The 71,835-nt window shown below is 40.5% G+C and overlaps 3 protein-coding genes and 1 long non-coding RNA gene across 4 annotated transcripts; 1 reads left to right on the top strand and 3 right to left on the bottom strand.

Moving 5' to 3' along the window:
- Positions 1–18,242: 18,242 nt before the first annotated feature.
- Positions 18,243–33,055, bottom strand: LOC132977626 (inter-alpha-trypsin inhibitor heavy chain H3-like). Its single transcript, XM_061042357.1, has 24 exons — positions 32,883–33,055; positions 28,495–28,536; positions 28,311–28,334; positions 26,777–26,934; positions 26,591–26,695; positions 26,346–26,508; positions 25,497–25,607; positions 25,271–25,399; positions 24,889–25,005; positions 24,636–24,804; positions 23,273–23,398; positions 22,710–22,891; positions 22,402–22,587; positions 21,653–21,792; positions 21,306–21,466; positions 21,100–21,129; positions 20,949–20,990; positions 20,770–20,799; positions 20,573–20,614; positions 19,804–19,917; positions 19,510–19,711; positions 19,044–19,219; positions 18,819–18,930; positions 18,243–18,713 (listed from the first exon to the last, which is right to left on the bottom strand). The coding sequence occupies exons 1-24, from the start codon at positions 33,021–33,023 to the stop codon at positions 18,572–18,574; spliced, it is 2,844 nt and encodes a 947-aa protein (XP_060898340.1). The 5' UTR covers positions 33,024–33,055; the 3' UTR covers positions 18,243–18,571.
- A 5,631-nt stretch (positions 33,056–38,686) lies between these two features.
- LOC132977629 (uncharacterized) lies at positions 38,687–57,482 on the top strand. The gene is made up of 3 exons (XR_009673840.1): positions 38,687–39,129; positions 57,178–57,344; positions 57,415–57,482. It is a non-coding gene; the product is annotated as an uncharacterized LOC132977629 (long non-coding RNA).
- LOC132977628 (inter-alpha-trypsin inhibitor heavy chain H3-like) lies at positions 39,153–50,219 on the bottom strand. Its single transcript, XM_061042359.1, has 21 exons — positions 50,071–50,219; positions 49,760–49,789; positions 49,473–49,496; positions 45,993–46,147; positions 45,720–45,824; positions 45,360–45,522; positions 45,133–45,243; positions 44,871–44,999; positions 44,416–44,532; positions 44,165–44,333; positions 43,933–44,058; positions 43,642–43,814; positions 43,200–43,385; positions 42,955–43,094; positions 42,612–42,772; positions 42,356–42,448; positions 41,901–42,014; positions 41,581–41,782; positions 41,283–41,455; positions 39,472–39,583; positions 39,153–39,340 (listed from the first exon to the last, which is right to left on the bottom strand). The coding sequence occupies exons 1-21, from the start codon at positions 50,182–50,184 to the stop codon at positions 39,202–39,204; spliced, it is 2,736 nt and encodes a 911-aa protein (XP_060898342.1). The 5' UTR covers positions 50,185–50,219; the 3' UTR covers positions 39,153–39,201.
- LOC132977627 (inter-alpha-trypsin inhibitor heavy chain H3-like) lies at positions 57,281–68,505 on the bottom strand. The gene is made up of 21 exons (XM_061042358.1): positions 68,377–68,505; positions 68,066–68,095; positions 67,779–67,802; positions 64,404–64,558; positions 64,131–64,235; positions 63,771–63,933; positions 63,544–63,654; positions 63,282–63,410; positions 62,805–62,921; positions 62,554–62,722; positions 62,322–62,447; positions 62,031–62,203; positions 61,594–61,779; positions 61,349–61,488; positions 61,006–61,166; positions 60,750–60,842; positions 60,295–60,408; positions 59,974–60,175; positions 59,676–59,848; positions 57,833–57,944; positions 57,281–57,701 (listed from the first exon to the last, which is right to left on the bottom strand). The coding sequence occupies exons 1-21, from the start codon at positions 68,488–68,490 to the stop codon at positions 57,563–57,565; spliced, it is 2,736 nt and encodes a 911-aa protein (XP_060898341.1). The 5' UTR covers positions 68,491–68,505; the 3' UTR covers positions 57,281–57,562.
- Between the last annotated feature and the right edge of the window lie 3,330 nt (positions 68,506–71,835).

The following is a 71,835-nucleotide window of genomic DNA, read 5'->3' as shown; positions in this document are numbered from 1 at the left end:
ATGCTAACATTTTTTAATTCTTAAACTTCAAATAAAAGCTACTTTACTGCCTCAGACAAATGTGTTTCCATTTTTTTTGTAGCAGGCTCAAATGTTGAGAAAAAGTTTTGTGCTTTTCTCATTTCTCTCGTTGCCTCTGCTTTCACCCCTCACTCATTCAGTCTCTAGTTCAGCCCTCTCTCACACACATGCAGTCTCCTTCTCCTGCTCTGGAGCCTTATCTGATGGGAGCCCTGCCACTGTTTGCATAAAACACAGTTTATAAGGGCTTGCATATGTTAAAACATTAAAAGACACATTAGAGTGCACACACACATACACATTCATGCAGCACACTGATGTGCGCACACTGACAAGTTGAGCTGTTCTGACCTTGCTAAAAGGCTGTGCAGCCGACATGCAGCAGATTTGTTTATATAAGACTTCTCCTATATATTATCAAAGTATGGAAAAAAGTATATGAAACACTCTCAAACACACACATATTAACAACAGTGTTTCCCCTACCATTCATTTGACGCGACCTCCCATCACTCCAAATAAAGGCATCAAAAACTTGTTCACAACATTTAAATTTTCTTATCCTAAAGGTTAAAAGCCCCAATAAGAAAAACGCATGTCTGAAGTCACCTTCAGACATGTCCACCACAATTTGAAATAATTGTAATTTGAAATACCAACAAAAAGTCCACATCTGTTTGTTTCCTTCCTTCATTTATTTTGCCTCTGACATAAATATGAATAAGATCCCGTCTTAATCACTTTTTAAACCAGGCTCATTTGTAATGATGTAAGGTAAAGTCAAGGTGTAAAAATAAAACAAGCCACATATTTACTGTGTTTCTGTCACGTTAAGGGTCAGAAGTTGTTTTCAAGAGAAAGCAAGAGTCAAATAATATGTCAAACCCCATCACTTTTTTCATGATTCCACAGTGAAGTTTCACTGGATCAAAATCAAAATCATCTTATCCACCTTGGCCTACAAAGACAAATAGCATGTGATTAAAAAAAAGTAATGCATTAATTTCAGACCTTATTTCATCCATTAACTAGTTCATACTGATAACAGCAGTTATTTTACATCAAAATGTTTTAATCTGTTGACTTATTATTAATATTGTAGAAGAAAAAAAGAAACTCCATTATTTCAAACTGTCGAAAACAGGGAGTAGAGTTAAAGGCTCATCTGATACTGAACATACTAAGGTAGATAGCTGGTCATGCAACATATGCACTGATAATTGGTTACATTTTGATAGTTGTTATTTTAGAGAAATTATAGAGAATTTTATAAATATCTGAATAAGTCATAGTCTCATATTAAACAACTAGTTCTTTACATTAATCATAAGTAAACAAGGCATTGGTTATTAAACATCACTAAGGTACTGTGCTTTTCCTTGTGATCTACACAAGACCATTTGATTGAGTTTACTCTGCCCCCTTTAACAAAGTAAAGGATAGCGATAATTGCTGTGGCAGCAGCCTACAAAAATCATTAGTCTTTCCATCAGTCTCGCTTCATTTTCCCCATTCTGTCTCGCTCGTTGACCGCTATTGTACTCAATTAAAATTCAGCCATTTGTTTTCTCTTACAATTAGGTTACTTCTGCAAATTTACACTAATTGACTTAACCTATGTAAACCTTAGGCTCCAGCCACTCAAAAGACCTTTCTGTTTGTTTAACACGCAACCTGAACTCTGTGACTTTTAGGTCAACTCTTTCTCCACCCACTGCCTTCCCTTTTCCATCCCTCTCTATTCTTAGACCCTCACACATCAATCAATGGTCCACGTGTTTCAGGGCTGAGACACCTTTCCCTCTCTGGGATTAAAATTGTTAACCACCAGGGGTTTGACCTGCAAGATACATCAAGATTTGGTTTCGATTAGTCCACCGCAGCACTTCCTGGGGGAAGTTTTCCTCTCGGCTCACGGCCCTAAAAATGGCCTGTTGATATCCAATCTACCAACAATGGTCCTCTATGCTCTGGTCAGTCACGTCAACATGTCTCTTCCTGTGCGGACAGGGCCCTTTAAGCTAAGCAGCCGGGGAGTACGGTTCCCAGGAGGTTGAGGAGTGAGAGTTGTGTATAGATTGGAAAGGGTGCTGCCAACAAAGATGAGCCTTTTGCCCTGACACATGACCTGACTACTTCCGGGTCATGTCGTGATAGCCTTCCTGAAGGTTATTCAGAGTGCCAGCTGTGTTTCACATGACCTCCACATCACATTCCTTAGCAGTAATATCACGAAGCCCTTTTCTTACTCTTACTCTCTCTCTCCCACACACCCTTGTTGTCCACTCACAGCCTGCCTATGTCAAATGTGATCATGCCAGTCCAACCACATTGGCAGAAAGCGTCGATCATTTGCTGTTTGATCATTAGCCTGTGCCGGGGTTAGTGTCATCAGCTGAGTCATGGGGGTTAATGGAGATGATGGCGAGTGCAGGGGTCTCAAACGCAGCACGCTCTTTCTTTGGCCACGCGTGACTAAGGATCATCATCATTAGAGCTGAGGGCAGGCAGTGATGAGCTCATCACCAAGAGATCATGGTGCTCATTTTTCATCTTTACGTGGGGAAATAACTCATGCACGTCCAAGTGTCACAGAGACTGTGAATCAGACTGTGTACATAACGAGGAGGCTTCTTTTGACAGTTTACTTCTTAGAACTACATGGAGTTTATTATTAACATTGCTAGGCAATACAGATTACATTTTTTATTATGATGTAAGTAATTCTATAGGAAACAAACTGTAGTTTATAATAAATAAAGCACTGCCTTTCAGGAACTCAACTAATGTGTTTATAGATCAAATAAAAATGGGGATATTTATTTAAAATTAACCAAACAAATGGAAATGGATTTTAATAAAACACAATGAATCCAAAGGCCTCATATATCTTTACATCTGAAAGAAGAAAAAAGACAAATCTATGTCCGATGTGATTGTTTATAGAAATGATTTACTGATCAGTAGTTTAAGAGAAGATTAATCATGAAATGTTTTGATAGCTGATAACTTGTTTCATTTATTCAGCCAAAATTACATTTACTGGCTATAGCTTCAATGATTTACGTTGTCCTATATCTGATACCTAATCCTTTGGTTTTAGACTGACATATCAATAAGTCATGTTGGGCTCTTAAAAAGTCTTAATGGACAAGTTTGACTAATCTGTGAAACAAATGGTTGTGTGATTTATTGTGGAAATAAACAGCAGATAAACGCATAATGAAAATAATGTTAGTTCCATATAGATAATAAAAAACAAACAGAATTTAGAAAATCTAACTAAAGGTACACATTCAGAAATATAGAACAGATGTTTAAATTGAATTTAAGAGACACATCCAAAAGAATATTATTTAAAAGATATTTAACAACAGATTTTTCTCTGGAAATGATCCTTGACATCAGCTGACTAATAATCTGAAGTACTTGACCAAGGTTGCTCTACCCTTCTCATGTTTGATTGATATACTGTATGTGAGAAACCCTGACAACAGATGCATGTCATCATGTATCATGCCTACTTGTGTCACCAATGATAACATTTTCAGCTACTTTATACTTTGACAAAGCAGTGTTTGTTTGAAAACTTTGTTTCTTCTTACATTAATTGCATTCTTTTATTTAATAGCACCACAATGCATTAAACAACAAAAATGCTAATTCAAAATGTTAATTTCCTCACATTACATTGAATTATACAATTCTACATATAGGCCTACATTAAAATGACCATTTTTTGCAACATATGGGTCAGGTGACCGTTTACCTAAACCTCTAAGTGAACCCATATTCAGAGCTCAAATCTCAGGGGAAACTCAGGGAGTTGTGGCTGTGTGCATAAGGTCGGGCTGAGGGGATTCAAATGGTGTACCAAGGTCCAAGATGGGTTACCACAGCTCTGCTCCCTAAAGCTACGACAGGAAGCAGAGTTAAGTGACTAACAGTCTAATGGACAATCATTATGCTTTCTGGCTCTGTGCACTCTCATTTGTTCTACTAGTGTGAGAACATAGAGCTTGTAGCCCCCCGGCATTAAAAGACAGTGATATCTGCACTTTGTTCATTATGCTGCACAAACGATAGCCCATTTTCCCATTTCTTGGCTTTTATTCTTTTAAATCATCCTCTAGTTGAGCCATTTCCCCGGCCATCCTGCTCTGCTCAGTCTCCAGGTCTCTGCTCTATCTCTTAATTCCCCTCTGACTAGTGGAACTGAATGAATCACTGAAGGCATAAAAAAACTGAATCTACAAAGTTTCCTCTGCACCAAACCTTCATTTAATTTCACTGTCTTTGAAGCGAAAATCCGCTTTCTTTCTGCACGGCAACAATCAATCTGATTTCACTGTGTTTGAAAAGTGAACAAGTGGAGAGGCGGCATTGATAGTGGCAGCTACTCAAAGCATGTTTTTCTTCTAGCACAAGACAACTTCTACTTCCTCTATTGTCTTTCAACGTAAGATAACACACAATATTGTTTGTTACAATAGGCTGACAGCATTCTGTCTTCCCGTCTCTGCACCTGTCCAGTCTGACTCAAATGGGCCAGAATGGATAGAAGAAAGGATGAGGCACAATATGACTGCAATTGTTAAAGTATACTTGAGAGACAGCCAAAAGAGACAGAGCCACCAAACTGGGCCAAAAGGGAGCTCGATGAATGGTGTGTACACCCCGTGTGTGTATTTAAGGGGCAGAAAGGACGGGAGATGTCAACATTTTCCTTCAGAGTGCCCATCTCCATTTGCATAATTTCCTTTCTAAGTGCAACAAAGAAAGAAGATGCTCATACAAAAACCAAAATGACGAGGAGACAATGTCGGCCTGAAGGGTCATTTTGAGGGGGCCGAAATGTCCTAAATCGTGGTTTTATATTTTGTCAGGCTACTTTTGGAAATGCTGTTTTGCCAAACCTCAGTAAGAGCGCTGCTTTGTCTGATTTAAATAGCAAACTACAGCAAACCTGAATAGTTTCCAACTAATCAAAAGTACGAAAGAAAAAGAAAACAATGCCTTTCATTTTACTTGTCAGTGTCCTTTAACTTATCACAAGCCAAAAATAAGCAGCAACAGATAAAGGCACAAAGGACAGTGGACATATTGATTTATGCTCACTATTTCAAAGTTGAGTTTAAGGTGCATAACTTTCTTCAACCAAAGGACATTTTAAAGTGGTAACAACCCAAGCAACTACAGCTTGGATGGACAACTGCATCCAAAGTACAGATGTTCTTGTAGAAAACTTTACAAACCAGGTCAACATATAAAGAGGGAAAATAAAAAAACGGAAATGCAGACATTGTTGATTGCTATACGTTTGCAAAGCTCTGATCGATAAAGGCTCACACACAGCTGGCAGGAGGGCAGGTGTAGGGAGTGAGAGGGCCGATAGGGTGGATGAGCAGGCGAAAAGGCAAAGATGGATGATGGATGGTGTTGATACAGGAGGCAGCAGCTCTGCTTTATCTAGGCAACACAAGCCAGACCTGCCGGGGTGATGGGTTGGCTGTCAGCCCTTTGTTTATGGACCACCACCCGTCTCCTATATGCCCGTGAATCCAAGATCACTCAAAAACATTTACTACCTCACCGCCCTTTGTCTCCCCATCTCTGACTCTCTTCCTTATTCATTTTCTCTCATAACAAATGGTGTTTCGTCTTTGCAAGTTTGATTCAGATTTACAGCCGTACTGCAAGAACTGTGGTAAAGAGTCCATTAAATCTTCACTCCATGGGCTGGCAAATGCGAAAATGTAAATAATACATGATGAAATATAATAATTTGAACTGTTGATAATTAAATGTGTCTTCCAGACATTTGAGGAGGAAAGAGAAGAAAGACAGCAGGGAAGAAATGAGAAAAGACAAGGAGCAAAGGGAAGAAGTGAACCTAATCCAACCATATCCCCACGAGTTGCACGCTTCCAATTAACGACTGGTTGGTTTATCAGTCTCCGACGGGTGATTGCTGTTTTTAATCATTTTCTTTCTCTACACGATTTCTTCCTCTCTATCAGTTCTTCCCACTCTTATCATATAACCCCCTCCTCATGCTGTCTTGCTTCCCACCCCTTCTCTGTTCAGCGCTGCCTTCTTTCATCATGTTTCTCAAGGAGCTGCACGCTCACGCTGTGTCCAGTCTGTTTTTTAAAAGACAAACTTCAATGAGTGAGTTTCATATCTGCCCACAGTTATTCCTCAAGCACAGACACAAAACCTTCCTCAATGAAGCATCAAGCGTCACAAAATACAGAATTTTATACTTTAAACCAATTGTGCATTCGAGAAACAATAAATAGCCTGAGAGACATTCATTCACTGACCAACAGTATTACATATAACATAAAGTTTGGATCTTTGGCACAGAACAACTGAGGCTGTGTTTAGGCCTTTTCTCCTGACTCATCCAGAAACACAGCTGTAGTTTTCTTTAAAAAAAAAATAAAAAAATCAACACCCACTTCCTCTTTCACCTGCCTTTGTTAGTGTGATTGATTTGGAGACCTGAAATGTGCCTGTCACATTGATCGATCTGTCCACTTGACTGGGGGGTTTATCCCTCCGACTGTTGGCATGGTAATAAATGGGGGATTACGGGCGGTTGACGGAGCAGCAGTTATGGCTTCTTTAATTTAGCTGACGTCTCACCCTGACAGAGACTCATAACAAGGTGACACGACGCTGTAATGGTGACGCTCAGTCACCTCTTTGTCGGGCAGAGAACGGGGAGCAGGGGCGGAGGTGTATGATGTGTGTGGATTTTGTCTGTGTGTGTGTAGACGCTCACTGATTCGATGTTGCCTCTCCTCCCCCTGGTCAAGGTGTTATTGAGAGCGAGGCTGTTATCTGTCCATGGGGTCGCCTGCTGCCTCACTAACAGGAGTACACCGTCCCTACCAATCCAAACGCTGAGCAGATTGTCCGGGTGGGTCGTTGCTAGCCACATCCTCCTGGGTGGGCCATAACTCATCTCCAGGCGAGGATTGGGCCTTATCTCAGCCCCCCTCCACAGGCCTGCCCCTCGCTGCTCTTTCTTAGGGAAAAGATTTTCGGGTGCCCCGGTGTGTGAGTTATAGTTGGGGTTAAGGTGACTGAATAGGCCTGTCTGTTCGGGTTGTCGTACTGAATTTATGTCTGTGCGGGTAGAGGAATGTGAAGGTGCGTGTGTGTATTTAAAATAGTGTGTGTATGTTTGTGTAACAGAGATTTATTTACTAAGCAAACAATTTGTGTAACCGCTCATCTTAATGTATCAAATTCCGTGAGGCGAAACACTATTGTCATAAGTTATTTAATCATGTGAAGGGCACCGTTACAGTTGCATCTGAGCCCCCTCCTTCCACAAGCACACACACACTCCCCTCCACCCGCATACCCCATCCACGCTGCCTTTCTCTGTCATCTCGGCCTATCAATCAAAAATGTATTAAGTCCGGAGTCAGGGCCGATCAAAGGCAGAATTCCTGGGAGGAGAGTAGATAAGGCCTATCTCATTAATAAGTGCTTTACCATCGCAGGGGCCCGAGCGCCTCGCCACACCCTGCCTGCCTCTCTTTGATATCTAATTATCCATCCGTTTCATTCTGTCAGAGAGGGAGGAGAGGGAAGACTCATAGTGTCATCACAATCAAATACTGTTGCGCGTGTGTCTGCCCGTATCAGTATCTGGGCAAGGGGCTGCACCAAAACATTACGACGAGAAGTGAACCCAAATGTGCAGAGATTGGCACATGTAAACAAATGCAAATAAGATGTTCATGCAGAGGGCACTGGGCCCACGTTTGTATGGCATCCCTCCGCCTAAAACGCTGTCATGCTTTTAGTGTGAGCCTGAGACGGAGAGGGGGATCTATTTAAAAAATTGTAACACTAACAGCCAACTGCTGCTGAGACTCACTGGCGGCTTACAATGTACCTTTTAACAGTCTGTAGGAGCAACGCGCTCTAAGAGTGCTACAAAGAGCTCAAGACGGATAAGACAGCAATGGATGAGGCAAGGAACAAGATATTAAAAAATCAAGGTAAGACATCGAGGAAGGGAGAAAATGGAAGGAGTGCAAGGGTTAAGAGGATTTTTAAGAAACGCTGGGTAAAGACTGATGAACAAAAGAAGAAGAAGAAATGAAGAAGGACGGGAGAGTCAGACAGGAGAAATGAGAGAATGGGAAATGGGAGGGAGAGAAAGAGCAGGGCATTCTTTTCCCTTCTCTCCTTGGTTTTCTGTAAGAGTAGCTCAGGAAGATAAGGCTAAAAGGTCCGTCAGTCTGTTGAGGAACAATCCATTCTGTGTCTCTCCCCCTTTTTCTCTCTCTCTCTCAAGATACTGCCTTTCTCTCTGTCTAATGGCACAACTCAGATTTCTAGTGATGCCTCTTGTGATATGGCTCATCTCTGGTGGCATGGTTTACTGACATCACTTGTCCAATACACTCTCATCCCATAAAAAGCAAACCAGCCCCAAGTTCCTGCAACAGTACCATTCTGCAAACACGTTAGACTATTTCTCTTGAGAACAAACCTTCGGTGAAGCTAATATTCAAACCAGTGTCATTTATTGATACAAAGAAAGGCTATTCAAAGCTACAATAAAGGGCTGAAGTAATGTCTTCATTTAACCGAGCTGTTCAAATCCTCATCCCTAATCACTCAAAGCAGAGCTCCAAGACAAACACAAACCATGGAGGATTTTTGAAGAACAAAACGGACACAAAACACAGGCCCATGTGCCTTAGAAAGACTCCAAAGTCTGCCTCCCCATCCCGTGTCCTCTTTAAAGAGACCTTCATCTCAGCGTCCCTGCTACGAAGAGACTTTCTTCAAAAGGGGAGGGAGGTGTGTCAAAGACAGGGTCACAATGTTTACACAGGCGACTTTTAATCCAATCACAGCATCCCCCTGCTTTTATTTCCTGTTTCATGGGATTAAAATGACATAAAACATAAAACAAAAACAAAAATTAATTTATGGCTGAATAACATTTTTTCCTTTTTTACAGGGACGGGTTTAAAGCCCAAGAGAGAATCTACAAAGGCAATAATTAAAGTCAAAGAAACTAATTAGTTTCTGAGACTGAACATTTTATTACATTTCTAAAGTAATTTAGATGTAATTGCAGCAAACAATGTCTGACAATCGTTGCATAGTACTGAAAAAGACTTTACAAAGTCTCAGCTCTTTCTTTTCAAAAGAAGTCCACATCCCTCATCTGAAGTTAAGACGACTGTTAATCAGTTAATCAACCAAAGAATCATCGACGAATACACAGACTCACTTTTTTGACTCATTTATGGTACCTTACGCTCTCTCTGTGTGTCTGTCTCTGACCTGTTGTGGAGCTGCCCGAGGCTTTGAATAACTGTCTGGTGCCACGCTGCTTTACCGCAAGGCCTTGTGGAAGATGAAGAAGAGGTCAGCAGAGGTTTGTGGTGTGTGTGTGTGTGTGTGTGTGTGTGTGTGTGTGTGTGTGTGTGTGTGTGTGTGTGTGTGTGTGTGTGTGTGTAGGGGTATGCCCTCGCCTTGCCAATAGACTTGGACATACAGATACAAGGAAAGGCAGAGAAATGGGATAAATGTGTCAATGGATAGACATAGGAACGGGTGAAAAGAGTGTGAGTGTGATGCAGCCAGGGGATCCAGAAAATTACACGGAGGCAGAAAATCATGTGAAATGGTACGTCTGTTCTTCTTTTTTCCATCCAATGACAAATTGACTATAAGCAAACAAATCTTTATCCCTTTTTTTTTTTTATCTATGCTAGTACCTTATCAAATTTGAATCCACTTCTTCTTCAGCTTGATTGCAGCCTTAAGTCTACCTCCTTTACTAGAGCACATGCTGGCCCTGCATCACTACTGGGTGTCAGAGAGCCCCTCAGACCAACAAGCAGATGAAAGAGAGGTCAGCCCGCTGAGACGAACTCTTTCTAGGGCTGACCAGGGCTAGAGGGGCTATCTGCCTGGGTGGCACTGCCTACACCTCTGAGCGTACAGGTCTGGTTGTGATTTGGTTCAGTGGAACGCTAGCAGAGACTTCTTTCGTTTTCTTTTTTGTTCCCAGGATGCCTTGGCTAACGTGGCTTAGGAAGGGGTGACGGAGAGGTCAGGGGGGCTCCAGTCGACTGTGCCCTGAAGGTGATTCCTGGGGAGGGATAGCAAAGAGGTAGATTGGAGGGGTGGGGGGGTTGTCCCTCAGGAGCTTTGCCCCTCCCAAATCAAAACAAACAAACAGAGTGGTCCTCTCTGATCTAATCTGGCTGGACCAAAGCCCTCCAAACAGACCGCCTGAAGCAGCTACTGGACTGCAACTTGTCCTGTCCCTTAAAGAGGTTTAAAAGTAGTGAAACTACAACTTCACACACCGAACACAACATCTTTTCACTCTGAGGTACGAGTAATAATGGAACAAAACTTATTTACATTAAAATATTTCATAAACTACTGGGTAATGACATATTTCCTAGCTTTGAACTTGTGTTGATTAAGAATAACACATACATTAAGCTTAACTACAGATAAAAATAAAAAAAACTAGAACTAACAATCACTGTAATGACGTTCAAGATACATTTACTGACATTCAGTTGCACAAACTGCCGGGAACAGTATTTATTAGGCCACTGCATGGGAAAGCAAACATGTTTGGCCCTTTGAATTCTCACCCTAAACATTTCTTCTGTTTCTGTGTTTTGAAACTTTGCTATGGTTTAGACAGTAGACTAAACTTCTCACTGGTTGTTACCCCAACACAATGCTAAACAAACTCCTCTTCCTCGGTGGTGTACCCACCAATTGCAGTGCAGCATTCCATCAGCTGACCAGTGAGTGAAGATGAGGGTGAGATTAGCCCAATCAGGGGTCAGGCTAAGGTTATCACAACCACTCCAAAACTAAAACAGATGGAGAACAGAGTGCAGCAAAATTCAACATCTACTGTCGAACTCATATCTTTAGGCCATGTATTCTCCTGCTCCACTGGACTGGAAGAATGTCCGACTTAGTTTTGAATTCATCGGTCATGTTTTTAAACAAAATGGAGTGCGGATCAGCACGTCTGAGGTGGATGATTGGACACATGATAAGACATGTAAATCCTACAGTGGTTCAACTGTCTGTTTCTTTCTTTCCTTTATTCTTCCATGTTTTTTCAGTTCTTCATCACACAGATACACAATTGCACTGAAGATAACTATAACAACTAAAAAGAAGCTTACTTTCTTTTTAACAAGAAGTGACTGAGATCACACAAATCAATAGTAGGGGCTTTAATCTAGAAAATTTCCCATGCAAACAAATGCAAATAGAAGTATTTGTTGTGGCTGTAAGGGTTTATGATTACTAGAGCAATGTCTTGTTTAAGTATCAGTCAAACCTTTACTCAGAACATTCTTAAACTGGACTCTTGAGAGTCTACATAAAAAGTAGTTTGCCCCAACCATCAATCATGTCTATTTTTGCAAATGTAATTGCTCATTTTCTTCATTATCTCTCCATCTGGAATTCAACTCTCTGCCGTGATAAACAGAAGGCCCATCTCAATCTCTGACTCCTTCCTTCTCTCTAACTCCTGGCACCTAGATGAGATGTAATCGTGATTAACAGTGCCATGACATGGGGACACAAGTCTTAAGACATGACGGAAAAACAAACAAAACAAAACGATGAGATAAAATGCTGAAAATGTGTACAACATCTTATCACAGATGCTAATTGTTTCCGTGTGGGAGGGGAGGGTGGTCGTGCAGAGGAGTGGTGCACGTGAGGGAGCAAGAGAGGAACTTGAGAATATCCTCCCTGTGCGTTTGGCCTGCGCCTGACTTCAGAGCTAAGCCCTCTCTCAAGAGAAGGTCAACACCAGGTTCAACTTTTCACCTCGGCAGCCAGAGAGAACACACTAAATACCAAGGATTACACTGCAGTGCGCTGCAATATGGCCTGGCCTTCACTGCATCTCAGCACAGACCTACACAAAATTCAACAATACATTTTCAATGAAAACAAGTGTCACAAAACGTCTGTTCCAAGAGGGCGACTCACACTTGGTGTACATAATATATAGAGAATAGGGTGCATTTGTTTTCAAGGCAACAACAAGGAAATATTATATTTCTGACTCAAAAATATCCATAATAACTGCAGAAGCTTTGCAAAATCCTTAGAAAAACCATTATATTCCAAACATGAAGCCTACATTGGTTAATTCAGAATACTAATAAATTACATTTTGATTACTAATTATTTACAAAAAAAAAGCAGCACATTGGAGGCAAAGCAAAACCCCAATGTAAACCTCAAAGTCCTGAGTGTGCCAAGCACAGGGGCAGGGATACAATGACTCTACTTCTCACTTTTGGAGATCATTTTAACTGGTTATATATAATATATATATTCGTAAATACAGTATGTTGGTGTGTGTACACATTTTGCATGTGTGGTTATGGCAATGTCAGATTCGGTCAGGTGTAACAGAACAGATAGACAGACAGGCAGGCAGGCGGCCGGCTGGCGTCAGTGGCCACACGCCTGTCACGACACACCACACGCCGGAGAGCCACATACCGCAGCACCCACACGGCAAACACACAATGAATACTCAGTCCCAAGCATCACGCACCAGCGGCAACAGCAATGTGAAATATTCACACAGGGACAAAAGGTAGAGAGACGGGCGAGGGAGGGGTAAGACCTGGGAGGTGAGGTTGAGAGGGGGTTAAAGAAAGTGGCATTAAAATGGACAGACTGACATGAAATAAGAACTCGTGACAAACTTAAGTATTCAGACAAATGTCTAACTGCACATTTGCCAGAGTTGTTTTTACTTGAAATGAATAAGGTGCTGTTACTAAATGCAACATTAGTTTTGAGATGCTAATTTTTACAAAATAATCTTTCAAATAATCTGTTACACAGCCTCCATTCTTGAATCACTTCAAAACAATGTTCATTTTCTGCACACTTTTGGAAGTAATTATAACTAGCACTGGAACTACTAGTCCATTTAGTCAACCTACAGTCGACTGTCAATCATTCATCTTAATGATATAGTAATTATTTAATCATGTAAAAAAAAAATCTAAATTCTCAGATGTAAGGACTGCTTGCTGTATTTCTTTTTCATGATGGAAAATGTAATGTCTTCTGTTACTGAATGTTCGGCAAAGTAATACGTTTTAAAAATATCTATTTGGGCTCGGGAAACTTTTTGAGGACACTTATTCCCGTTTTTTAACATTTTAAAAGATAAAGTTGCATGGCTCGTTTAACAAAATACAGAGATTAATAGATATTAAGTTTAGTAAACTGCAACACCTATCACAACTCAAATTATGTTGATTAAATCTGTGAAGAGAAATTATTTCTGATCAAAAAACTACTTTTACAACAGTAATAAAATAAAAAAACAAAATGTTTATTTGCTTTAGATGAACTGGAAAACTGGAATAATCCTTGCAAAAACTCTTAACCAATCGTAGTCAAACCTGACAGGGCCGCAGTTTAGAGACACTGCAGATTTTTCACAGCTCTCTCACACCCTCTGGTGGCGCATCCGGTGATCTACACTTAACTAATAGCCTTTGCCTCACGTCTACCTTATTAAACCTGTCTCTGGCTCAGTCTGACCTGATGTTTCTAACCTTTTGGGGATTTGGGGGATGAACAGAGAAGATATTAATGTCAGCCATGTGTGAAGAAGTCGCTTTAGCAATTCTTACAACTAGGGCCGAATGGAGTAGTGGGGCCCTCTCGAGCTATTGCTGACACCCTGAGCCCTGCACATCTGGTGCTAATCAGCAAAGCTTACACAAACACACACATACACACACGTACAAAGAAACAGACACTCATGGACAAACACTTCTGCAAAGAAACCCTTTAGAAAATCCCTCTCAACTCCTGAACTTCCGACATGACTGGGGTCAACACACTTGCCCTGGTTCTATTAGTGCACACACCGCACAGCCATGTAATAGGAGCTGGTGAGTTGTAAAAGTACAACCTGCTCTCTCTTTCTCTCTCCCTCTCTCTTTCTCACACTCACACTCACACACACACACACACACACACACACACACACACACAGTTGGGACTCACTGAATTGGAGCAATTTAAGCACATAACTAACTATGTATACAAAAACACAGACATTCAAATGAGTTGTATAAAAGAGTGGCAAGTCAGAGCAAAATGTGTTATTCGCTGTAAATGTTAACAAAATCAAAAATATACATCGATCACTACAACACAATCAGTGTCTATGGTGAAGACCAAACGTCCTCTACCTAACGTAAAAGCTTTCCACTTTGAGATAAACAAAAGTAAACAATTCAAATAGAATTCAGTGATTTGAATAAAAAAGGTAAAAACCAAAATAGACATATCATTATTTCATCAGATCTAAACTATTTTAAATGTCCCACAGGTACATTTTGTCACAGTTCGGAAGAGAACAGGGGTTGATAAGGAAATGTATTAACGCTAAACTCTATTATTTAATATTGTAGCAGGGTATTTTCATGCCCGCTCAATGTCAAGGCTAATTGAAAATTGAACGGAATGCAACCATCAGTTGTTATTACCAATACTTCTTAAATTTTGTTTGTTAAAAATTCTAGTGTGAAAAAATATCCACCAGCTACAGTCAGTGTATAGCCCAGCACAGTCCAGATGACATCTAATCAGTAAAACTAGAGAAATCCCCTGTGTAGGTCTACCACACCTGTGTAGGTGTTCTAAGTCTTTAATGGAGGTGTTATATCAAGACACACATCTGCAGATTGATTATTGTTTGTTGTAAACATAAAATTACTAAAACTTTTTATTGTTATGTTTTCTGGAAAACCAATACAATGTTTTCTTTGTTTCTTTATGTTTGTTTCTTCTTTTTTCTTTTTATTTTTTTAAACATGTTACAAGAATGAATACAATTCTGCCGCACTACTAAGGTTTTATGAGTATTGACACAGATAGGCCTACCAATGAAGTCATTTTGTGCTGAAATGATTGCACCCTTTAATATGCTGCTGTATAGTAGTTCTAACACATTAAAGGCTTTGTACTATTTAATATAGTATTATATAACGTTAATGGAGAGTGAGCTGTTGGTGAACTGATCTGGGAGACAAAGACATTTTACATACCTCCGTCCAAACCTTTATTTGAGAGAAGTTCATTATAAAGCTATGCTGAGTCAGTCTCGCGTCACCTCACCTGCTCCTGTTTCTTCAAGAGCAGGTGATTCATTGGGAGGTATCCTGTCAAAAACAGCATGTCAAAACATAGTGTAGCTTTTAAATGTTCTACACGCTTACACGGTACTAAATGCAGCATTGTTGGTAAATACTCAATTACAATTCTGGACAAGTTTAAAGCATTTGCGGGCTTACATTAGCTTAGCTAGGTTGGTTTAGGCTCGGCACGTTGTTTTTTTCCAAGCAATTTTGGCTAGCGCTAGTGTTTCATTGAATATGATGAAGTTTACACGATGGACATTTCCCTAGTTCCCTGGTAAGTATCCTTGTGGTCTTAACATTTGTAAAACTGAAGAACACGGATTGTTAATACGTCCCATGAGCCACAAATCTCACCTTTGTGTTGCTTAGCAACTACTGCTTTCTAGAGCGGTATCTTCTTTTAATGGGTTTTAGGCGCAACAAGCCATAAAGAGCTCACTGCTGCCCCCTGTGGCCATAGAACTGTGAACACGTCCCCCTGAAACCGGCGTTTATGAACTAAACCAAATGGAAACAGGCTCAACCGGGCCCAACACATACATGTAAAATGTGAAGCAGCAAAAACATAGCAATATAAAAATATTGAATCATAGTAGAAGCTCTCCATTTAAAAATAATGTTAAAGAGGTTATATGTAACTTTTTAAATGTATAAATCGTTTTTTATCGCCCATTAATAAGAGAACGGAAACTGATGTGAAAAAGTAGATGTTCACTGTCTATCTGTGTTGCCTGTATAAAATTTTTCCCTGGGTCGTATTTTCCGCGAAAGCTCCAGGAAGTGACATTTTATGCACGTTCTCAACGTCCTCCTCACTCCGCTCCGCTTACAGAGATTAGTACAAACTCATCACACACTCCTGTTCTTCACCTCCACAGCCAGAGGCCATCTTCCACACACTTCTATCCGCCCTAAGAGCTCTCAGAGGCGGACAAACTCATCACACACTCCTGCTCTCAGTCAGTGCCTGCAGAGACTGTCGTTTGTAGGATGGAGAATGAATACAGACACACAGACTCCTTCACAGACTTTCACATGTGTATGACCACTTACCTCCTCTGTAAACATTATGCCGGTAAATATCCAGTGTTTCGCGGCCAATGATGATGCTCGTTTGAGTATGTATGAGCCATAGACTGTACGTATGACAAGCACGCGAGGGAGAGCGAGCAACAGGTTACTGGTGCAGTTTGCCTAACAGCCATGCAGTATCACTACAAACGCAGTATTTTTGAAAGTTACATCTAGGCCCTTTAATGAACGGTATACCTCCATCCTTTATCCTCGGCTTTCAGTATGTTCTTCTGAATTTTATGTGGCGTAGGCCTATAGTAAATCAAGTACAAGCTGTTCTTGTGTCAATCACTTTCATATTGACTTGTCTATAATATAGTATATTTCTGAATGGTAAAACATTAAAAGCAACTTGATGAATGCATCTGTGTCCGATCGGACTAAGCTGCACTTACTGACGTTGTTTCCTCCTTTCTAGATCCTTGTGTTGTAGGCCTACTTACTCTCTAATCTACGTCACTTTGGAGGTGTCTGCGCCAAATTAATTGTAGAAATGTAGAATATTCTACAGAAGCTTTTGAACCCTTTGTTATCCCCAATTATTTGTGGTTAAGATGAGGAAATCTACAGCTAAGCTAAGTAAAGATTTACTCTGACTTCAAGTTAAACGTTTTTTTTTAGTTCTGATTAAGTGGTTTTGCTTCATATGTCAATCAAGCCAATAACTTGGACTACTGTATATTTCTTATATTCCAGGAACAAATTTCTTCTCTCAAATATTTAAATTATGTGGGTTTAAATGGCTGCTTTTGTTTTGCCTTGAAACTTATTTTATAGTACAGTGTGTGGATATTTTTCTGCACACGTCATTGTAGAGACTGCTCAATTCTGGAAAGGAACACCTCAGTGAAAAAGTGTATGTATGCAAACCAGTAATACTTATTTTCTTCTGATAAATGATTCATATCTTACCTGCCATGACAAGTTAAAAGATCTCTCAAAGTTTAACCAATTGCACTCAGAATACGACCACATACAACCATGTACAAATATGTGTGATACTGATTTAATATGACAAGAGGATACTTCAGGTAGTGAAAATAATGACTATAAAAAAGTTATTTTGGTCAAATCAGAACAAAAAGCAGTTTTTGAGACAACAGTAGCTGGTGAATAAATCTGCAGATGATATTTTTCGTGCGTTAGTGACAAATGCAAAAGCAGTCAGAATTTTGTATTATTGTCTAAAGCAGATTTAGAGTTCAAACTTTAGAGTTCAAACTTTACAGTGCCAACTTTACATCACAATAACCAGAGACAAGAACAAAAACACTACATTTTAAAATTTGACACTAATTGTATATGATGATATGTAAAGATAATATATCATGAACCATATTGCCATAAAAATATTAATAACAGAAATCGGTTTGCTGTTTTATGAATCGTTTACAGGAAACTCATCAGACTGTGATTTTGACACCGACCTGAAAGTTTTACTCATCATACAATTTAAGTTGTTGGCAAATTTGTATAAACCTCTTAAAGGAAGCATATGCTATATTTTACGCAGAAATACAGCAGAAATCAAGTATATCTGTTAATGTCTCTCTTAGTCATGACTGTCTATGAGTGACAAGCCTGAGTCCCACCAGCTGTTCTTTTGTCGGGCCGTGTTTACATCATGTTTACATGGACTGTACATGGAGTATCAAACCTGTTTTAGTCAAGGACTAAAGTAAAGGCCACTGGGCAATTGCAGCTCGAGCAAAGGACAATTTTGTCCGCCGCTTGTGCTTGTACAATTATGGTGCGTCCTAATTGATAACTCCTTTGTGCAAAGGTGAGTGGAGAGTGGTAGAAGCTGTGCCGGTGGAGAAGAGCGGAGGCTTCAGAACAGCGGAGGTGTCTCCAAACAGCAGTTTCTTTAGGTTTAATGCTGGTGCTAAAGGGCAACATCTACTGAATCAAAAAGTTGCACATTCTTCCTTTAATAAAACAATTAACATTGTGTTGTCGCTTTCATAAAGCAGAACACGTTGCCAGAAAAATATCCATGTTTAACAACGTGTTAGCTTATGAGCTTTAAAGACAACAATTCAGGTCTGCAAATTGTTCCTGAAAAGCATTTTTGGGTTTTGCCATTAAATGAAGATGCTCTTATCCTGTATAAATGTTGTTGTCTGAAGAAGTATAATTTGTGAAGCTATACTGCGTGACTCAGAAATCTGTCTCAATACACAAAACTCCCTCTGTGATTAAGTGGCCCTTCTACAAGGCCACTTGGATATTGAATTTTCAAAAATTCAAAAAGTAGTCTTAGAAAGCCCTGACACAATGTATTCTGAGGCTTTTCCATCGATGAGGCCTGTTCCATCATTGTCAACAAACCAGCAAGGAATACTTTCCCCATTCTTTAGATCCCTGCTGAAGTCCATCTGCCAGTGTCTGAGCAAGAGATGAAAAAAACAATAAGGTCATGCTCTTTTACCACTCATGCATTATGTGTAAATGTTGTGTGTTTTTATAATGTATGTATGTGTGTCTTTGTACCTGGTCACGTTGAGTGTTTGGCCCTTCACAAACATGGTGGCATACATATGTTCCTGAAGCTCATCTGAATGCATGTCTGTTATCTCAAACCCAACTCCATGGTAGAACTGACCTGTAGGGAAAAAACATATATGGTCTTTTGATTCATCTAAAAATATTGACCAGGCAAACATAAAATAAGGACACAATCATCACATTATGATATGAAACCTCTCAGTTTTCTACCTAGCAGACCATGCACTGAGGAAGACAAGTGGTGGCTGTCTATGGTGTAGAAACCCAGGAAGTCTTGTTGGTCGTGGCGTCTCTTCCAAACCTTTGTGTGTCTAATGATCATAAATTTAATGGAGTGCCTCAGCGTCACTGACAAACTGGAGTTTTTGGACAACCTGAGGTGAAAACTGGAAGAGAAACAAAAAGTTGTAACCAATAGTAAACAGCAAGTGACTATTTTATTTACATGGTCATGGGTTTGATTCAATGAGTTTTTCGGGGCACTATTCTGGAGAGTTGTCTGGGATTCTAAGAACAGAACTTTGTTTTGGGTTGTTACAACAGGAACTATATATAAACATAAATAAATAAAAATATTATTGGAAGCATTTTTATCACTGAAATTAAAAAAATTTGATTATAATTTTTTGTTTCAGTTTTCAACTAAAAATAATGTTTGTGAAACATTGTCACTCACTCAGTTTCTTTGATTGAGGCTGAATCAGACCACAGCAGCTGGATCTTGTTGCCATGGTGAAACACTGAGATGTCCTGAGTGCTCACCTCCAGCCTCACCCTCAGCTTCTGGTGAATGATACCAAAACGGCCAAAGTAGGTGTTGATTTTTCCATCTGGAGAAACTTTCTTCTTGCCGATAATTTGTCCATTGATCACAAAACCTGGAAAGATAAGACATGCTTCAGCTTGTTGTGCTCTGTTTAATAAAAACAAAAACCAAACCCAAACCTGGGTGAAAAAAGTCATGGCTGACCTGATTCTGGGTCTCTGACCAGGTTGAAAATGGTTCCTGGCTTGTCGTTGATGTTGAAGCACAGAACATCGTTTCTGTCTGGGAGCTCGATCATGAAATGAGGATCCCCGTCCACTGAAAAAAATCAACATTACAAAACCATGCCAGAAAGAAAGCATTCATATAGTAACAGTCCAACTCAGTAAAACAGATGTGTTAATATGATGTTTGTAACACTCTTGGTTACTCTGACTTGTACTTAAATCAAATGTTCTCAATCAAATAACAAATGTCCTGGTAGGTAATAAAAAGAAGTGAATAAAAGTGATAAAAAATATTGCAGATTTAAAAAAAAAAATCTGACTTCTGTAGCGATTTAGAAATAAAAAACATATTTAGAATTTCTGTAATTGATGAGTTAAGTCCTTAATAGCGGACGTCCTCTCCGTTTTTACTGGATATCACACAGCCGGGAGTTTGTTTGCTTTTACTACAAGGGTAGTTATTCAGTAAGAGGGATGTTTGACACGTTTACTCCGCTTGAGGGTACATCCTGGAGGGCATGTGCTCACTTTGCTTTAATGGGAGGGCTCTAAGGAGGCCCCTTCACAGCATTTTCTCTATTTGAGGGCAGCTTGATGAGCACTGTAAGTTTGCTCCACTGGAAGGGCAGCACAGATAGAAGAACTGATACTCCATTTACCAACAAAGACTCTTTCAGAACCTTTCAGTAAAAGTGACAGAAATAATGGAGAATTACAGTTCAACTACTGCTGTATGTAAATCTTACCGTCTGATCGGCCACGAGAACTGGAGCCACGGGATTTGGAACCTGTTGTCAAAATAAATAGAGTGTACAAAAAGCTTCACAAGTTGAATCAATTATGAATCAAAAAAAAATCTTATAGAAGATTTAAGAAAAAGTTTCAGTTACAATGAAAGCATTGAAATAATAATTGTTTCAAAATGCTACAATAAAAAGCTTACGAATGAGACTGGAACTCCTGGATGAGGATCCTGTTAACAACAACAATAACAACAAACAACAGAATGAATTAGTTGAGTTGTTGATCAGTGTAGTCTTTTTAAGCACTCAATGAATTTTAAAAGGGGTTTTAAGTAAACTTGATATGTCAATAAAAAAACAGAATGTACAGAATGCCTACCACGAGATTGGCCACTTGAACTTGCTGCATGAGCTGAGGAACCTGTTATCACATATCAAACAATAAAAGCACACTAGTAAGAATTGTTCAGCCCATATCAACTTAAGAAAGTCTGTTGATGAAATGATTTACAGAATCAACTTTGCCCTACCTATGTTCCTCTCTGCTTTCTGTCGCTGATCTGTGGAGCAAACACATCACTAGTTGAATCTCTTCTGTATGTTCTGCTGAATCAGCTGTTTTTTATGTAGATTTGTTAGATATATGGCCCTATGGCATATCACTTTGACTTTTTCTAGTCTTACAAGTAATAATAACACATCAGCTGCTCACTAATAAATTATGACCCAGTATTACCCTCAGTCAGTTTATCAGCGATGAGCAGGCCATCACGTCCATCCTCAGTTTCTGGCTTGGTGACCACCATGGAGGTGAGAGGGGTGACAAAGCTGTATCGAAGGGCCATTTCCAGGGCCTTCGCTGTGGCATTGTCTTTTTCCTGCTGAGTGCCAATATCACTAGAAGACAAGAGAATAAAGAGTGCAATGGTTGTTTAAAAAATGATATAATACAATTCAAATAGTGGACACTGAGAAGTCTGCTCCATAATAAAACGATCTGATTTTCTGTGAACAATCTGCCCCAGGTCATGGAGAGACCTGCTTTACATCTTTGTAAGAAAAAGACAGAATTCATCAATTAACCTGTTCTCCAGTAGCTGCTGGATGGTGAGGTAGGCCCACAAACGCTCTGAGAAATCCCCAAAAATATAGTCCTGCTCTGGGTAGATCACATCAAAGTTGACCACACTGGCCTTACCCTGCACAGAGAAATCCTCCTCAGGCTGGAAAAAAAGTAGAGATGAAGTGACAGACATTATACCAACAGAACACTCAAATGGTTTCCGCTGATGATGAAATTACCGTCTTAAAGCCATGCTAGCAGCTCTGAGGGACTTAAGCAAGGTGGTGCTCTGAGATAAATTCTAACATCAACATGCTAACAATGGTAGAGGTCTGTTGTTTATTAGCTTGTTAGTATGCAAAAAAAATGTAATAGCGCAATGTAAAGTTTTGTAGGAGGCTACTTTGGTACAAATTTACAAAATATAAAGCAAATTGAAATTCTGACAGGATGTTAAAAAGTCGAGGGATCACCAAGGTCAGTTTTGGTTAAACAAAAATGGATAGTTATCTGTTTTCTAACAGTTGATATTTTTTGGCAGGACAAATGTGGAACAACTATGTTTTCTTGCTAATAAAATGATCTGAACTCTGAAACCATAAAAGAGTGTGAAAAGTGCATCTCCAACAGAAACAAAGTTCAATTCATTCCTAATATCAGTCTCGGTATCCATTTGCAGGTCCTGCCTCATTTGATAATAAGTGCATCATCATTTCGATTAGGTAGTCTTTCTTTCATTTTTACTGACATATTCATGTTAATTTCTCACCCCCCTGGCGAACACTTCCACCAAGAAGTTATCTAGGTTGTTGTCTGTCACTCGACCTGTAACTACAATCTCTGAGCCGTTGAATAACTGGCTGTAGTGGTTTTTAGTCAAGGCTTCCACAGCGTTGTCAGGATAATGCAGATCCACGTCCAAGAGCAGAGGGCTGGACACCTCCTCATAGAAACCCTGGAATACATTTAAAAAAGAATTCCCAAATGTCCTTGCACATGGGAACAAAAAACAAAAAAATACGAATCATGCATGGGTATTCAATTTGCAGTAAAACGTTTTTTTTTTTTTAATCTAACCTGAAGTTGGAGTGCTGCATCTGACCCCTCAAAAATTCTCCGGGCCAGTCCTTTATTTTGTCTGCTCATCAGATCAAGGAAGGAGTAACTCACGTCATTGCCAAATCCAAGACAGAACATGGACATTTTCCCCCCAATAGCAGAGTGCACATTCTCCTGAATTTTCTGGAGGTTAGACTCTCCTTCAAACACAAGAACATATAGAAATACATGTGAAATATGTATGTGCAATGCCATGGACTTCCAATGATACAAAGGCAACCTTTAACATTTTTCAAGAGCCTCTCAACCCTTCAGAAACTTTAAAATGATATTGTACATACACAATTAGTAATTGATGAAACTAGGACGAGTAATTAAAGGATAAATCAGTTTTGACTACATCTGACAAAATTATAACCATATTACTGCAATTTTTCCCATTTTTTAAATCATGAAGAGAATTAACACCACTTTAGCAACAAATCCCAAAGTCTTAGCTTCGCCTTGGTCTACAAATAATGACATTTTTCATTGACTGTTGAGAATGAAATGTTAGAATCTTTAAAATCAAGAAAGCTAACCACTGTTTGGCATCCCATCAGTCAGTAAAATGATCATATCCGTGCTCCTTTCTGGCAGGTTCTTCTTTTCTCTTTCTCTCATCAACATTTTTACTGCTGTTAATACAGCATCATTGATATTTGTGGCTGAAAGAAAGATAAACGGGGAGCAGATTTAACATGAACATTTGTTCAGATAACATTAACGGACAGAAAAATCAAGAGACCATTCCTCAACACTTTCTACGAAATATATTTGTTTTTTTTGTTGTCACTCTCATTTTGGTATCTCAGTATGAAGCTGGTTTAGCTTAGCTAGCATCAATACTGACAGTTCAAAGTAACAAATGTCTGAGTTTGGATATGTTCCCAAACTCCAAATAAAAAATAAAAAAAACAATAGTTAGTATCTTTTTAATCTATACAAAAACTAAGGAGTAAAAATGTCAATTGTTGGTTTAATGGGGTGATGTAAGTCTGGAAAAAAGTCAACAAACACACGCACATCAGTTGGTGCTGAGTAATAAAAGGTCTTTGGATCTAAAGCAAAAAGACTTGCAACACTCCCAAAAAATATCACTATTGTTTTTTCACTTAATGCATTTAAAAACACAACGTTTCGAGCCTGACCCGGCTCATCATCAGGTGCTGTCTCCCATGCAGGTTCAGGTGTTGGTTATCAATCACATCATAGAGTCCCACCCGTGGGCGTGGACTACCGAGTAGAACAAATCCAACTTAATTCATGGAAAAAGACCTGCTTTGCTCCAGAAAACTGAAAATACTCAAACCGTATTTATTACACACCTCTACGTACAATATACACAAACACATACGCAAATATATACGCAAATATATTGTTAAAACAGGAGTCCCTAGTGCCAACCTAGGGGAATTTGTCTCTTAGGTTAGGCTCGAAACGGATTAAGTGAATAAACAGTTAGTGCTTTTTTTGCAAGTCGTGATGCAAAGCTATTTGTGCTACTAGCTTAAAACACATAACCATATATGGTATTATTATGATTATAAAGAAGATTTTAATAAATTTGAATTTTAGTCACTGAAAAAGTTGATTCCATTTGTAAACGGTAAATGGACTTGAGCTTTTATATATTTAAACCACAGGTCTCTCCTACCCATTCACACACTGATGGCAGACACTGTTAGGTAAAGTGACCATCAGAAGTAACTAATCCCATTCATACACATTCATACACATTCAAACACCGCTGACGAAGCTGGAGCAACTTGCGGTTAAGTGTCTTGCCCAAGGACACATCGGACATGTGGCTACAGAAGCTGGGGATCAAACCCTCGACCTTCCGATTGAGAGATGACCGACTCTACCAACTGAGCCACAGCCGCCCTTTTTGTAATCTCTTACATCCATCGTCCTTTAGCTTGCTGATGTAGGCGATGGCTTTGGACACATTTTGCTTTGATGCTTTGGTAAGAGAGTCCTTCCAGGTGATAATTTTATCATCAAACACGATGAGAGCAAAGTGGTCCTCCTCACTGAGGTCTTTCAGGATGGCAGCCATAGCATCCCGGGTCTGCAAAGGTTCCCAAATTCTCAAATGAAGGTGTGTCAACAATGATGAGCTCAGTGTGGAGCTAACCTACACAACATATCTCACCTGTTGAATCTTTCTTCCAGACATTGATCCGCTCCTGTCAATCACAAACACCACGTTCTTTGGGACTCTGGGCAGGTCAGGTGGAGCGAAAAAGTGTACTAAGTGTCCGTTCACAATCTGAAGAGAAGTAATTTAATTAAAAGACAAATATGCTCACACAGTACCTAGGAACATTGACACACGCTCAGACAGCAAGAGGAAGGAAAATAGCAACATTTTTCAGCTTTTTGGTTTATGAATAGTGCTGTAGGCCTTTTTCTTTTTAGATTTGGTCAACTAAAGAAGCAGTTTAAAAAATAAAAACAAAAGAAAGAAGAGGCAATGATCCTGCAGGTAATGTTTTTGCTTAATGTAGTGTTACTGGATCTCCCCTTCAGCTGACCTGAACTTGGCCCAGGCTCTTCTCTCGTTTCACGTCGTACTTTATGATAAAATCTCCATCAATGATGGTGCCTTCACATCCTGGACATTGCCTCTGCTGCTCCAGTGTTGGTGAGAAAGAGATGTGTGCCTGAGGGACAAATACATTCATATTAATTGACATCAGTGGACATCATTTATGCTGAAGACTTAAACAGTAGGGGAGAATCTGTGAATCTGCCATTTACCTTTGTGTCTGTGACTGTTTTCTCTACAAGTGAGAGCAGATCATTTGTGAGGAAAGTTGCAGTGGCCTCAACAAAAGCGATGCCCTGGGGCTCATAGATGTTTGTCACAATCTGTCAACACAAAGACACAAAGGCATGAGCACATGTTAACAGAGACAGATAAAAAAGTGGAATCAATGTGTCACTGTCTTGCATTAAATGAAGAATGTGCGACTTTTTGATGCAGTAGATGTCGCCCTTGAGGACAAGCATGAAACCAAAACAAATTGCATGTTTGGATGCACCTCGGCCATACTTAAGCGTCCACTCTCCTTCATCGACGCACCTCAAACCACCCCTCCACTTGCGTTCACACGGAGAAGTTTAGCGCAAGCGGCGAGCCAAATTATCCTTTGCTCAAGCCGCAAGTGCCTGTGGCCGACATTGTTGTATTAGCGAGCTAATGTTAGCACACTTTAGTTAGCTCGTAGCTTCACATTGTATATAAACTGACACGGAATAGCCGTGATCTAAAAACATCCAAATAAGCGGTGAGTAGGCTATGTTATGCTTTTTTACTTTGGTCCTTGACTAAAACAGCTTTTATACGCAAGGAGTGGAGTCGACCGTCCCGTTCATGTAAACCTGATGTAAACACGGCTCCGACAACAACACAGCCAGCGGGACTTGCACTTCTCACTCATTGTCAACAGTCATGACTCAGACAGGCCGTTACATAGGATGTAATTGATTTCTACTATATTCTTGTGTAAAATGTCACAAATTCTTCCTTCCTTCTCACATTTTTTAGCTTCTGCTTGACTCCTATGTGTACTATTCTAAAAACTAAAAGAGTAGAGTGTGTTCAACCTGAAACTCCTGCACTGGTTGGTTGGGGTTAACACGGGTTAAAATCTCATATTGTCCCAAATTCCTCTTGAGGAGCTCCTCGTAGGTCAGAATGAAGGTGACGCTGCTTTTTCCGGCAATGTTGACAGACACCGAAAACTTCTCCATCTTTCTCCCAGAAACCCTGTAATAATGAACACTGATCACTTTGTTTTGATGTTCAAACCACCACCTTTGATTTCCAAACCATTTTCAGTCCAACATACTTGACCAATCCAGCAGTTTGTCCAGAAGAAACAGCTTTCTCATACTCTTTCTTTGCTTTCTCTTTCCCCTTCACTTCCCCAACATACACCTGACCTTCAATTTCCCTGCAAGCACAACAGACAATGTCAGTTGTAATTAATGAAATGGTGCAAGCTAACCATCAGAAGTATTACATTTAGACTGACATGCTAAAGTTGCTGATGAAGGCCGTCTTGGGAAGGTCCATTTCAAAGACGATTTCCTTGGAGGTGTTCCCTTTGTTCAGGGCCTTAGAGGTCATGACGGTGTGAGCAAAACGAGACGTCACAGTGCAGTCCACCTTCACACTGTACACCTCCACCACCTGAAACAATGGACACAGTGTGAAATTTGGCGTTCTTGAGCTGAATGTTTTTTTAAAGGACTTTAACATAACGTGTACTAACATAAAATGCTGTTTAGAGCACATCAACAAGACTGAGAAAAAAAGGGGTGAAAGCACCAGCAGCCTGTTGTGGTGTCTTTTGTGAGCTCTGATCCAGACATCAAAAGGAACTTATCAAATTCACAAGGCGACTATTTTCCTCTCACACTCTGGGTGGAAAGTTCAAATGCTGTTATTTTGTGGTACTCCCTACCACCTCTGAAGATGGTACAGAGGTGGGATCCCTTTATCCCCCCCAATGTGCCTCCGTGACAGTCCCAGTAAAGGCGAGACGTCACAAGGGCGTGAATATTGCGCCTTGAACGAGCAATTTAGGCTACTGCTTCTAATTTAATCAGTTACTGGGAAGACAATGTCCTGTGAGAATGTGGTGGGAAATCAAGCAATGTTTCAAAGTAAAACAACATATTTGATCACCCATTATCTCTTGTTAGACAATAAGCAATGCTTGTATTTAACCACTTCTTAGCTTATATTATGTAAGCTAATTCATTCTGAGGTAACATAATGTTAGTTCCTATTGTATTGTAAAACACTACCTAACATAAAAGCAGTTTCAGCCACTTTCTAACAAACCGTAATACTAAGGGGTTGAATGCTATATCGTTAGCTGTTAGCTGAATGGTTATCAAAAGGTTTTTTAAACTCTATTATGTGGACAAATTTCCTTCATTTTAACTGTTCATTCTTTTAATGTTACTGATAAATCAAGAAGTGTTGAAATTGAAATACTTTGTCAGATACCCTTACTGTGAATGACAAATTGGACTTTAGCAGTATGACATAACAGCATTTTAGACTCCCATACTCCCATTTAGACTCCCATGATGTCAAACGTAAATGGCCGCCCTGTGAATATGGTCAATGTTTTGAAATAAGTTTAATAAAGAGAGGTCACAATTGATGAAACTTTGGCTGTCCTGTTGGCAAATGCAGAAAGGAATGAAATACAGATGGACAAATCACTTCCATTTCCCACTTCCTGTTTATTCTCTCTGGAAAAGAAAAGGGAAAAAAATGTCATGCCTGAGGACACCAGGGAAAGAAGAGCAAAGCAAATGGAAGCATCTGGAAGCAATGAGGTTTATGGAAAATGGGGACTTCATTTTGCAAACAGTAACAATGCCACTACTGTGAGAAACCAGTCCTTTTGACCATGGGCCATGTGTACTCAATTATCAATTTCAGGTTTCATCATCTCCAAATGACACATTAACATGAACTTATAAATGTATTTTCTGCTGGGAGAAGAGTCAAACATCTATTCTGATATAACAATTTAGATATGTCCTTACATTTGCAGGGTTTGTGCTTCTTTTCTGTGTAAAAAAAAAGAAAAGAAAAATACAGTTCATATTTGTCACAATCAAAACAATAATTTTGGAGTATGCAGGGTCGAACAAAAAAACGAGTGTGATATAGGTATAATAGTAAGAATATGCAAAAAATAAGAAGCTTGATGTTGTATAAGCTCAATACCTTTATTGACCTGATGCTGGGGCCCATAGTTTCTTTGGCATCCTGGAACAAAACAGAAGTATTACAGAGGAAAAGTAGTATTTAGGAAATAATGTTCCCCAGTTTCGTGGCAACAATGCCCACTTAATTTGAATTATCTAAGTGCATCCTTTAAGGTTCAGAAAATGTCTTTCATGGTGTTTGTACACTTGCACAAAACATACACAAATGTTAGATTTTTTTTACCCAGATTTGAACCAGATTTTCTCTGTTCTCTTGTGAGTGAATTCATGCAATAATCAGGAAATTTCACCACCAGTGAGCGGACAGTTGGATAATGTTTATGTCACACAACTAGTGCAATCTTTGCACACATAATGAAGCTGCTATACTCTTGCCTTGACTGTCATTAAAGACTCATACTCTGATGCTTAGTCCAACATCTTCAGGATTTTTGCAACAGCTTTTTTATTATGTTATATCTTGCCTCCTGAACTCCACCCACCGCTACCTCCTTCCAACATGGAAACGTTCACGCGGTGAGGGACTTATGAATTAGCAACTCAGGAAGATTTCAAAAGCATTGATGATTTTTTTGGGAAGCATTTCAGGAGTGCATGTGTGAACTCAGCTTTAGAGTAAGTTACTGAGGACTATGAAGCCAGCACAGCAGTGACATGTCTGGAAAGCAGGGTGTGGACCCACAACCAGACCAACAACTAAAAGCAGGCAGAAGACAAGAAGAATGAATGTAAAGGTCACAACACAAACAAGCTGGCAGGAATAAACAGGCAGCAGCAGGCTTGTAGACAAACTGGAGTGTGAACTCAGCTTCATAAGGGGAAGCAGGTATGCAGGTGGCAGAGGCAGAAAATTACAATGTCAGATTTAAGTCATTTGACACAAGTGCAATATGAAATGCTCAAAAGCAAAGTAGTTTTTTTTTTACATGTGCAGATATCAACTGCTCCTTTCTCAAAATTCAGCAACCTAGAGCTGCACATGACAACTGCAGGTAACAAGCAAATAAAGGGCGCGGCACCTGTGGGAACTAAGCAGCCTACAGGTTTCTGTGAGAACTGGAAACTATTCAAGCTCTCACAGTTTAACAAAGCATTTGGGGACAGAAAACAAGGTACACACACCCTCATTTATTTTTTATAACTTTTCACATGCAGCTGCATCAACGTTTAGGACCAAATGTCAGAATCTGCATCTTGTATGAATAATATTTTTATATTTAGACACAAATTAATTAGCACATTTTATTTTGCATTTAACCTGCATGGACACTTTCAGGGTTTTCTGAGGGCTTTAGTCAAATAAAAGAAAAAAGAAGAGTAAAAGAGTATTTGACAGCTGTGAACCTTAATTATTACTTGACATACTGTAAGTTGAGACAAGACTTTTTTTTTTTGTTTTTTTCTGAAACCTGAAAGACTCTAATTTTGAATTGTAATTTGCTTCTGGTGACTTGCTAAGGACACAGGGCTTTATCCAAGGACTGGCCTGGAGTGAGACAGCCACCACTGAGGTCCGAAGGTCCATTCTATCATCCTAAACCGTGATAGCTAGCTCGCCCATGCAGTGAGTCAGAGGGGGGTTTATAAACGAACCGACGCTGGATCAGGAAATCAGACCGTATTTTAAAGGCCACGTGAGTCGCGAAAACAACTACACCTTTGTCAGTAAGTAAACATTTATGAGGGGAAAAAAAACTGAAAAAAAGGCGAGGCAAGCTGCGATGTGAGGAAAAAGAATAGCTTAGTTACTGGATGTAATTCCAGTGCTATGAGTAGCCTATTGCGTAGCCCTCAATGCAGGGGTTCCCAAAATAAGGGCGCCAGAGACTGGGGGGGTGTAGTGTATCGCCACGGACATTGGCACAAGCACTAGTCCTATCCAAACACAGGTGGTAGCCTAACATGAAAGAACAACACAATAGAATACAGTAGCCTAAAAAACATAACATTATTTATAGTCATTTATGGAGGATGAGGAGGTTAGCTAGCCTCACTAACAAGATGACGCCTTTTTCTTTCTATTACATAACTTGGTCCTCTTAAAGGCTTTATATGCGATTTTTCACACTTAAATATAATAGAAATCAAGTATATCCTCTGAAAATAACTGTGAGTCATGACTGTCTACAATGGGTGTAACACCCGAGTGCCACTGTCTGTGATGCTTTCCGAGTTTTCAGAGTCCTATCTTCAGTTTGTTTACATCGCCGGGACGGCGACTGACTCCTCCCATCGCGTATAAAAGTTGTTTAATTGAGGGACTAGAGAAAAGAAGAATAACATACTGTACTCACTGCTTAACTGTGTTTACAGATCACAGTCATTTCATAAATTTACATGCAGTGTGAAGATACGAGCATAATAAAGATCGCTAGCATTAGCATGCTAACACAACAATGCAGCGCAAGTTGTTTTGGTTTCATGCTGGTGCTCAAGGGCGACATCTGCTGGATCAAAAATTTGCATATAAAGCCTTTAAATACATAAAAGGGGGAAGTGTAGAGACTTATTCTGAGGTAATGACACTATGGCTTTCATGTGATAGTCAACAATAAGTTAACATTCTTATGAATATATTTTCTTTCACTGTCTGCTATGAGACCCTCCTAACTACTAAATAACTCCTTTAAAACCAAGCATTTCATGTTTTTTGATTTTAATATACTTGATTAATCCCAGAGGGGAAATTCGGGTTACACTCTGTTATTTATAGGGACATGCTTCTCACACACATAGGCCCGAATCACACACATGCACAAACAGGATCTGTGGACATGCATTGGTGGAGAGATGTCAGAGTGGGACAGAACAAGCTGCTAAGCGGAGAGCGCACCAGAGCAGTTGGGGGTTTGGTGCCTTGCTCAAGGGCACCTTGTTCTCAGGGGGTGCCCTGGCACCTCTCCAGCTACCAGACCAATTTCCATATTATGGTCCGCACCAGGACTTGAACCGGCGACCCTTTGGTTTCCACCCCAAGTCCCTACAGACTGAGTGTTGTGTGCCTGATGCACGCTCTCGTCAACTTGGGTTACCTCCGCACTTTTTTATAAGGAATACTTATTGCTTTTCTCAGCAGACAAAGGACTCTACATAACAGCTCATAAACTGTCAGCTTCACTTGTGTTATACTGGTAAATATGTACAACTAAATAGTGCTTAAATTTACTAGCATTTATGCTTATAAGAATATCCTAAACATGAAACCCATCAATACTGCAGGGGTCTGTATACTGCTATCATTGTAGTGAAACATGATCATTTAAAAGTTCTTATTGAGTATAATAGTTTTGCTTATATTAGTATGGTATTGTAACTGAAAGTCTCTATAATTGTCATTTTTGTTACTGTTTGTGATTCTTCCTTTCTGTCTGTTTTTTTCTTACTCTCCCTCTATCCCGCTTTCTTTTGCTCGTCCAGTTGAGCAGGTGGCTGTTCACCAATGACGCTGGTTCTTCTTGTGCTTTCTGCCTGTTAATTGGACGCTTTCCTGCCCTCTGTCGTCAAGTGCTTCCTCATTGGTCGATTGACTTTGGGTCTCTGTTAATCATGTAATTAAGAGTTAATTTTAGACCTGCTTTATGTAAAGTGTAAAGAGACAATAATTGGCTTTATTAGTATCAATTTATTGACTGACTATGGGTTATCAAAGAAGCCTAAATAGTCATCCTGTTGCCCAATTCAATTCAAACCATTATTTACTATCGAATATTAAAACATATTAAAACAACCAAAGCAATAACAACATCAACAAACACTAATAATCAATTACAAAAACAACTGAGATCATTAAAAACACTTACAATTAATTGTTCATCAACCCAAGTCGTTTTGGTTCCTTGAACTAACCAAACTGTGACTTTTTTTGGTATGGTTTAGGACAATTTTGTTATAATAGTACATGAACTTTGGATTCAAAGGGGACTACAGCAATCTCCTAGGTAAAAAAGAAACAGCCTGGCTGACACTGACAGGCTTTGTACACATCAGATGCAAATCCCTGAAACTTGTTGATGAATCCTAAGTATCAAGTAACTCATACTGATCAAACTTCAGCCATAAAGGCTAAGTTTAAGATGATGCAACTTGTTGGGAATCTATTTAATTGGCTGTTCTCTTTTTTGCACAGCCTTGGTATTCATATGAATGAATAGATTCCCTATGAAGACTTCTTTTATGCCTTATCAGGGAAATCCTTGTTACTGCTACCAGACATGCAAAGAATATCACTTCATGGAAAAGTTTTATGGAAAGAAGCTCTACAACTGCAGATACATTTTAATATAATCTAACTTTTATAAACAGTTTATAGGCTGATGACTAAAGAGACAGCTAACTGTATAAAATAACAAAACAGACATTTGTTTACACCCAGCGTCTTGAACATACCTCTTTAAGAGCATCTCTGGGAAAAACAACCAGTGCTCCATGGGTCTGGGCTGCTAGCCAGGTGCAGATACAAACCAACAGCAACATGAGTCTCCACACAACAGGCAAGCATGAAAAACAGAAGATCCTCTTGCCCAGCATGACTGAAAACAAGTGGGGAGGAAATTCCGGGCATACCCACAAGACTTTCTTTTTCTCCACCCACATTGCAGGGGGAGGGACCCTGTGCTCCTCCAGTGTTTTGTTTATGTTGTAGTCCTTGTATGGTTGATTCCATTCATTTGAATGTGTCTGGGGTGTTTGTGGGCTTAAGAATGATGGGAGATTTCATCATCTCAAATAGGGCTCATCCCGTCCTGACTTGCCTGTGGAGTGCTTTTTTCAGGTGTGCGTGGCGTGTTTACTACATGCAAGAGTGCATGAGTTAAGGTGATATAAACCACTGGATTTTCCCTTTCATGAAAGTATCCATTAGTTCTCCTGAAGCTGAGATGAATGAGGTCGATTAGATCATCCTAAAATGTAAACCATCAATTAAATCAACATGAATGTATTAAGTGTGTATATTTTCTATACTTCTTAAACAATAGTCAGTTTGAACATTTCAGTTGTACTGTGACCAGCAATACATAATTTTTTTTGTCATCACTCTTATCTTTTATTTGGTATCATTTGTATCAGCAGCACTACAGTGGACTTTACATCAATTAGCATGATAAACATCTACTCATCAGGGTTGTACTGCTTGAAAACATTTTATATTCTGTGACCTCCTCACATAATCAAATGTTAAATTCAACAAACTGTTATATATGCAATGCCACAGATACAAGAAAAAAAAGGTTGCAACCATCAGTAACCAGTTTTCTGAGCCTGACCAACACAGCCCAAAGGCACCAACCAAAAGTGCCTCATTCGACTCATTCTCCTCTCAAAGTCTCTAAGCTTGTGCTAGACTCTCGGCCCACCACCTGTCCTCTGGACCCAATACCATCAAGCCTTCTGCAGACAATTTCCTCTCCGCTTAATGCTGCACTTAAGCATATCATCAACTCCTCTCTGTCAACGGGTGTGTTCCCCACCGCATTTAAGCAAGCTCGGGTCACCCCTCTGCTCAAAAAACCCACACTAATCCCAGCCCAGGTTGAAAACTACAGACCGGTTTCTCTTCTGCCCTTTCTGGCAAAAATACTTGAGCGCACAGTCTTTAAGCAAGTCTCTGAGTTCCTATCCAGAAACGATCTGTTTGACCCAAATCAGTCAGGCTTTAAGCGGGGCCACTCTACTGAAACTGCACTACTGTCAGTAACAGAATCGCTACGAGCTGCCAGAGCTGCGGGTCAGTCCTCAGTTCTATTACTGCTAGACCTGTCTGCTGCCTTTGACACAGTCAACCATCAAATCCTCCTATCCACGCTCTCTGAACTTGGCATCTCAGGATCTGCCCTCTGCTGGTTCGTGTCCTACCTCTCTGGGCGATCCTTTAGAGTGTCTTGGAAGGGAGAAGTGTCCAAAGCGCACAGCTTATCCACAGGGGTACCTCAAGGGTCAGTGCTTGATCCCCTTCTCTTCTCCATATACACAAGCTCACTTGGTTCAATAATCCGCTCTCATGGCTTCTCATACCACTGCTATGCTGACGATACCCAGCTCTTCCTGTCATTTCCGCCAGACGATGTTACAGTCTCTGCAAGAATCTCATCATGCCTTGCTGATATCGCTAAATGGATGAATGAACGGCACCTTCAACTCAATCTTTCAAAGACTGAGCTCCTTGTCATCCCAACCACAGATCAATATCCAACTTGGAACAACCAAACTCATGCCCACAAAGTCTGCCCGGAACCTGGGTGTCATGATTGATGACCAGCTAACTTTTAAGGTTCAAGTAGCCTCGATTGCCCGGTCATGTCGATTTGCCCTGTACAACATCAGGAAGATCAGACCTTACTTGTCAGAACCAAGGGGCAACCTCCGGTCTCGAAAAATGAAGCCAATGCGGAAGTACAAAAAACTGCAGTTCCTCGAGGTTCCGCTTGAGACTGGCTGCAGAAGCGTCGGAAGTGCCATAAGCCCACAGCCAAAAAAAGCCTGTTTTTACCACAGGAATTAACATGTTTACAGCCTGGTTCAAAAAACGAGATATATTTGATAAGTTGACGACCCCTTCTCCTCACACTGTGGGGGGGGGGGGGGAGGGGGGGGAATTTTTTTTATAACTCATCGGATTTTATTCTATTAAGGAAAACGGCTATGCCCATATAAGGGTTGTGGCAGATTTGATTGACAGCTCTGCACGCTGCATCTGTCTGTCAGGTCAGCAGGTCAGGAGGCTAACAGCTTGTTCCGTCTGATTTCTCCTCTTTTTTACTTCGTTTGGAGAGTTTGTTTAACACATATCTGACAACATACATGGCTTGCTGTGCGGTTAACAGACCATCCAAGAAGTTGATGCTTCAGTTTTTTTCGGTAAGTGATATAGTAGTGTTATATTTACTGTTTACTCATGTGTCGGTATTTATATTTACGGACCTAGCTTGTTAAGCGTTAGCTTGAAAACCAGTCGGCTAACTGTACTCAGTGTAGTCCATTATTTACAATGGTTTAGAAATGTTTGTTAAGATGTTGTTGTTGAAAATAATGAGTTTATGTGATGTTAGAAGCTAAAGGTTCACCTCGGTGGTTAACAGCAGACTGTAAATATGGTTCTCTGACGTTATGATGAATGTTATACTCCATGTAAATGTCGACATTAAAAAAAAAACTTTGTGTAGTAATTATCCGTCAGTACATAAACTAAACTCAACTGAACCTAATATGCTGTGTAGGTTATAGAGGATGACATTAACGTTACATGGTTGATGTAGTGTCTTAAGATTTGTGCAAGCTGTTACCAAATTAAAAAAAATAATCACTTTGTGTGAGTTCAGAGAAAATTGAATCTGGTTATTAATATAGTTCTTAATCATTACAGATGCTCTTACACAGAATATAGCAGTAGAAATATAAAATATAAATAACATATGGAATGAAAATAAGATATAAAGTACAAGAAATAGTTTGAAGAATACAGCCATGTACCGAGCTCATGTTAATAATAAATGAGTTACTGTATGTTCTGTACTAAAGCACAGAGAGTTGGTTAATGATTTAAATAATTCAGGTAATATTTGTTTCATGTTAAGATGAAGTACTATCCACAATAAACTGCTCAATTTTTCCTCCAAAATCTGAGGCAATTTGATGTGGAATATGCAAGTGAGTGAGAGAGCTGAAAATATCATGATTACAATAAGGTTTATCTTCTTAACTTTGAATAGATGTTGATTACCTGAATACTGTACCTTTGTTGTCTGGGTAGTACACTGTTGAATTTATAAATGTACTCTTACACACAGATGAATACAGAAAAATAGATGAGAACAAAAAAATGATTTAATGAATAACTGATATTTTCTCTCTTTCTTTGCCATCCTGAAGACCCCGCACTAAAAGTCCATATTCTCCTGGATCCATGTCACATGCTCGAGCTTCTTCAGAATGACTTTTCAACAGTCGAAGTTCTGGTGAGAGAAGATGGCCAGCAGATAAGACGGCAGTACATCAACGAGCGCCACAGGCTTCAGAAGAAGGAAGAGGGTTTGCACCTTGGAAGACTGTATTCATGCTTCAGCTGTTCAAATAAAAATAGATCTCCTCCAAACAACTTGCATTCAAACCATTTTCTTCCCATTTTAAAACCATTTGTCCAGTTTAGATGGGAGAAGTTGATATTATGTGATATTGATCTGGGAAGACTACATTTCTAAATCATTTTTAACTGTTCTTATTCACAAGTTATTGATCTTATTTACTCTCCATGTATCTTGATTTAAGAATGGGGCTGTGTTTAAGGGCAACTTTTGCAATGACTCTGTTCCATCCCATTTTCAGAAATTAACTACATTAGTATTTGGTAAAAAAAAATGTCAAAAGAATAAAAAGTTGTGTAAAAGTAGACTTCCTTCCCTAAGCTATTGAGTTGAGCATTAATGCACATTTTAGTCTTGTCAATTCAAATCTGAAATGTATACTCAAAAGTAGAGACAAAGGAGTGCATTTATATAGAAATATTTATTTAATCTGAAAAACCACATTCAAAAAGTCTGTTTTTACAGCAGAGATTAACATGTTTACAGCTTGGTACAAAACAAACAAATAGGTCTGATTAGCTCATGTCTCGATCGACACACTGTACGGGGGTCGTTTGATTTGATGAAGGATAAGAGTTATTCACAATAAGGCGTGTAGCTGACCAGCTTGACAGGCGGTTGCGGTGTAACGGTTTGTCAAGAGGCTTAAAACTCCAGCTCTCAGCCTGTGGGTGACATCACTCAGGCCATCCGGGGGAGACCTCCCTCACAGCGAGTTGTTGAGGAGAAGCAACCGAAGTCCACCCCAGAAGAACCAACAAATACAGATGTTGTTGAGGCTCAGGTTTCTTCCTCTGTCTCTGCAGCTCTCTGGGCACCTCGACGGACAAGTCACCAATAATCCACACTGTGTCTATAGGAGAAATACAAAGGTGTTCAATTAATGCCTCAGACAAGACAAAATGTACAGTTAACTACATGTGACAGCTCAGGGTGTTTTTTTATTAGCCACATCTGCAGGAATAATATTGAACAAGGTAGCTGCAACTCCTAACAATAGATGCCTGTCTTAAACATTATTTTTTCTAATACTTACAGTCTTTGGTGTGAAGCTGACACTGTCCACAGACTCCATGACTTCATGGGGTTCTATAGAAAACAAATGTCTTATAATAAATACTAAATAATTATTTTTCAATTGTCATGTTCACCCACATCACTGTTGACATCAGTAAATATAAGACACAGACATTCCTCTTTTTGTCACAACAGTAACATGAACTGTATGTTTTGTAATATTGATTTCTTCTGGATGTTTTCATTCAGATATGTTTATGCAGATAAACATATTTATTTACAGTCTATGGATAAAACTTTGCAAATGTATTTCTCTGCTAACACTGACAAAGTCTAACTGCTCTGACAAATAACTAATAACCATAGTTGTATATTTAAAAAAGTGTAGGTTTAAGACTTTAATTAAATATTTGGGTTGAATATAATTCGTTTTAACTGTGTTGTAGAAAAGTTAAATGTTAACTTACTGTTTATAGAGTTTTCTCAGGAATAGGGGATGATAGCAGCCTAGCCGTTAGCTATGTTGTCAAGTGGACTGCTAACGTCGCGCTGAATGGGCGGAGTTAAGTCCCGCCGGTCCCGCCTTACTGCTGTTTCTAGGTTGATCCGAAGTTAGGTTGAGACTGCAAATCCAATATGGATGCGGCCCTCGATTGGACTCATTTGCTGCCTATGTAACAGACGGGTCAGGGTTCGTCCAGTAATATTTACAGTCTATGGTCAGAACACGCGACACAGCTCCTGGTACAGGCTCTTGTGATATCACGCATCGACTATTGCAACTCTCTACTGGCAGGTCTTCCTACATACACTATCAAACCTCTGCAAATGATACAAAATGCAGCAGCACAACTGGTCTTCAACCTTCCTAAAAGAGCACATGTCACTCCGCTGTTCATCTCCTTACACTGGCTCCCAGTTACTGCTCGCATCAAATTTAAAACTCTGCTGCTCGCTTACAAAACAGCGACAAAAACGGCTCCTCCTTACTTTAACTCTCTAATCCAGGTCTACACTCCCTCCTGCCCACTTCGCTCTGCCAATGAAAGGCGTCTGATCCAACCTTCACAGCAGGGCCCTAAGTCTCTGACTAGACTCTTCTCCTCTGTTGCCCCCCGGTGGTGGAATGAACTTCCAAACTCCATTCGATCTGTAGAGTCCCTCTGCACCTTTAAGAAAAAGCTAAAGACCCAGCTCTTTCATGAATACCTACTAACTAATGATGATGGTCTCCATATTATTGATGATTATGATGATGGTAATGATGATGGTTTTTGTTTGATGACGATGACTTATAAGATGGTTTCTATACTGATTAGAGCTCTCAAGAACTGCCGTCAATGTTGTGCTTTGCCTCTGGTCACTTCCTGTCAGCACCTGTGTGTCCAATCAGACTCAAAGCTGATCGTTTGCTCTTACTGACATTGTTCCCTTTTTTCTAGATCCTTGCTTGTGTTGTACTTACTCTCTGATGTACGTTGCTTTGGATAAAAGCGTCTGCTAAGTGAATTGTAGAATTGTAGAATTATGTTTTTGAGGTTGAACAAGAAGAAGACCCGAATCAAAGACTGGACAATGATTTCTGGTAGACAGTGATGTATAGCCTGTTCTTAAACAGTTTTAAAAAGGCCTGACACAATGTAGTCTGATGCTTCGCCATCGATGAGGCCTGTTCCATTATTGTGAACGAACCAGCAGGGGACATTGTCTCCTTTCTTCACATCCCTCCTGAAGTCTCTCTGCCAGCCTCTGTGGACACACACACACAGACATTTTACAGTATGTACACTAACAGATATTTCAAGTGCACATTACAAACCAACAGCCATATATGAAATCAGCACACATGTTACATGCTGACTATTCATTTTGGCATGTACCTTGTCACATTGAGCTCCCGTCCTTTCACAAACATGGTGGCATCTGGTTTCTCTGTGACTTCACCTGGACGCAGGTCTGACACCTCATAATTGATCCCATGGTAAAACTGACCTGGAGGATGACAAATTATCAGAGGTAAATATCATTTTGAAGTACATTTATTCTATCCCTAAATGTTCCCTAATGTTAAATAAAATATGATCTTTAAACCAGAAAGTAAACATGTTTATTTCTGCTGCATAATGGGCAGTAATATATAGGTGTATAATAATATAGGTGTTAAACGGGCTCCTTGGCTTTTGCAGCCAGTCTCAAGTGTAAACTCAAGGTGCTGCACTGTTTTTCACATCAGCATTGGCTTCATTTTTCAGCACCAGGGGTTTCTGCTTGGTTAATACACATTGTGAGTTGTTTGGGTCACAATTGATCCAGAGTGTGAATAATGCTTCAACTGTTGGACAGGAAATAAAAAACTGCATAAGATTTTGGTGGTAGCCTCTGCTAAGGGATCGTTGTTCCAGTTTAACATAGATGACCTCTTTAAGACCTCAGTTGTTTTCTTCTTCAAGTTGATATCGTGTTTCTTTTAGGTTTTGATGAAGGCCAAGTTAGGTTAGCCACACATCTATCCGATATGTTTCTGTTCTTTAATCTTACCCCCTGTTATTGTGGGTACATTTCGAGCCCTTTGGTGTAGGATTCTTATAACACCTAATTGATATAGCCTACTGTAAAATTCTGTGTTTAAGACGCACTTATAATACCTATATTTCCTCTAAAAGGTTTGCTGTGTCTCATATCATTAGGACCAATACACCAACATAAAATACTGAGATATGCTCCTTCTTGACCTCAAGTGCACGTGAAGTCCCTGAAGAATGATTCCTCAATTTGATTCCTTAATTGCAAATCAGAGCATAAGATATTGTGCTCAGATATGAAAGGAAATCTGAGACTGTTTATTAAGCTTGCAATTTGGGGTTATTGTATACATATAGTTTTGCATTTAAAGAACCAAATATAGCACATATCCAATAATAACTCTAAAATCAAAGCTAACAGTTAACTCACAGTGTACTGCTGTATGTAAGAAGGAAACAAGAGGCAGTCCCCTCTTTGCTCCCGTGTTTACTGTCTTGATACAGATTTAAAAACTAAAACCAAATCATAACTATTTACAAGGAGATATTAATCCATCTGGTTTCTTTATGTTTGGAGTGGTGGCAGTAAGTTTTAACACAATCTTAAAATACCAAAGTAAAAGAGAAAGTCAATTTCCCATGGTAGAGTTTTCCAGTTGTGGCACCAGTTTGTGTCACTGTTGTGGCCTGACAACCCATTTCAGAGTGTTAGGGTATTTCTGATTACAACTGAACACTATGATCGTTTCCAATATAGTTCCAAAAGACTGAACATAGTAATGGCCAAAGGTGCAAAGGTAGTAGTTGAACCTAAAGCCCTTTCTACTCATGACATGCACTACTTTACATGACCAGACGTTTCCTGGGGGACATGTGCCAATATAAATGTCTGAAGCAGTTTACATTGAACTGACTTTGTCCTGCAGTCCAAATCAAATTGAATAGACTTTGACCTGATGTGTGAACCAGGCAGGTCATTGTCTGGAGCATTAACAGTGTAGTGATGTTGTGGAGGTTGCACACAGTGTTGCTGTTGCTGCTGGAATCAAAAATACACTATACAGAAAGTGAGGGTATTGCTGTATACCCAAGAAGAAATGCTACAGCGAACATTCCCCTATTATCAGTCATTATGATGTAATTCTCTCTAATAACTTAACAAGTTGTACCTAGCAGGCCGTGAACCGAAGATGACAGGAGGTGGGTGTCCAGGGTGTAGAAACCCAGGTAGTTCCTGTGGTACGGGTGCTTCTCCCACACTTTGTGTAGCAGGATGACAAACTTGACTGAATCTTTCAGAGTTACTGTGAGGCTGCGATCCTTGGTCAAGAGAATATCCACACTGGAGGATATGAGGGTGAGGGGAACAAGATGGTAAGCATTTATTCTCAACTGGATTTTTGACTCATGTAGAGGAATAGTTTTCTCTTATTGAATGAGGTAACCATGGGACATGCAGCCACTCACTTGGATCCTTTGAGTGAAGCTGAATCAGACCACCGCAGCTTGACCAGTTGGCCATCCTGAAACACCGAGACGTCCTGAGTGCTCACAATCAGCCTCACCCCCAGAGTCTTGTGGATGATGCCAAAACGCCAAAAGTAGGTGTTAATTTTCCCATCAGGGGGAATCATCTTGTCGCCTATGATCTCGCCATTGACCAAAATACCTGAAGAAACAATAGGGGATTCCGTCACTCACAGCTGGGTGTAATTTTCAGGCACATGAGGAAAAATGTATAAAATCTTGGACTCATGGCTCATGCTCAAAAATGGCTCATGGCTGACCTTGTTTAAGGTCTCTGACCAGGTTGAAAATGGTTCCTGGTTTGTCGTTGATGTTGAAGCACAGTGCGTCTTCTCTGTCTGGGAGCTCAATCATGAAATGAGGATCCCCGTCCACTGCGGGTGACAACAAAGTAAATGGAAGTGATAAACAAAATGAGTAATAGTTTTGTTTTATATGTAGTCTTCGCTCAACATTTTGGCTCCTACATGACAACAAAACTAAGTGTACAGCAATGCAAGCAGCTCTGTGAGCTTGTGCACAGTGGGGCTTTTGGGCTAAATTCAACGTGCTCATAAATGTTAGGAGAGGAGTCAGGGTAATATTAAAGTGAGTGAGATACATCATGTCAGGACAATTTAACAAGTAGTTTAGATAGACTGACAAAACAACTGACTAGAAGAGTAACACAGTTCTTCCTAGAACCATCAAGCCAGCTATGCAAAAAATGACTTACCGAAATAGGAGGGTGTTGACTGATAACTATACGAGTATGCTGGAGGGGCATAATGTCGAAATGGATTCCGTCTTTCTGACTCTTGTCTTTGCTCTGTCAAAATAAACAGATGACAAAAAACAAATGTGTGAATTTAAGCTAAAGTTTTAACTTGAGCACCACCTTCAGGTACCCACAATAGTTGAAAATGAATGCGGTTTGCGAATGTTAGGTTTTGTTTCACACATACTGTAGGTCAAATGGCTGACTCTCTTACCCTCAGTCAGTTTATCAGCAATGAGCGGGCTTTCTGTTCCATCCTCAGTTTCAGGCTTAGTGACCACCATGGAAGTGAGAGGGGTTACGAAGCTATACCGCAGGGACATTTCCAGGGCCTTTGCCGTGGCATTCTCTTTCTCACCAGTGATACCACTCTTACTGAAAGTAGAAAAATATGTGGCTTGGTTGAAATTGGTGAATTAGTTTTGTGTGATCCATTCTTAGCTCTCAGACGATTTGTGGATGCATCTTTGATGAAGGTTTTAAATTATAAAAATTACATACAGATTTCCAATGAAAAAGTTTCAGGTATCAGCTTGAGTGAAATTGCTCAAACTCACCTTTTCTCCAGTAGCTGCTGGATGGTTAGATAGGCCCAAAGACGCTCTGTAAAATCTCCAAAAATGTATTCCTCATCAGGGTACATCACGTCCCAGTCTACAGCACCGGCCTGTCCCTGCACCTTGAAGTCCTCTTCAAACTAAGCAGGAGGGACAAAGAGGACTAATAGTCTCTAAAAACAGATTAATAAACAAACCTCATCTATCACCTCACAATTGTATTGATACAGTTTCTTTGTCCTCACCCCCTGGCCAACCACTTCCACCATGAAGTTGTCAAGGTCGTTGTCCTCCAGTTTTCCGGCCACCACGATCTCGGAGCCGTTAAATAGCTGGTTGAAGTGGTTAGTGGTGAGAAAGTCCACTGCCTCGTCAGGATAACGCAGGTCAACCTCCAAAAGAAGAGGGCTGGACACCTCCTCATAAAAACCCTGCGACAAATCCCCACACACACAATGTATCACCAGTGTTTGTACAAAATGTGTTACAGTATGAGACTGTTCTTTTGTGATGCACTCCGGGCTGCACATTTTTACGTATGAAAGGTTGGTAAACCAGCTAAAATACTCAACTCAACTGGGTTGAGTTGAGTATTTTAGCTTAATCAAAATGTAGTCATGCTATAAATGTAGAAAACTGTGAAGTAATTATAGTCTTGTAAATGTGTTCACAGCCTAAACTTTCCACCTGAAGTTGAAGTGTTGCATCTGATCCCTCATAAATTTTGCGGGCCGATCCCTTGTTTTGTTTGCTCAACGAATCCAGGAAGGTGTAATCCACATCATTTCCAAATCCAAGACAGAACAGAGAAATGTTTCCACCCATAGCAGGGCGCACATTCTCCAGGATCCTAGCGGGGCCTTCAAAATACAAAATAATTCTTACCTAAGTTATATACTTAATTTGATGTTAAACATTAATTACAACAATCAAACGTGCACTCACACAAAATATACCTTACAGTATGTGCACACTCACCCCCATTTGGCATTCCATCAGTCAGTGCAATAACCATATCAATGCTCCTCTCTGGGATCCTTTGCTCCTTTCTGTCGCTGACAAGCATTTTCACACTGTCCAACAATGCATCATGAAAATTGGTTGCTAGATGGTAAACACATAAGAAAATGTAATCAGATCACAGAAATGGTTTTTAAATTGTATTTTGAAGTGAGGACATTATGTATAAAAAGGTTAGTAAGATCATTACATCCTCTGATATCTAGTTGCCTGATAAATGCCATGGCTTCATTCACGTTTTCTTCTGTTGCTTTGGAAAGTGTTGATCTCCAGGGATCGACCTGGCTACCAAACAGGACAATGGCAAAATGGTCCTCCTCATGGATGTCTTTGAGGATGGCCAGCATTGCCTCTCGTGTCTACACAGAGGTCATAAGAAAAACGTGTGCATGTGGACACTAACATTTTATAACTACATTTGCAGTCTGAACAGTCCCCCACCTGGTCAATCTTTCTTCCACTCATTGAAATGCTCCTGTCAATCACAAACACCACATTCTTCGGGACTCTGGGCAGGTGAGGTGGAGCGAAAAAGTGTACAAAGTACCCATTTACAATCTGAAGGGGAAAGAATAATAAAGGGCAGTAATAAACATACTGTAATTTATAGACCTATATGTTCTTGTGCAATTTTACACTTTTTTATAGTATATGTATAGTAATGATAAATAATATTTCAAGTATGGAAGACATTAATTATAAAATGCAACATGAAAAATAAGCAATTATGATGTAAGGAATTCTGCATGATTTAACTGAGGTTTCTTCAGACTGATCGAGAAACATTACCAATTCTGCCTTTGACTATAAATGTGCCAAAATACAGACATTGGAATCATTCTTCCCATTTTTTTAGTTTTTTTAATCTGTTTTTAGTTGTTTGAGTGACAGCATACCTGAATGTCCCCAATGCTGGTCGCTCTGTTTACGTCATATTTGATGACAAAATCTCCATCAATGAAGGTTCCATCACAACCAGGACAACTCCTCTGCTGTTCCATGGTTGGTGAGAAAGAGATGTGTGCCTGACAACATGATACACACAGTCAGCTGAACTCAAATCTTTGGGTCAATAATGTCTTTCATGTAAAAAGGGTGGAAGTCTGATCCACGAACTGCAGGCAAAGCATGAGAAAACTTCCTCCAGGGACCATGTACCTTTTTGTCTGTTACAGTTTTCTCCACCAGAGGGAGCAAATCATTGGTCAGGAAGGTAGCATGGGCATCAAGGAAAGAAATGCCCTGTGGCTCATAGATGTTTGTCACAATCTGTCATACACACAGGCAAAAAGACAGACAGACAGACAGACCATTTGTAAATAGCTCATTTAAAAGATCTGAAAGGACCAAATCACAAGGCCACAGCAGAACAGAATCAGATTCACCTGAAACTCCTGGACCCTCTGTTTGGGTTTAATTTGAGTCAGAATCTCATACTGGCCCAGCTTCCTCTGAAGGAGCTCCTCGTAAGTCAGAACAAAAGTCACATTTTTTTCTGCTGCGATATTGACGGACACAGAAAACTTCTCCATCTTTCTCCCAGAAGCTCTATAATGAAACAGAGAGAGAACAATCATCAAAGATCCACTTCAAAAAACCATGACTAATAAATGTAGACTAGTAACCAGCTTACACCAAACGACTAAGATCAAAGGAGTGTGAAAATCTAAATGGAGATCCACTTTGATTTTCTGTGTGTTTCTTGCTGTGTTTGCTTCATGAATATTTCATCCTCACAGACTCACTTCACCAGTCCAGCAGTTTGTCCAGAGGAAACAGCCTTTTCATACTGCTTCTTGGCTTTCTCTTTCTCCTTCACTTCCCCAACGTACACCTGACCTTCAATTTCCCTGTGAAAGATAGAGAACATAATGTTGCTCTTGAACTCTGCCAACTGTATCATTAAGAGAAATGAGCTTTCAAGCACAAGAGAAGCGGTGATAATATCTGTCTCAAAAAGCAACATGATACAAGCAAACACTGGGTACAGGGTGAAAATTTTAACGTGGCAAACGGACATGCTGAAGTTACTGATGAAGGCGGTCTTGGGCAGCTGCACTTCAAAGAAGATTTCCTGGGAGGTGTTCGCTTTGTTCAGGGCCTTGGAGGTCATGACGGTGTGAGCAAAACGAGACCTCACAGTGCAGTCCACCGTCACGCTGTACACCTCCACCTGGCAGAAAGAGAGGCTGTGTAGGCAAGAGATCCCAAGCATCGTATCCACACACTTTTCTAGATAACTTTAGAGTCGGCTGTTTTTGTGTCATTTCAAAACTGACTTGATAATTGCAGGTGGATTCACCTTAAATACTATCAAATAAGACAACAATAAGAGCTTAAAAAACACGAGTTAAAGATAATTTAGTAACTGGTTCTACTCAGAGAGTGTTTATGTGAATCAGCCTGGGTGCAGCATGTCGAAACACATATGGTGTGTATATTTAAAGTATACTGTGTGTTTGTCAGTCTATTCACTTTACCAACCACTCTGAACAACCATTATCAACTTTTTACTGGGAGTCTATTTTTCTTGTATCCAAGATCTATCTGTGACCAACACAATAATCATGTGTGCCTGAGCTGAGGGCATTTTACATGATTCCTGTTTGCTTCAGTCAGGGTGACGCTATTCCTTCCTGCCTTGATTCCCTCTGCATGCTTTCTGTTTTATTTGAGATCTTCTGGGTAAAAACCAAAGGAAATGAGGAATATTTTTCCAAGGTGGCATCTTATATCTGGCACAGACAGATATTTGACTCTCAGAGTATGACAATGTTTAACCCTAAAATCTCTTTGCTTTAAATACCTTGAATGGACACAGTGGACATTCCTGTTGTCTGTTAGGTCAAATTTTAAATCTTTGCCTAAGCATCTACATGTTTTCATTCATTCTGGGCATTGAGAGAGAAGTAGGTTTGTTGGACCTGAAGGGAGCAACTGATTTCTTGGATTAAAGAACATGGTTATATGTTTGCATATCTTACTTGCAGAAAAAGAATAAACCTATGCTGGCCTAACACTTAACAACTTCTTAAGTGTCGTTTAGTTGAAGCGCTTCCGCTTATAGACAACTAGTGGTGGCCACTGTGTTTCTATCTGTTTATTCTGTCTCATAACCTTTGTCGGTGAAGGCAATGTGTTCGCTCCCTCTCCCGACATAGGTGCGTCCTGTTTGGTTGGCTGGTGTTTTCGCCCGAAGCCGGCTTGTAATTAGCGCATCAGATCACCTTGTTGGAGAGGCTATGTTTCCGCGCTCACTCCAGCATAGGTGTAGTAACTTCTGGTATAGTGTTCCTGCTAGTGCCTGCTCTCTGTATATCAACTGGTTGGTGAAGGCAGTGTTTACGCTTCCCTGCTCCCAGCTCGTTGTTGTGTCCTCAGTCAGTGCTGGCTATTTTGGGCAATCACTGCTGTACTGCCTGTATGGCTACTATACAGCCTGAGGACGGTCATGATTTCTGTCCCTCCTGCCTGGGCCTTGAACACCTGAGAGAGGGCCTGTCTGAGGATCCCTGCATGAACTGCAGCTACATGCCTCGGACCATGAGGGCTGCTCGACTGTCTGAGGTGGAGGAACTTCTGGGGGGGGTGAGCTCGCCAGTTTATTTGTCTCCTCCTCAGCTGACTCCGGCTCAGGGGCCGGTTACGATCCCTCCTGGCCGGTTGAAGCGTAGAGCTGCTGAGACTGTGGGCGCCTCTAACCGGAAGCAGTCCAAGCTTGCATCCAGGGTGGACCAGCTTACGGCAGAGCTTGATCAGATGAAGGCTGCCTTTTTCACAAGGAAGACTGAGGCGAGTAGGGTCAGTGTGGTCCCGCCTGCTCCTCCTGATGCCACTACAGTTATTGAGGAGGACATCCTCTCAATGGCGGCATCTGCCACAGAGTTTCGTGCTGATGTCTAGGGAGTTGGGACGGGTGATGTCCACACTCGTCCAGGCTCGCCGCCAGGTTTGGTTGGCGCAGTCGCCCCTCACTGAGGCAAGCAGGAGGATCCTGCGCAGTGTTCCAGTGGAGCCTGGGGAGCTGTTCGGATCAGCAGCTCTAGAGGCTCTTGAACGGTCTATTCAGGCTAGACAGACCAAGCAGCAGCTCTCTAGTCCCAGCAGGAGCTTGCCTCCCCATGTTAGGCCTAGGAGTACTGTGGTCCCTCCTCAGCGCCGGTTTCAGTCCCCAGCTGGTGCCAGTGGTCACCAGCAACCTCAGCGCCCAGCACAGCATCCTGGCCGTCATGCAGCCGAGGTCCACGATTGCCTGCCCTCCAGGAAGCCTCGGACCTGGGACTCAAATCGCCGCCCCCCCGGAGCCTCTAGACGCCGGGGGGCCAGGCCCTGAGGCCTTGGGGCCGGCTGTCGGCTGTTTTTCCCAGAAGCAGCTCAGCTACTGGGCTGCTTCAACACCAGATGCTTGGGTGGTTTCCACTCTAGCCCAGGGATACAGACTGCAGTTCCGACGCTGGCCCCCAGCCATTGGCTGGGTCAGGATGACCATCATAGGCGACCCGGCAAAAGCCCTTGCTCTCGACCAAGAGCTCTCTACCCTCCTGGTCAAGGGTGCCATCGAGCCGGTAGAACCCGTGGCTCAGCCCGGTGGATACTACTCAACGTTCTTCCTTGTCACAAAGAAGGACGGTGGACTTCGCCCTATTTTAGATCTGCGGGGTCTCAACAGGTTCCTAAAGGTCATGCCATTCCATACGCTCAGCACTGCAGAGGTTCTGACAGCATCTGGTCACTCGGAATCATCGAGTCTCGCAAGAATATTCTGAAGGAACAGATCCGCTGATGACACCGGAAGATATAAACAATGGGATACGATTGTGCTTTGTGAGTAGGGGGAAGTGATAAGATAAAGACCAAGTGGCCGTCAGCCTTCAAGATCAACAAATTTTCTTTCAGCCCAAAGTTAAGGTGCAAAATTAAGCAAATTGGTCGACAAATCTGAGAACTTTATTTATATAAAGCACAAAAAGAACGATATTTCTTTAAGCATGAAAAATGTCACTCGATTTTTTGTCTTGGCTGGTATAAAAATAAGATTTTGAAAGAAAAATGGAACCATTAAAACTGATTTGTTTACCACTTACTCTCACAACTCAAGAGACAGGTGCTGTTGTTAGGGAAGAGTTCAAATCTGGTAAACCTGCATTTAGAAATAGCTTCTAACTGGTTTATCTCTGTAGACAAACAGTTATTATCTTGATTGATTGAGAAACATCTGCTCTGCTGAGGAGGGGTTGCACTACAACAGCAACATAGTCTTCTTGTTGGGTAGCTGTAAACTGAAACTTGACTAGTTTGTTCAGCACAAAGTTTTTAGTTTAAGGCCTTTTGTGTCTTAGTTTGGTGATTTATGGTGTTTACTTTTTCGCCCTCGTTATTGAGCGTGTATCTGTTCGAGCTGCTTCATTACATTGTCCTTGCCCATTTAATGAAGACTTATTAAACCGAACCTGATATTTATCAAATAAAAGAAGATACAACTGGAATATTTTTCTTACCATGGCATCATTTGTACTTCTTTTCTGTAAAAAATAAAAAATAAACAGACAATACAAAGGGAGAAATCAAAACTTAAGACTGCACAAAACTGAAATCACATCAAATTATTGTACTTAAAACATTGAACTTATAATAAGTGGTTAAAATGTCGCTTCAGTGTGGATTCAGATCTCAAATTCATCAATGACTGCCAGGTTTGTTTAATTCCACACAAACTGAAAAATGCAAACAATATCTTTAACCTTATGACAGGACTGACTGGGTGTATGTTTTTTTTTACAGATACCTTTAGAGGTCTAGTAGCTCCTCCTGTCTCCTGAAATACAAATACAGCATATTAAACCGAAAAGGAACCAAAATACTAGAAAACAAACACACGCATGAAGAGGAGATGTTCAGAACAGTTAAACCAGGGTAGAAATAAAGTTGAAAACTAAAGAGCACACTTTGTGATGCACCGCTGATTAAAAAAACAGACTGAATCTAAAATCAGGTACCACCAGGTATAGTCAACACTGGAGAAATTAAACAACTATTAATGTAAGATGCATTTCTAAATTAAGATATTTGCATATAAAGGTTGTTGTGTAAAATTACCTGCAGAGTTTCATGGCCCCCGGAGATGACCACAGCTCCCTGGGCCAGGCTGAGCAGCGCAAGGCAGGCGCTAGCCCACGGGAGCAGCAGTCGAACACCCTGCAGTCCAGACATGACCAAACTTCTACTGAATAGTGTCTGACTTCAGTGCTGAGAAAAAGCTCTCTGCCCAAGGGGAGGGACTGACCAACAGGACTGACCTCAATGTGTTGAAGTCCTTGAGCTACAAACATTGATACCAGAAACATGAAGTCAGAATGAATATATATATATTTTTTTTTTTAAAGCATTGATTTATTTTTAAATTATTTCATTTTGGGGGTTATTCCTACTGCCGACAAAGTGCCAGACCATTCAGTTCATATTGTAGCTAAATTGTAGTTATCCCCTAAACTTTGATAATAAAAGGTAGTGTATTTGTGTAAAAGTAGTTCTGCCAGTTACCACATGTGGGTGGACAAACATTGCTTCACTCCCTCCTTAGCGCACTCTTTCACACAGTAGCCTGTACTGCTTCACTTAACGTGTACTGTATGTTTGTGTCATTTCCCCCTTGCAAGGAAGCAAACAGTACAGCAGTGTAAGGAAATCAGAGAGACTACTGTATGTACTTTTAAGTCAAATTATCCAGACACACACACACTGATTATTGCTAGATTTGGCCAAGTGCATGTAGATGAATTGGGATATTGTGATGTTAAACTGGAGTGAGCTGGCTGGACCAAAAAGTGTTTTTGATAGTGCATCATCACAAGCTAAACATCTCTATCTCAACATACATAAGGTGAAATCAACCAGATGACTTGTGCGTGGATATTAGGAGTTCTGCAACTGTGGACCTTGTGAACACACACAACTGTTTTCCTACTTGTGCAATTCTGTTTACTTTTAGGTGAGTCATCTTCATCGTGTGGGACTGTGTTTGGCACATGCAGTTTTAAGGGAAAGAGGAAAAAAATAAAAATGACCCACTGATTTTGAACCTGAATCCTTTATGCTTGTGTACCTTTAGGTCTGCAATATGTTAGGCTAGTTAAAGAAAGATTTAGTCAGATACCTGACCATGTTAAGTGCTCGTCTAATGACAGAGCTGGATTCTCATCAGGGGTTCAAAGATACGATTATAAGATGAGATCTGTGCATATGGAATGATTTGGTTCGGTAGTTGTCAATTTTATCAAGTACAATGTAAGCACAATATTCACACTGATACAATGAAGGCCTTGATGGAAATGAAAATAACAACTGTTTTGCTCAAAGCTCAAACATTTCATTTTACTATTGCGTTGCCACTTGGGGGCAGCAGAAACAAGCTTTAACAGAGTCCTGACATTTGATCACCCTTAAGTTGATATATCAGCAATTAGAGGCCTTGATAGTGCCTCAAGGGAGTCATGTGTCTTGCATCTTGATGAATCTTAAGTTGTGTTCAGACAAAACCAAAGATAATCATTTTACCTTTTCCCTATTGCTTAGCTTCAGCCACAGTGCTGATGATGGTTATTCAACCCAAAAAGTCAACATCATGTTTGGCTTAGTAGCCTACTGTAAGCAATGATTCACAAGCATGGCTATCTCCTCATTTAGGGGCTGCATCCTTCAGAGGGAACATTTGAAGACAAATCAAATCACATCAGCACATCAAAGGCTGTCCCATTTCGAAGGCCTCTTTAAATGATTGAAACAAATGCGTCCTTCTTTTCCCGGCTAACAAAGGATCTATTTGGTGCATCCTTCGTGGCCCAACATACACAGAGATTCCTTGTCCAATAATACAAACAAGCTGGTACACCCTAAATACAGTAATACACTTTTTATATTATTGGGCCTTTTTGCCTTCATTGGACAGCTAAGGGGGGATGGCATGCAGCAAACGGCTGAGGTCAGATTCGAACCCACAGCCTCTGCAATGAGGACTACCTCTGTAGGCACATGGGGCGCACAACATAACTGGTAGGCTATTCAGCACCTGTAAAACACTTTTGAATGTAAGTTCATGGATTCCACTGAGTCCAATATCTACCAATACTAATGTTGTTGCTATAGGCAACAGAGGCGGGGCTTAGATATAAAAAGTGAAGGGTGGGAACAGCTGTTCATGCAAACGGGGAAACCAGCAGACTGTCTCATTTCAGTTTGGCCTGAACTGAGGCTATGAAGGCTGGGTCATTCGAAGGATGAAAGTCCTGAAAAGAGACACAGCTCATGTCTTAAGGATGGTTTGTGTGTGTCTGTGTTTAACTCGGACTCTGACTGAATGCACAACTCACCCTAAACTTCTTTACAGTATAATCTTAAACCCAGTTGTATTATGTGTACATGGGACAGTATTGTTATTGTGAACATAACTTAGCACTTTATGGAAGTTTAAGGAAGTCTTTCCCTTAGTTAGCAACTCCATATTAGATATGATCAATTTGTCTTTACTGGCAGGCTATGTACCCCAGGCATTTAAAGTAGCGGTAATCAAACCTCTACTTACAAAGCCTACTCTGGACTCAGGAACTCTGGCTAATTACAGGCCTATATCCAACCTTCCTTTTTTTCTCGAAGATCCTGGAGAAGGTGGTAGCTAAACAGCTGTGTGACTTTCTCCATGACAACAGTTTATTTGAGGAGTTCCAGTCAGGATTTAGAATCCACCATAGCACTGAGACTGCACTAGTTAGAGTTACAAACGATCTACTTCTAGCCTCAGACAGGGGACTTCTGTCTGTGCTCGTCTTGTTAGATCTTAGTGCTGTTTTTGACACCATTGACCATCGGATCCTGTTGTACAGACTGGAGCATTTGCTTGGAATTACAGGGACTGCTTTAAGTTGGTTTGAATCTTACTTATCAGACCGATCTCAGTTTGTACATGTTAATGATGAGTCCTCTATCCACACTAAAGTTTGCCATGGAGTCCCACAAGGTTCAGTGCTTGGACCAATTCTCTTTACATTATATATGCTTCCTCTGGGAAATATTATGAGGAAACACTCCATACAGTTTCATTGTTATGCAGATGATACTCAGCTTTATGTATCAATGAAGCCCGATGGTACCAGTCAGTTATGTCAGCTAGAAACGTGCCTTAAGGACGTTAGGACCTGGATGACCAGAATTTTTTTGCTACTTAACTCAGACAAGACTGAAGTTATTGTGCTAGGCCCTAAGAACCTCAGAGAGACTTTTTCTAGTGATTTGACTGTCCTTAGTGACATCAGCCTGGCATCTAGCACCACTGTTAGGAATCTAGGAGTTCTTTTTGCCTTTTGTCTTTTAGCTCTCACATCAGTCAAGTTTCAAGAACAGCCTTCTTTCACCTTCGTAATATATCCAAGATCAGGAATATCCTGTCGCAAAGTGATGCAGAAAAACTAGTTCATGCATTTGTCACCTCCAGACTGGATTATTGTAACTCTCTTTTGTCAGGGTGCTCTGGCAAATCTCTAAAGACTCTTCAACTGGTCCAGAATGCTGCAGCTCGTGTACTGACCAGAACCAGGAAATGGGACCACATCACTCCTGTCCTGGCTTCTCTGCACTGGCTCCCTATACAGTCTAGAATAGAATTCAAGATCATTCTTCTCACCTACAAAGCTCTCAATGGCCAGGCACCATCTTACCTGAAGGAGCTACTAGTGCCGTACTGTCCCTCGAGAGCATTGCGGTCCCAGAGTGCAGGCCTGCTGGTGGTACCTACAGTCTCCAAGTGTACTATGGGAGGTAAAGCCTTCAGTTATCGGGCTCCTCTCCTCTGGAACCGCCTTCCAGCCGGGGTCCGGGAGGCAGACACAGTCTATATTTTTAAGAATAGACTTAAAACTTTCCTTTTTGATAAATCTTATAGTTAGGGCTGGTGCTGGTGTAGACCAGCTCTTCGTTATGCTGCTATAGGCTTAGACTACCGGGGGAACTGGCACCCTGAGCTCTCTCTCTCTCTCTCTCTCTCTCTCTCTCTCTCTCTCTCTCTGTGTGCATATACAGTACATCATATTACTGCATGTATCTATCTATAAATCTCAGTCACTAACCACCCACTTTCCTGGGAGCTCTTGAGCTCTCCTAGGCTCCTAAAGATCGTCGGTTGACGGCTTGCCAGAACACTACAACTTTTGCTGCTTTGCTAAAGTGCTCATGATGGATAGGCCGGATCTTTATAACATAGCAATAAGTAAGGTCTTTTACTTGCTTTTTGTAACATAACAATGAGTAAGGTCTTTTTACCTGCTCTTTTGTAATGTTAACAGACAAAGAGTAAGGTATTTTACCTGCTTCTTGTAAAGTGTCTCGAGATAACACTTGTTATGAGTTGACGCTATACAAATAAAAATTGATTGATTGATTGATTATGTCGGTCACTATCACTGTGCAGTTGATTGACGGTCCAACTTGATTTTCTTGATGAGGTTACAACCAACAACTACTGTTTACCAGTATGTGACCATCAGACAAGTGTTCTTTTCAAACCCTAAGTATATATTCCTAGAAATGGGTCCCTTTTGCAGTTTATTAACACACAACTACATTTAAGATATGTGATTTTTTTTTTCTCAAAGAAACGTACAAAAACTCAAACAGTCAAATGATTAAACAATATTTTCAACACTGACACAGAAATGTCACTATTCATTTACAGCTGCATAATCCAAACCTGCATCTATATCCAAGTTTAGTGTACTGTGCAATATACAAATGACAAAGACTGCTTACATAGCAGATGATGTCCACCCACAGTGCTGGCACAAAACTATCTCACTTAAACATTACTTCTTAAAACACTTTTTTTTTTGTAATCAATATGCAGATTCAGCTTTGACTGAGAAACATTCACACTTCAGGGTGTGTTATTTCTTCCTGCAGTGTGTGTCTATTTGCTGAACACACTGCCACCAGGAGCTTTGGGAGCAGCAGGCTTGCTCAGGGCTGTCTCCGTCCCTGACCTCACACCGCTGAAAACAGACGGAGCCGTTTTACCCATACGCTCTAAACAAAGAGAAAAACACACACATGTATCATTAGAGAAACCGATGCTTAAACCAGGTGACTGCTCATCCTGAAAAGGTAAGGAATTCCCCTCAGGTGTCTTTAAGGGAAGAATGAAAATGAGAATGAGAACAAAAATGTCTTTAGTTTAATGTGTAAAACTGGCTCTCGCCTGGTTCCCTGTTGAAGAATTAGAAACAGTAAACACAGCTTTCAGCTCATCTAATCATCCAACTGATTAATGGTTTTCATGTTTTAAGGAATACACAAGAAATCAAATGGCCAATGAAGAACACTGTTGGCAAATATTAGGCAGTCAGTTATGGCATTTCATTTGGAGTCCTATCAAACACAAACAATATAGATTTTTAGGCAAACATTTGTGTGGGTGGACAGCTAAAGTTAAAGGGTCAAAAACCAAACCCAAGGTCTGGATTTTTCTGCTGCCAAACAGTATGTGGGTTATAAAAGTGAAGCACTATCCAGTATCCTGGTTTATAAGCTTCTGAAAGAAAGAGGGACTTAAAAAATGCAGCAGCTGATTTTTTATGAATTAAGTTTTTAAAAAGAGATTATAAAAAAACATATGGGTAACTTGTAGTTTGCTGCTGAATTGTATTTAGATTATTAGGGGATATAAAAAAGGTGTTTCCAGCTCCATTTGTTCCAACAAACCCACAAGCATTAAAACAGCAACATAAACCCTTACCCAACAATGGTATTGGCTGTTTAAATAGGCCACCGTGTCTTATATTTATATTATGTAGGAAAGGACTATGTAATAACCAAATGATAAAAGTAGGCTAAATAAAAACAAAAAACAAATATCTATCCATGGTAGTATCGTTATGACAGAATTAAGGCTAAGTGGGCATTAAAGACGCTGGTTCTTCTTGTGCTTTCTGCCTGTTAATTGGATGCTTTCCTGCCCTCTTTCGTCAAGTGCTTCCTCATTGGTCGATTGACTTTGGGTCTCTGTTAATCATGTAATTAAGAGTTAATTTTAGACCTGCTTTATGTAAAGTGTAAAGAGACAATAATTGGCTTTATTAGTATCAATTTATTGACTGACTATGGGTTATCAAAGAAGCCTAAATAGTCATCCTTTTGCCCAATTCAATTCAAACCATTATTGACTATCGAATATTAAAACATATTAAAACAACCAAAGCAACAACAACATCAACAAACACTAATAATCAATTACAAAAACAACTGAGATCATTAAAAACACTTACAATTAATTGTTCATCAACCCAAGTCGTTTTCGTTCCTTGAACTAACCAAACTGTGACTTTTTTTGGTATGGTTTAGGACATTTTTGCTATAATAGTACATGAACTTTGGATTCAAAGGGGACTACAGCAATCTCCTAGGTAAAAAAGAAACAGCCTGGCTGACACTGACAGGCTTTGTACACATCAGATGCAAATCCCTGAAACTTGTTGATGAATCCTAAGTATCAAGTAACTCATACTGATCAAACTTCAGCCATAAAGGCTAAGTTTAAGATGATGCAACTTGTTGGGAATCTATTTAATTGGCTGTTCTCTTTTTTGCACAGCCTTGGTATTCATATGAATGAATAGATTCCCTATGAAGACTTCTTTTATACCTTATCAGGGAAAACCTTGTTACTGCTACCAGACATGCAAAGAATATCACTTCATGGAAAAGATTTATGGAAAGAAGCTCTACAACTGCAGATACATTTTAATATAATCTAACTTTTATAAACAGTTTATAGGCTGATGACTAAAGAGACTTTCATGAAAGTATCCATTAGTTCTCCTGAAGCTGAGATGAATGAGGTCGATTAGATCATCCTAAAATGTAAACCATCAATTAAATCAACATGAATGTATTAAGTGTGTATATTTTCTATACTTCTTAAACAATAGTCAGTTTGAACATTTCAGTTGTACTGTGACCAGCAATACATAATTTTATTAGTTTGTCACCACTCTTATCTTTTATTTGGTATCATTTGTATCAGCAGCACTACAGTGGACTTTACATCAATTAGCATGATAAACATCTACTCATCAGGGTTGTACTGCTTGAAAACATTTTATATTCTGTGACCTCCTCACATAATCAAATGCTAAATTCAACAAACTGGTATATGTTATTGAGGTTGAACAAGGAGAAGACCTGAATCAAAGACTGGACAAACATGAACAAAGCAGATTTTTCTATCACACTTAGCACTTATAACAAAATCCAGCTGGATTCCATATTGAGGAACTGTGTCCCATTTATTTGAATATAAGTGATCGCTGAGGTTGCTCCGATATATCTCCGTATTTAGGGATAGCGTTATTGCTTTCCATTTTTGGAGCTCCAGCAATAACACTGATACAGAAATGGAAGTCATCCATACAGTGCTGTGAATGAAGAGTGTTTGCTTTATGGGTTCATGATACCAGAGCATTATAGTGTAAATACAGGCAGATATGAATATTTAGTTTAAAAGTTTAATTTGAATGATTTCTGGTAGACAGTGATGTATAGCCTGTTCTTAAACAGTTTTAAAAAGGCCTGACACAATGTAGTCTGATGCTTCGCCATCGATGAGGCCTGTTCCATTATTGTGAACGAACCAGCAGGGGACATTGTCTCCTTTCTTCACATCCCTCCTGAAGTCTCTCTGCCAGCCTCTGTGGACACACACACACAGACATTTTACAGTATGTACACTAACAGATATTTCAAGTGCACATTACAAACCAACAGCCATATATGAAATCAGCACACATGTTACATGCTGACTATTTATTTTGGCATGTACCTTGTCACATTGAGCTCCCGTCCTTTCACAAACATGGTGGCATCTGGTTTCTCTGTGACTTCACCTGGACGCAGGTCTGACACCTCATAATTGATCCCATGGTAAAACTGACCTGGAGGATGACAAATTATCAGAGGTAAATATCATTTTGAAGTACATTTATTCTATCCCTAAATGTTCCCTAATGTTAAATAAAATATGTAAAGACCCCAAATACAGTGTGTAATATAAAGAAACTGGCTATTCAGACAAAATATGATCTTTAAACCAGAAAGTAAACATGTTTATTTCTGCTGCATAATGGGCCTTTTAATATAGGTGTTAAACGGGCTCCTTGGCTTTTGCAGCCAGTCTCAAGTGTAAACTCAAGGTGCTGCACTGTTTTTCACATCAGCATTTTTCAGCACCAGGGGTTTCTGCTTGGTTAATACACATTGTGAGTTGTTTGGGTCACAATTGATCCAGGGTGTGAATAATGCTTCAACTGTTGGACAGGAAATAAAAAACTGCATAAGATTTTGGTGGTAGCCTCTGCTAAGGGATCGTTGTTCCAGTTTAACATAGATGACCTCTTTAAGACCTCAGTTGTTTTCTTCTTCAAGTTGATATCGTGTTTCTTTTAGGTTTTGATGAAGGCCAAGTTAGGTTAGCCACACATCTATCCGATATGTTTCTGTTCTTTAATCTTACCCCCTGTTATTGTGGGTACATTTCGAGCCCTTTGGTGTAGGATTCTTATAACACCTAATTGATATAGCCTACTGTAAAATTCTGTGTTTAAGACGCACTTATAATACCTATATTTCCTCTAAAAGTTTTGCTGTGTCTCATATCATTAGGACCAATACACCAACATAAAATACTGAGATATGCTCCTTCTTGACCTCAAGTGCACGTGAAGTCCCTGAAGAATGATTCCTCAATTTGATTCCTTAATTGCAAATCAGAGCATAAGATATTGTGCTCAGATATGAAAGGAAATCTGAGACTGTTTATTAAGCTTGCAATTTGGGGTTATTGTATACATATAGTTTTGCATTTAAAGAACCAAATATAGCACATATCCAATAATAACTCTAAAATCAAAGCTAACAGTTAACTCACAGTGTACTGCTGTATGTAAGAAGGAAACAAGAGGCAGTCCCCTCTTTGCTCCCGTGTTTACTGTCTTGATACAGATTTAAAAACTAAAACCAAATCATAACTATTTACAAGGAGATATTAATCCATCTGGTTTCTTTATGTTTGGAGTGGTGGCAGTAAGTTTTAACACACTCTTAAAATACCAAAGTAAAAGAGAAAGTCAATTTCCCATGGTAGAGTTTTCCAGTTGTGGCACCAGTTTGTGTCACTGTTGTGGCCTGACAACCCATTTCAGAGTGTTAGGGTATTTCTGATTACACCTGAACACTATGATCGTTTCCAATATAGTTCCAAAAGACTGAACATAGTAATGGCCAAAGGTGCAAAGGTAGTAGTTGAACCTAAAGCCCTTTCTACTCATGACATGCACTACTTTACATGACCAGACGTTTCCTGGGGGACATGTGCCAATATAAATGTCTGAAGTAGTTTACATTGAACTGACTTTGTCCTGCAGTCCAAATCAAATTGAATAGACTTTGACCTGATGTGTGAACCAGGCAGGTCATTGTCTGGAGCATTAACAGTGTAGTGATGTTGCGGAGGTTGCACACAGTGTTGCTGTTGCTGCTGGAATCAAAAATACACTATACAGAAAGTGAGGGTATTGCTGTATACCCAAGAAGAAATGCTACAGCGAACATTCCCCTATTATCAGTCATTATGATGTAATTCTCTCTAATAACTTAACAAGTTGTACCTAGCAGGCCGTGAACCGAAGATGACAGGAGGTGGGTGTCCAGGGTGTAGAAACCCAGGTAGTTCCTGTGGTACGGGTGCTTCTCCCACACTTTGTGTAGCAGGATGACAAACTTGACTGAATCTTTCAGAGTTACTGTGAGGCTGCGATCCTTGGTCAAGAGAATATCCACACTGGAGGATATGAGGGTGAGGGGAACAAGATGGTAAGCATTTATTCTCAACTGGATTTTTGACTCATGTAGAGGAATAGTTTTCTCTTATTGAATGAGGTAACCATGGGACATGCAGCCACTCACTTGGATCCTTTGAGTGAAGCTGAATCAGACCATCGCAGCTTGACCAGTTGGCCATCCTGAAACACCGAGACGTCCTGAGTGCTCACAATCAGCATCACCCCCAGAGTCTTGTGGATGATGCCAAAACGCCAAAAGTAGGTGTTAATTTTCCCATCAGGGGGAATCATCTTGTCGCCTATGATCTCGCCATTGACCAAAATACCTGAAGAAACAATAGGGGATTCCGTCACTCACAGCTGGGTGTAATTTTCAGGCACGTGAGGAGAAATGTACAAAATCTTGGTCTCATGGCTCATGCTCAAAAATGGGCTCGTGGCTGACCTTGTTTAAGGTCTCTGACCAGGTTGAAAATGGTTCCTGGTTTGTCGTTGATGTTGAAGCACAGTGCGTCTTCTCTGTCTGGGAGCTCAATCATGAAATGAGGATCCCCATCCACTGCAGGTGACAACAAAGTAAATGGAAGTGATAAACAAAATGAGTAATAGTTTTGTTTTATATGTAGTCTTCGCTCAACATTTTGGCTCCTACATGACAACAAAACTAAGTGTACAGCAATGCAAGCAGCTCTGTGAGCTTGTGCACAGTGGGGCTTTTGGGCTAAATTCAACGTGCTCATAAATGTTAGGAGAGGAGTCAGGGTAATACTAAAGTGAGTGAGATACATCATGTCAGGACAATTTAACAAGTAGTTTAGATAGACTGACAAAACAACTGACTAGAAGAGTAACACAGTTCTTTCTAGAACCATCAAGCCAGCTATGCAAAAAATGACTTACCGAAATAGGAGGGTGTTGACTGATAACTATACGAGTATGCTGGAGGGGCATAATGTTGAAATGGATTCCGTCTTTCTGACTCTTGTCTTTGCTCTGTCAAAATAAACAGATGACAAAAAACAAATGTGTGAATTTAAGCTAAAGTTTTAACTTGAGCACCACCTTCAGGTACCCACAATAGTTGAAAATGAATGCGGTTTGCGAATGTTAGGTTTTGTTTCACACATACTGTAGGTCAAATGGCTGACTCTCTTACCCTCAGTCAGTTTATCAGCAATGAGCGGGCTTTCTGTTCCATCCTCAGTTTCAGGCTTAGTGACCACCATGGAAGTGAGAGGGGTTACGAAGCTATACCGCAGGGACATTTCCAGGGCCTTTGCCGTGGCATTCTCTTTCTCACCAGTGATACCACTCTTACTGAAAGTAGAAAAATATGTGGCTTGGTTGGAATTGGTGAATTAGTTTTGTGTGATCCATTCTTAGCTCTCAGACGATTTGTGGATGCATCTTTGATGAAGGTTTTAAATCATAAAAATTACATACAGATTTCCAATGAAAAAGTTTCAGGTATCAGCTTGAGTGAAATTGCTCAAACTCACCTTTTCTCCAGTAGCTGCTGGATGGTTAGATAGGCCCAAAGACGCTCTGTAAAATCTCCAAAAATGTATTCCTCATCAGGGTACATCACGTCCCAGTCTACAGCACCGGCCTGTCCCTGCACCTTGAAGTCCTCTTCAAACTAAGCAGGAGGGACAAAGAGGAGTAATAGTCTCTAAAAACAGATTAATAAACAGACCTCATCTATCACCTCACAATTGTATTGATACAGTTTCTTTGTCCTCACCCCCTGGCCAACCACTTCCACCATGAAGTTGTCAAGGTCGTTGTCCTCCAGTTTTCCGGCCACCACGATCTCGGAGCCGTTAAATAGCTGGTTGAAGTGGTTAGTGGTGAGAAAGTCCACTGCCTCATCAGGATAACGCAGGTCAACCTCCAAAAGAAGAGGGCTGGACACCTCCTCATAAAAACCCTGCGACAAATCCCCACACACACAATGTATCACCAGTGTTTGTACAAAATGTGTTACAGTATGAGACTGTTCTTTTGTGATGTACTCTGGGCTGCACATTTTTACGTATGAAAGGTTGGTAAACCAGTTAAAATACTCAACTCAACTGGGTTGAGTATTTTAGCTTAATCAAAATGTAGTCATGGTATAAATGTAGAAAACTGTGAAGTAATTATAGTCTTGTAAATGTGTTCACAGCCTAAACTTTCCACCTGAAGTTGAAGTGTTGCATCTGATCCCTCATAAATTTTGCGGGCCGATCCCTTGTTTTGTTTGCTCAACGAATCCAGGAAGGTGTAATCCACATCATTTCCAAATCCAAGACAGAACAGAGAAATGTTTCCACCCATAGCAGGGCGCACATTCTCCAGGATCCTAGCGGGGCCTTCAAAATACAAAATAATTCTTACCTAAGTTATATACTTAATTTGATGTTAAACATTAATTACAACAATCAAACGTGCACTCACACAAAATATACCTTACAGTATGTGCACACTCACCCCCATTTGGCATTCCATCAGTCAGTGCAATAATCATATCAATGCTCCTCTCTGGGATCCTTTGCTCCTTTCTGTCGCTGACAAGCATTTTCACACTGTCCAACAATGCATCATTAAAATTGGTTGCTAGATGGTAAACACATAAGAAAATGTAATCAGATCACAGAAGTGTTTTTTTAATTTTATTTTGAAGTGAGGACATTATGTATAAAAAGGTTAGTAAGATCATTACATCCTCTGATATCTAGTTGCCTGATAAATGCCATGGCTTCATTCACGTTTTCTTCTGTTGCTTTGGAAAGTGTTGATCTCCAGGGATCGACCTGGCTACCAAACAGGACAATGGCAAAATGGTCCTCCTCATGGATGTCTTTGAGGATGGCCAGCATTGCCTCTCGTGTCTACACAGAGGTCATAAGAAAAACGTGTGCATGTGGACACTAACATTTTATAACTACATTTGCAGTCTGAACAGTCCCCCACCTGGTCAATCTTTCTTCCAGACATTGAACCGCTCCTGTCAATCACAAACACCACATTCTTCGGGACTCTGGGCAGGTGAGGTGGAGCGAAAAAGTGTACAAAGTACCCATTTACAATCTGAAGGGGAAAGAATAATAAAGGGCAGTAATAAACATACTGTAATTTATAGACCTATATGTTCTTGTGCAATTTTATCATTTTTTACAGTATATGTATAGTAATGATAAATAATATTTCAAGTATAGAAGACATTAATTATAAAATGCGACACGAAAAATAAGCAATTATGATGTAAGGAATTCTGTATGATTTAACTGAGGTTTCTTCAGACTGATCGAGAAACATTACCAATTCTGCCTTTGACTATAAATGTGCCAAAATACAGACATTGGAATCATTCTTCCCATTTTTTCCCGAGAAGGACCCCTTGACCCCACACTAACGTATCTGTTTTTAGTTGTTTGAGTGACAGCATACCTGAATGTCCCCAATGCTGGTCGCTCTGTTTACGTCATATTTGATGACAAAATCTCCATCAATGAAGGTTCCATCACAACCAGGACAACTCCTCTGCTGCTCCATGGTTGGTGAGAAAGAGATGTGTGCCTGACAACATGATACACACAGTCAGCTGAACTCAAATCGTTAGGTCAATAATGTCTTTCATGTAAAAAGGGTGGAAGTCTGATCCACGAACTGCAGGCAAAGCATGAGAAAACTTCCTCCAGGGACCATGTACCTTTTTGTCTGTTACAGTTTTCTCCACCAGAGGGAGCAAATCATTGGTCAGGAAGGTAGCATGGGCATCAAGGAAAGAAATGCCCTGTGGCTCATAGATGTTTGTCACAATCTGTCATACACACAGGCAAAAAGACAGACAGACAGACAGACCATTTGTAAATAGCTCATTTAAAAGATCTGAAAGGACCAAATCACAAGGCCACAGCAGAACAGAATCAGATTCACCTGAAACTCCTGGACCCTCTGTTTGGGTTTAATTTGAGTCAGAATCTCATACTGGCCCAGCTTCCTCTGAAGGAGCTCCTCGTAAGTCAGAACAAAAGTCACATTTTTTTCTGCTGCGATATTGACGGACACAGAAAACTTCTCCATCTTTCTCCCAGAAGCTCTATAATGAAACAGAGAGAGAACAATCATCAAAGATCCACTTCAAAAAACCATGACTAATAAATGTAGACTAGTAACCAGCTTACACCAAACGACTAAGATCAAAGGAGTGTGAAAATCTAAATGGAGATCCACTTTGATTTTCTGTGTGTTTCTTGCTGTGTTTGCTTCATGAATATTTCATCCTCACAGACTCACTTCACCAGTCCAGCAGTTTGTCCAGAGGAAACAGCCTTTTCATACTGCTTCTTGGCTTTCTCTTTTTCCTTCACGTCCCCAACGTACACCTGACCTTCAATTTCCCTGTGAAAGATAGAGAACATAATGTTGCTCTTGAACTCTGCCAACTGTATCATTAAGAGAAATGAGCTTTCAAGCACAAGAGAAGCGGTGATAATATCTGTCTCAAAAAGCAACATGATACAAGCAAACACTGGGTACAGGGTGAAAATTTTAACGTGGCAAACGGACATGCTGAAGTTACTGATGAAGGCGGTCTTGGGCAGCTGCACTTCAAAGAAGATTTCCTGGGAGGTGTTTGCTTTGTTCAGGGCCTTGGAGGTCATGACGGTGTGAGCAAAACGAGACCTCACAGTGCAGTCCACCGTCACGCTGTACACCTCCACCTGGCAGAAAGAGAGGCTGTGTAGGCAAGAGATCCCAAGCATCGTATCCACACACTTTTTTAAATAACTTTAGAGTCGGCTGTTTTTGTGTCATTTCAAAACTGACTTGATAATTGCAGGTGGATTCACCTTAAATAGTACTAAATAAGACAACAATAAGAGCTTAAAAAACACGAGTTAAAGATAATTTAGTAACTGGTTCTACTCAGAGAGTGTTTATGTGAATCAGCCTGGGTGCAGCATGTCGAAACACATATGGTGTGTATATTTAAAGTATACTGTGTGTTTGTCAGTCTATTCACTTTACCAACCACTCTGAACAACCATTATCAACTTTTTACTGGGAGTCTATTTTTCTTGTATCCAAGATCTATCTGTGACCAACACAATAATCATGTGTGCCTGAGCTGAGGGCATTTTACATGATTCCTGTTTGCTTCAGTCAGGGTGACGCTATTCCTTCCTGCCTTGATTCCCTCTGCATGCGTTCTGTTTTATTTGAGATCTTCTGGGTAAAAACCAAAGGAAATGAGGAATATTTTTCCAAGGTGGCATCTTATATCTGGCACAGACAGATATTTGACTCTCAGAGTATCACAATGTTTAACCCTAAAACCTCTTTGCTTTAAATACCTTGAATGGACACAGTGGACATTCCTGTTGTCTGTTAGGTCAAATTTTAAATCTTTGCCTAAGCATCTACATGTTTTCATTCATTCTGGGCATTGAGAGAGAAGTAGGTTTGTTGGACCTGAAGGGAGCAACTGATTTCTTGGATTAAAGAACATGGTTATATGTTTGCATATCTTACTTGCAGAAAAAGAATAAACCTATGCTGGCCTAACACTTAACAACTTCTTAAGTGTTTTCAAATTCACAGACAACTTTCTTAAGTCAGAGTAATATCATTGGAGGTTTGCTGTAGTTGGGGCGCACTCCCTTGATCTTAGTCGTTTGGGCTCCTACCCCCCATTAAGTTAGCCTCGTTGTCGTTTAGTTGAAGCGCTTCCGCTTATAGACAACTAGTGGTGGCCACTGTGTTTCTATCTGTTTATTCTGTCTCATAACCTTTGTCGGTGAAGGCAATGTGTTCGCTCCCTCTCCCGACATAGGTGCGTCCTGTTTGGTTGGCTGGTGTTTTCGCCCGAAGCCGGCTTGTAATTAGCGCATCAGATCACCTTGTTGGAGAGGCTATGTTTCCGCGCTCACTCCAGCATAGGTGTAGTAACTTCTGGCATAGTGTTCCTGCTAGTGCCTGCTCTCTGTATATCAACTGGTTGGTGAAGGCAGTGTTTACGCTTCCCTGCTCCGAGCTCGTTGTTGTGTCCTCAGTCAGTGCTGGCTATGTTGGTCAATCACTATTGTACTGCCTGTATGGCTACTATGCAGCCTGAGGACGGTCATGATCTCTGTCCCTCCTGCCTGGGCCTTGAACACCTGAGAGAGGGCCTGTCTGAGGATCCCTGCATGAACTGCAGCTACATGCCTTGGACCATGAGGGCTGCTCGACTGTCTGAGGTGGAGGAACTTCTGGGGGGGTGAGCTCGCCAGTTTATTTGTCTCCTCCTCAGCTGACTCCGGCTCAGGGGGGCGGTTACGATCCCTCCTGGCCAGTTGAAGCGTAGAGCTGCTGAGACTGTAGGCGCCTCTAATCGGAAGCAGTCCAAGCTTGCATCCAGGGTGGACCAGCTTACGGCAGAGCTTGATCAGATGAAGGCTGCCTTTTTCACAAGGAAGACTGAGGCGAGTAGGGTCAGTGTGGTCCCGCCTGCTCCTCCTGATGCCACTACAGTTATTGAGGAGGACATCCTCTCAATGGCGGCATCTGCCACAGAGTTTCGTGCTGATGTCTAGGGAGTTGGGACGGGTGATGTCCACACTCGTCCAGGCTCGCTGCCAGGTTTGGTTGGCGCAGTCGCCCCTCACTGAGGCAAGCAGGAGGATCCTGCGCAGTGTTCCAGTGGAGCCTGGGGAGCTGTTCGGATCAGCAGCTCTAGAGGCTCTTGAACGGTCTATTCAGGCTAGACAGACCAAGCAGCAGCTCTCTGGTCTCAGCAGGAGCTTGCCTCCCCATGTTAGGCCTAGGAGTACTGTGGTCCCTCCTCAGCGCCGGTTTCAGTCCCCAGCTGGTGCCAGTGGTCACCAGCAACCTCCCCAGCACAGCATCCTGGCCGTCGTGCAGCCCAGGACTTTTGGGTCAGGATGACCATCATAGGCGACCCGGCAAAAGCCCTTGCTCTCGACCAAGAGCTCTCTACCCTCCTGGTCAAGGGTGCCATCGAGCCGGTAGACCCCGTGGCTCAGCCCGGTGGATACTACTCAACGTTCTTCCTTGTCACAAAGAAGGACGGTGGACTTCGCCCTATTTTAGATCTGCGGGGTCTCAACAGGTTCCTAAAGGTCATGCCATTCCATACGCTCAGCACTGCAGAGGTTCTGACAGCGTCTGGTCACTCGGGAATCATCGAGTCTCGCGAGAATATTCTGAAGGAACAGATCCGCTGATGACACCGGAAGATATAGACAATGGGATACGATTGTGCTTTGTGAATAGGGGGAAGTGATAAGATAAAGACCAAGTGGCCGTCAGCCTTCAAGATCAACAAATTTTCTTTCAGCCCAAAGTTAAGGTGCAAAATTAAGCAAATTGGTCGACAAATCTGAGAACTTCATTTATATAAAGCACAAAAAGAACGATATTTCTTTAAGCATGAAAAATGTCACTCGATTTTTAGTCTTGGTTGATATAAAAATAAGATTTTGAAAGAAAAATGGAACCATTAAAACTGATTTGTTTACCACTTACTCTCACAGCTCAAGAGACAGGTGCTGTTGTTAGGGAAGAGTTCAAATCTGGTAAACCTGCATTTAGCAATAGCTTCTAACTGGTTTATCTCTGTAGACAAACAGTTATTATCTTGATTGATTGAGAAACATCTGCTCTGCTGAGGAGGGGTTGCACTACAACAGCAACATAGTCTTCTTGTTGGGTAGCTGTAAACTGAAACTTGACTAGTTTGTTCAGCACAAAGTTTTTAGTTTAAGGCCTTTTGTGTCTTAGTTTGGTGATTTATGGTGTTTACTTTTTCGCCCTCGTTATTGAGCGTGTATCTGTTCGAGCTGCTTCATTACATTGTCCTTGCCCATTTAATGAAGACTTATTAAACCGAACCTGATATTTATCAAATAAAAGAAGATACAACTGGAATATTTTTCTTACCATGGCATCATTTGTACTTCTTTTCTGTAAAAAATAAAAAATAAACAGACAATACAAAGGGAGAAATCAAAACTTAAGACTGCACAAAACTGAAATCACATCAAATTATTGTACTTAAAACATTGAACTTATAATAAGTGGTTAAAATGTCGCTTCAGTGTGGATTCAGATCTCAAATTCATCAATGACTGCCAGGTTTGTTTAATTCCACACAAACTGAAAAATGCAAACAATATCTTTAACCTTATGACAGGACTGACTGGGTGTATGTTTTTTTTTACAGATACCTTTAGAGGTCTAGTAGCTCCTCCTGTCTCCTGAAATACAAATACAGCATATTAAACCGAAAAGGAACCAAAATACTAGAAAACAAACACACGCATGAAGAGGAGATGTTCAGAACAGTTAAACCAGGGTAGAAATAAAGTTGAAAACTAAAGAGCACACTTTGTGATGCACCGCTGATTAAAAAAACAGACTGAATCTAAAATCAGGTACCACCAGGTATAGTCAACACTGGAGAAATTAAACAACTATTAATGTAAGATGCATTTCTAAATTAAGATATTTGCATATAAAGGTTGTTGTGTAAAATTACCTGCAGAGTTTCATGGCCCCCGGAGATGACCACAGCTCCCTGGGCCAGGCTGAGCAGCGCAAGGCAGGCGCTAGCCCACGGGAGCAGCAGTCGAACACCCTGCAGTCCAGACATGACCAAACTTCTACTGAATAGTGTCTGACTTCAGTGCTGAGAAAAAGCTCTCTGCCCAAGGGGAGGGACTGACCAACAGGACTGACCTCAATGTGTTGAAGTCCTTGAGCTACAAACATTGATACCAGAAACATGAAGTCAGAATGAATATATATATATATTTTTTTTTAAAGCATTGATTTATTTTTAAATTATTTCATTTTGGGGGTTATTCCTACTGCCGACAAAGTGCCAGACCATTCAGTTCATATTGTAGCTAAATTGTAGTTATCCCCTAAACTTTGATAATAAAAGGTAGTGTATTTGTGTAAAAGTAGTTCTGCCAGTTACCACATGTGGGTGGACAAACATTGCTTCACTCCCTCCTTAGCGCACTCTTTCACACAGTAGCCTGTACTGCTTCACTTAACGTGTACTGTATGTTTGTGTCATTTCCCCCTTGCAAGGAAGCAAACAGTACAGCAGTGTAAGGAAATCAGAGAGACTACTGTATGTACTTTTAAGTCAAATTATCCAGACACACACACACTGATTATTGCTAGATTTGGCCAAGTGCATGTAGATGAATTGGGATATTGTGATGTTAAACTGGAGTGAGCTGGCTGGACCAAAAAGTGTTTTTGATAGTGCATCATCACAAGCTAAACATCTCTATCTCAACATACATAAGGTGAAATCAACCAGATGACTTGTGCGTGGATATTAGGAGTTCTGCAACTGTGGACCTTGTGAACACACACAACTGTTTTCCTACTTGTGCAATTCTGTTTACTTTTAGGTGAGTCATCTTCATCGTGTGGGACTGTGTTTGGCACATGCAGTTTTAAGGGAAAGAGGAAAAAAATAAAAATGACCCACTGATTTTGAACCTGAATCCTTTATGCTTGTGTACCTTTAGGTCTGCAATATGTTAGGCTAGTTAAAGAAAGATTTAGTCAGATACCTGACCATGTTAAGTGCTCGTCTAATGACAGAGCTGGATTCTCATCAGGGGTTCAAAGATACGATTATAAGATGAGATCTGTGCATATGGAATGATTTGGTTCAGTAGTTGTCAATTTTATCAAGTACAATGTAAGCACAATATTCACACTGATACAATGAAGGCCTTGATGGAAATGAAAATAACAACTGTTTTGCTCAAAGCTCAAACATTTCATTTTACTATTGCGTTGCCACTTGGGGGCAGCAGAAACAAGCTTTAACAGAGTCCTGACATTTGATCACCCTTAAGTTGATATATCAGCAATTAGAGGCCTTGATAGTGCCTCAAGGGAGTCATGTGTCTTGCATCTTGATGAATCTTAAGTTGTGTTCAGACAAAACCAAAGATAATCATTTTACCTTTTCCCTATTGCTTAGCTTCAGCCACAGTGCTGATGATGGTTATTCAACCCAAAAAGTCAACATCATGTTTGGCTTAGTAGCCTACTGTAAGCAATGATTCACAAGCATGGCTATCTCCTCATTTAGGGGCTGCATCCTTCAGAGGGAACATTTGAAGACAAATCAAATCACATCAGCACATCAAAGGCTGTCCCATTTCGAAGGCCTCTTTAAATGATTGAAACAAATGCGTCCTTCTTTTCCCGGCTAACAAAGGATCTATTTGGTGCATCCTTCGTGGCCCAACATACACAGAGATTCCTTGTCCAATAATACAAACAAGCTGGTACACCCTAAATACAGTAATACACTTTTTATATTATTGGGCCTTTTTGCCTTCATTGGACAGCTAAGGGGGGATGGCATGCAGCAAACGGCTGAGGTCAGATTCGAACCCACAGCCTCTGCAATGAGGACTACCTCTGTAGGCACATGGGGCGCACAACATAACTGGTAGGCTATTCAGCACCTGTAAAACACTTTTGAATGTAAGTTCATGGATTCCACTGAGTCCAATATCTACCAATACTAATGTTGTTGCTATAGGCAACAGAGGCGGGGCTTAGATATAAAAAGTGAAGGGTGGGAACAGCTGTTCATGCAAACGGGGAAACCAGCAGACTGTCTCATTTCAGTTTGGCCTGAACTGAGGCTATGAAGGCTGGGTCATTCGAAGGATGAAAGTCCTGAAAAGAGACACAGCTCATGTCTTAAGGATGGTTTGTGTGTGTCTGTGTTTAACTCGGACTCTGACTGAATGCACAACTCACCCTAAACTTCTTTACAGTATAATCTTAAACCCAGTTGTATTATGTGTACATGGGACAGTATTGTTATTGTGAACATAACTTAGCACTTTATGGAAGTTTAAGGAAGTCTTTCCCTTAGTTAGCAACTCCATATTAGATATGATCAATTTGTCTTTACTGGCAGGCTATGTACCCCAGGCATTTAAAGTAGCGGTAATCAAACCTCTACTTACAAAGCCTACTCTGGACTCAGGAACTCTGGCTAATTACAGGCCTATATCCAACCTTCCTTTTTTTCTCGAAGATCCTGGAGAAGGTGGTAGCTAAACAGCTGTGTGACTTTCTCCATGACAACAGTTTATTTGAGGAGTTCCAGTCAGGATTTAGAATCCACCATAGCACTGAGACTGCACTAGTTAGAGTTACAAACGATCTACTTCTAGCCTCAGACAGGGGACTTCTGTCTGTGCTCGTCTTGTTAGATCTTAGTGCTGTTTTTGACACCATTGACCATCGGATCCTGTTGTACAGACTGGAGCATTTGCTTGGAATTACAGGGACTGCTTTAAGTTGGTTTGAATCTTACTTATCAGACCGATCTCAGTTTGTACATGTTAATGATGAGTCCTCTATCCACACTAAAGTTTGCCATGGAGTCCCACAAGGTTCAGTGCTTGGACCAATTCTCTTTACATTATATATGCTTCCTCTGGGAAATATTATGAGGAAACACTCCATACAGTTTCATTGTTATGCAGATGATACTCAGCTTTATGTATCAATGAAGCCCGATGGTACCAGTCAGTTATGTCAGCTAGAAACGTGCCTTAAGGACGTTAGGACCTGGATGACCAGAATTTTTTTGCTACTTAACTCAGACAAGACTGAAGTTATTGTGCTAGGCCCTAAGAACCTCAGAGAGACTTTTTCTAGTGATTTGACTGTCCTTAGTGACATCAGCCTGGCATCTAGCACCACTGTTAGGAATCTAGGAGTTCTTTTTGCCTTTTGTCTTTTAGCTCTCACATCAGTCAAGTTTCAAGAACAGCCTTCTTTCACCTTCGTAATATATCCAAGATCAGGAATATCCTGTCGCAAAGTGATGCAGAAAAACTAGTTCATGCATTTGTCACCTCCAGACTGGATTATTGTAACTCTCTTTTGTCAGGGTGCTCTGGCAAATCTCTAAAGACTCTTCAACTGGTCCAGA

The sequence above is a fragment of the Labrus mixtus genome, chromosome 7 (genome assembly GCF_963584025.1).
Source record: "Labrus mixtus chromosome 7, fLabMix1.1, whole genome shotgun sequence".
NCBI classification, from domain to species: Eukaryota; Metazoa; Chordata; class Actinopteri; order Labriformes; family Labridae; genus Labrus; species Labrus mixtus.
The sequence above is the reverse complement of the archived record's forward strand: the minus strand, read 5'-3'. Positions and strand labels throughout refer to the sequence as shown.

Coding starts and splice junctions, on each gene's coding strand:
- LOC132977627 (XM_061042358.1), bottom strand. CDS start 68,490: ATGTCTGGACTGCAGGGTGTTCGACTGCTGCTCCCGTGGGCTAGCGCC. Junction 63,411..63,543: donor AAACTGTAACAGACAAAAAG/GTACATGGTCCC, acceptor TCATGTTGTCAG/GCACACATCTCTTTCTCACC. Junction 59,849..59,973: donor GCTTCACTCAAAGGATCCAA/GTGAGTGGCTGC, acceptor CATATCCTCCAG/TGTGGATATTCTCTTGACCA.
- LOC132977628 (XM_061042359.1), bottom strand. CDS start 50,184: ATGTCTGGACTGCAGGGTGTTCGACTGCTGCTCCCGTGGGCTAGCGCC. Junction 45,244..45,359: donor AGAGGGTCCAGGAGTTTCAG/GTGAATCTGATT, acceptor TGTGTATGACAG/ATTGTGACAAACATCTATGA. Junction 44,533..44,870: donor CCAGCATTGGGGACATTCAG/GTATGCTGTCAC, acceptor TTTCCCCTTCAG/ATTGTAAATGGGTACTTTGT.
- LOC132977626 (XM_061042357.1), bottom strand. CDS start 33,023: ATGCTGGGCAAGAGGATCTTCTGTTTTTCATGCTTGCCTGTTGTGTGG. Junction 20,800..20,948: donor TTCAAGTGGCCAATCTCGTG/GTAGGCATTCTG, acceptor TGTTGTTAACAG/GATCCTCATCCAGGAGTTCC. Junction 19,220..19,509: donor GCCTCAATCAAAGAAACTGA/GTGAGTGACAAT, acceptor TTTCTCTTCCAG/TTTTCACCTCAGGTTGTCCA.